This window comes from Caloenas nicobarica, chromosome 1 (genome assembly GCF_036013445.1).
Source record: "Caloenas nicobarica isolate bCalNic1 chromosome 1, bCalNic1.hap1, whole genome shotgun sequence".
Lineage (NCBI taxonomy): Eukaryota > Metazoa > Chordata > Aves > Columbiformes > Columbidae > Caloenas > Caloenas nicobarica.
Genome location: NC_088245.1, coordinates 46,712,556 through 46,784,644, shown reverse-complemented (window position 1 = coordinate 46,784,644; position 72,089 = coordinate 46,712,556).

The window sequence follows — 72,089 nt, the reverse complement described above, 5'->3', positions numbered from 1 at the left end:
TTCCCGTTTGGGTCTTCTTAAATCCTCTCTTCATTCAAATGTTTATGTCTAGAACATTTTGCTTGAATTTTCTGCTACCCTTCAAACTTAGTCTGTGCCTCGGGTTTTTATCTTGACCAGGAGGAATCGCGCAGTTCTTCCCTGATCCAAGGCCTGATGTTCAGAGCCTTAGTCCTCAGCCTTTGGCTGCTGAACATCTGGGCCAGTAACGTGCTGAGGGAAACATCCCGCTTTGTTGGGCTTCAGTGTTGAACTCTGAATTTCCTGCAGCTTCGGTAATTGTGGAGGATCGCAAGGGGAACATGATGCCTGCAGGCTTGGGGCTGGAAACTGCTCTTTGATATTATTTATGCAGATGAGATGATGATCTTGTAGGTTCTCGAAGCTGTTAAACAGACATCTTCCAAGTCACTTAAGCTCATGCCAGTTTTCTTTCAGCGTTATATTCCGTAAGACTGCCCTGTAGTTCAGTTATGCATGAATGATAAAAACGAGAGAGTAAGATTGATATAACTATTTTAATTTAAATCTTCTTCATTTATGTAGGTGTCAAAATGTAATGCCCTCTTTTGTAGATACTTAATGGTAATTCTTGACTAGATAGGCATTCAAAGTCTAATAATCTTCTGATGGTTTTGGAATCATCATATTCATGCAAATTTGTTACCGCCTATCTGCTAACATTGAATCAATTTAAAATCATTCTGCTTAATGTGAAACAAGAGGGGAATGTTATGCTTGGTTATGGAACATGCTGCTTAGACCCCTGTGGGACTTGCTGAGCCATTTGTTTGCTTTCTTACACTTGGCTTAATTCACTGTTGCAAGTCTGGCCTCTTAGAGCAGAAGCATCACCAGAGAGTTCATTTAATTGATGCAAGTGTGAACTCTTCCATGTTGCCAAGTCTTGCAATATGTGGCCTGAACCCTCAGTACAGGAAAGACATGGACCTGCTGGAGAGGGTCCGGAGGAGGCCACAAAAATGATGAGGGGGCTGGAACAGCTCTCCTGTGAGGACAGGCTGAGAGAGTTGGGGTTGTTCAGCCTGGAGAAGAGAAGGCTCTGGGGAGACCTTATTGTGGCCTTTCAGTACTTAAAAGGGGCTTATAAGAGAGATGGGGACAGACTTTTTAGCAGGGCCTGTTATGACAGGACAAGGGGTAATGGTTTTAAGCTAAAAGAGAGGAGGTTCAGGCCAGACATGAGGAAGAAATTGTTTACACTGAGGGTGGTGAAACACTGGCCCAGGTTGCCCAGAGAGGTGGTAGATGCCCCATCCCTGGAGACATCGCAGGCCAGGCTGGACGGGGCTCTGAGCAACCTGATCTAGTTGCAGATGTCCCTGCTCATTGCAGAGGTTTGGACTAGGTGAGCTTTGAAGGTCCCTTCCAACCCAAACGGTTCTATGCTTCTAGGCTTCTATGTCTTATAAAGCTTCAATATGTCTTTTCTGGAGTATGAAGAGTAGCCTACCTCCAGACTTGCCAGCGCTGGTTATTCTTTTTTCCCACCCGTAAATTAGCTTTGAGAAGATGTTGAGAACTTGCTGCATGTATCTGTTCATGATTCTAGGTATACGGTAGTTCAGTCTGATTTTGTGCTTCTAGAAGGCAGCACTGACACGTGATTCAAATTGACCCTGCTCTGTACCAGGGGTTGGATCAGATGAGCTCCAGACATCCTTACAAACACAGTTATTCTGTGTGACTGTGATACAGTGTATTGGTAGCAGGCAGTACTCACTGAAGTGTGTGCCAAACCCTGCAGGCTACCTTAGTTTAAGCCATCCTAGGGAAAAATAAGGCTGCTCTGTTCATAGTGAGCCTTGTTCCCGTGCATTACTTTTAAAAGTGTTTCAAGCCTTGTGTATCCCTTCTGAATTCAACTCTTCTCCTTCAATTAAGCTACATATTTATGTTGGAGAAACAGAAGTAGTTTGATGGCAGTGTTACTTCTTAGATAAAATAAAACATCCGCTGTTTATCTGTTAATTTTGCTTTATTTTTTTTTTAATTTTATTTTTCTTTCCTGAAAAAAGGGTTATTTTCTGCAGTTGTCTAAGTGAACTGTTCCAAATTTTCAGGACATAGAAGAGACTCCCATACACAGCAGCTGGTGACAGAAAGAATGAGAACGAAACATGAATCAGGGTGTCAGGAAGCTCTAGAACAGATGTAGGGAAGGGCAGTGGAAACACATTGTGAGCATGAAGGCTGAAGGAAAAAATGAGGCAGGTACTTTCCCTGAAATGCATTGTTATTGCCTCTGCTGAAAAAAAAGGGTTAGAGCTCAGAGAAAGCTGCAAAGTACCTCCTGCTTTAAAAGTTGTTGGAGGAAGTGGCAGGGAAAAGGAACCTGATTAAAAAAAATACCAACCCAACCCAAAAAGCAAAACAGGTCTGGAAGGGTGAGTTTCTGCAAGCTCTTAAGCTCTTCCTGCTCTAGTGGCTCAGTCCGATCTACCTATTGCTCCCCATTACTCATTGTATTTCGTGGTGCTTTTGGGAACTGAAGTCTGCATTAATAGGGTTTTCAAATCTGTTTTTCGCTGAAAGTGGATGCGTTTACTATAGATCCTTTTCACTCAATCCTCTTTGTCACAAGAACATTGCAGATCCTTGTGGAGGGATGGTTAGATAGTAGGGGCTATGTGAATTTAATACAGTTAGCAGAACAAGAGTTAGATAAGCAGCGAACCCAGCTCATGTGAGCCACAAGCAAGACACTGACTTGGCAAAATTATAAGGACCTTGACATTTAATGTGTAACAAACAAAAGCCTTGCTGTTAGAAGTTCGTTGGGAAAAACAATGTAGAAACGAAACGAATGTGGATCTAAGGGTGGAGCTGGCAGTTAAGTTGTAACCAATAATGAGCTTGCGTTTTGTAATATGCATAAGCCCATTACTGATTATACTGAATATCTGTTGCTAGACGAATTAAGTTAATGTAATCCCTAGATTTTAGCCAATCAGGTTATGACTAGTAGGCATAATTATTGGGACATGTATAAAAGTGAACTGCTCTGTAATAAAGCTGAAGTTTGCTGATACTTATATTAAGTGTTTGCGTCTTCCCTCGCTGCGACAAATGCGACAAATGGCACCCGAACAGGGACCTGAAAAAAAAGGCCCTGCAGCCACGGTCCGGCACGGTCCAGCGAGTAGGGGATAGCGGTCTCGAAGCAGCACGAGAGGCAAAAGAGCTGGACTCCGTGCCCGGAACGACCTTAAAGAAGGGTTCCGCCGCTAAAGGCCGCCGACGTCTTGCAAGGGCTGCAACAGCGCGCTGAGGAAACAAGGTATGGATAGACAAGCGGCTTATGATTTATTTAAGTGCTTCTTACAGAAGCGTCAGCTTAAGGATATTGATTTAGATAAGGAGTTAGCAGGGTTGCTCACGTATGGAGTAGCCAAGGGTTGTTTTAAGGATCCTAATGAGGTTTTTGAGGTGGAGGAGTGGTGTCGCTTTGGAGAAAAATTGTGGAATGCAGCTATCGAGGAGGAAAAGGCAGCTAGGAAGTTGGGACGGCCCTGGCGGGTGGTAACAAATGCCTTAAAACGATATCATGCGGAGCAGAAGGCCGCCCATGCCGCCTCGGCAGCCCTAGCTTCCCCATCGGCCACTAATGCAGCCACTGGAGAGGGTTCGGCTTTTGCCTCGTCATGCCCGTTGCCCCCTGCCACTAATGTTGTTTTCCTGCTGTCGGGTTCATACGCCAGTTCAGTTCCTTCTGCGCCTCCTATGCTGTCTCCCGGTCAACCGAGCGAGGAGCACTGGCCATCTCCCCCCGAAGGGGAGGGGAAGGCTCGCGCGCCTATAGACTCTAAAGACACTGATATGAGGGGAGATGCAGAGCGGGTGGTGAACGAGCGGCAGAAGTTGTGGCAAGAGATTTCTAATCAAGCCTGGATGTCAGGGGACAAAGAGGCGGCTGAGGCCCTGGCCATTGCCTTCCCAGTGATATATTCTCCCACTGCTGGTGGCCTGAACGCCACCATCACTGCCCTAGATTAGAAGCTGCTGTCGCAATTACGGACCACAGTTAGTGACTCGGGTCTCCATGGTGAGCCCACCCGTCAAATGCTAAATTACATTTGGGGAGGTGTTTTAGAACATAGGAAAGCACTTGGAAATATGAGGAAGGAAGATCTTGTGAAATATTAGAATCAATGGTGGCTGCTGTGTAAGTTAGATGAATGGGAAAAGTGGTCGGAGAATAGAACCTTGAAGTATAACATTTTGTTGCAAGTAGTGTTGTTTTTAAAGCCAGAAGAGCAGGACAAAAATAAAACTCTACAAGAGATCATTAAATAATTTCAGGCAGCTTTACAAGTGGAATGCTTTGAACTTCAACAAGCTGAGAATTAACTGATAACGCACAAGTCATAGAAACTTACTGAGGTCTGCAAGATGTTTGCTTTATTAACCTGTTTTCTTTGTAGGTATCTGTTTAAGCATATTACAGTTTCATAAGTCTTTTCCTGTTGTATAATATAGCAAGTTCACAGAATCATGAGAATCTGTTGACTCAAAATATGCATTTTGTGGTTATACAGAAGACCGTGAGTAATTCAGTTTTTTACTGTGTGAATGTGATGATAAGATTGTGTGTGTAACAGTTGTTACTTTTCTTTCTACCATGCTAGCTTTATTCCAACATCCAGACTTGCGCAACTCTGTGATAGGCTGTGTCTCATCTTGGTGTACTAAATTTGGCTCTTTTGTATGCACACCAAGTAAAGAATCCTGTTTTGGGATAACAGTTGTAGCACCTCAGATGAGACGCGTATAAAAGCCTTGCCCAGCTCGGCTTGCTAGGGCAGCGGGGGGGCAGGTGCCGCTTGGGCTCCAGCGCGCACTGACCTGTTTTGTCAGGGAGATCCAGCGGCAACCTCCACCTGGCTGAGCTGCAAGCAGCCCAAAGGTGCAATGCTAAAACTGAGATATTGTCTTGAATAAGTGCAACTGTGATCCATCTGCATATTTGAACTCAGTGTTTGGTTTTCATATCTGAGCTCAGTATTTTAGTTTGTATATATATATATATATATTTGGTACCAAAATAATTTTGTTTGGGAAGATAATTACAAAATGGGAACCGGTTCCGCTACTAAAATACAACCTTGATCCCCTTTAGGATGCATCCTTACTTATTAGAATAACTTTTTGGGAAATACTCTGATAAAAGGAAAATGTAGTTTGAATGTGGAATTCTGGGTTTTAGTGCTATATGGCAGTTAATGTTGTTCTGCATAACTTTGAGAAATAAGTAAATAGAGCAAAATATCCCAGGCCTGTGCTGTGTCAAGCTTCAAGATAAACTCAGCTCATTGTAACTGAGAAGTTTTGCCAAGGCCAGGCAGCTCCCACTTAGCACCAGCGATTACACCACCTGCGTGGCCTTGACTGCACTGCTAAGCAGAAAAGGGGGGCTTTATTCCCCCTTGCATTCCCCGCCCCCCCTCTACAGCAATGTTACTGTTTGAGAACTGTAATACTGAATGAAGCAGTCTGAGGGTGAAATTTAAAAGCATCTCCAGCAGATCCGTAGTTCTAATGAAGCTGGGAAATTAAAGCAAAAACCTTTTTAATAGACTTTCTCTGTGGTAACTAGTTATAAGAGACTTCCTATTAAATTCACCATGATAGTTTTTGAAATCTTGAGAAAGAAAGGAGGGCCATTTTTTGAAACCAATAGGATGCCAAATTTAGAAAAAAGTTTTAACAGATGAATTCTCGTATTTGCCAGAAAGTCCTATACCTCTCTTGGGTCAAGATTTGTTAAGTAAATTGTGAACTCAAATAATGTTTTCTGAGAATTCTGTTCAGTTGCATGTCCCATAAGAAGATGTTTGGATGGTGCAGATCTGCTTGCTGCAAGTGAGAAATCTCCAAGGAAATTTTAGATGTTGTATTTCCACTAGTACCCGCAGCCAAAGTATCGGTAAAGCCAACACTACACTGATAAAACTTAAACAGGACTTCAATCTGGTAAGGAAAAACAATATCCAATAAATATGAAAGCCAAAATGGAGTTAGAGACTTTGATGAACAAATTTATGACAACCTTACAGGCTGACTGCATTCGATTGGACTTGCATATTTGTCTACTTATAGTTACAACACAAAAACAACCTGTGGCTATTGTGGGACAGTACGTTGACAATGCTAACAGACTGATATACTGATTGTTACTGATCAAAAAATGCAGGGAATTAATTTAAGTCTTAATGGGTCATGATCCTTTTGTCATATATGTACCATTTGTGAAATCTAATTTTGATCTTTTTTTAATTATTTGCAATCTACGTCCTTTTAAATTACATTAGGTGATTTTCTTAATGGCATAGCTTTTGGCATGCCTAGATGTAAATTGATGTAGAATCTGCATGTCTTTGATGTCAAGCTACAGAACATACTTGTATTTGGTCTCATCCTACACGCTTGCACAGTTTTTGTAGATAGTTTAGGAAAGTCTCACAAAGCTGTAGTAGTCTGATGTGAAGATAACAATTAGCATCATTCTGTTAAAATTATTGAAGGTTCAACCCAATTAATAGAACTTGATGCAGCTTTACATGCCTTAGAGCTTTTTAAGGAGGAACCTCTAAATTTGATTTGTGATTCTGAGTAAGTAGTCAGGACCATCCCCTTCACCTTTTTTGAAGAAATCTCGCAACAGTAGCTCTTTGAATTGTTTGTATCGTTGCAAACTGCATTACAGCATTGCAGACACCCACTATCTGTTACTCATATATGCTCTCATACCACTTTTACCAGGTCCCATAACAGAAGGAAGTTGCGGACTCATACTGTAGCTACAGTCCGTTTCCAGTCTGCCAGGGCTTCACATATTTTCTTCCATTAGAATACTGCTACTTTAAAATAAATGTTTTATCCGACACTCGAACAAATAAAAGACATAGTTTGCTCTTAGCTGAAATGTCAAGGCCTAATTACAAATTTACGCTCCCTTGGAGTTAACCCTCACAGGCTCATAGCTAATGCCATTTAGCAGACTGATGTTACATATGTCTCATCCTTTGGTCGTTTGAAATATGTACACATTTCTATAGATACTCTTTCAGGTATGCTTTGTGCATCTGCTTGTACTAGTGAGAAAAGCATGGATGTCTAGTGCCACTGGACCCACTGTTTTGCTATGCTGGGTGTGCCACAACAAATTAAAACTGGCAATGGTCCTGGCTAAACTACTAGATCCGCGTAATATTTTTTATAGCAATGGGATGTTTCGCATGTCACAGGTATTCCACATTCTGCCACTGGATAGGCTATTATTAAACAGGTGCATTCCACACTGAAACAAACGTTATTAAAACAAAAAGGGGGAAGGGGATATGTGTGTGTTCTTATTCCAACAGAACCAAACTGACTTCCTGCGAAATATGTTAAATCTCACTGTGAGCTGGAAAAACAGTGCAAGAACCCAATGCCAGAAGTGCAATGTCTGTCCCTGCAGCAGACGGCAACGAAGAAACAGAAGAGACCAAGGGAAGAGGCCAATGATGTTACCTTGGGGCAGCTAAAGAAGTTACAACAAAATGCAAGTACTGTTATGACAGCAGCAGGCCCCTCACTCCAGTTGACACTTTCTTAGCCTATTCGGGTATTATCTCTTGCAACAGTGCAGTAACAATGACGTGCATTGCGTAGATGGTGCATGGATACCACCAGAAGGTCAATTGCTGGAAAACAAGGATTGGATTAAACTTAATCAAATGCAGCAGTATTTTGTTGAGATCCCTGCTGTATGTATTTATAAGAAATTAATTGACAATTGTTTGTCAGGGAAGTTTCAACTGTTTTATCAGCGATGAGGAATGGAGAAGTGGTTCAGAGTAATTTAGATTTTGTTTCCATTCTGGGTCTTAATATGCAAGGTATCTAAAATAACCACAGAAGATGTTTTGAGTTTGTACTGGGCCCCCTGTAAATTAGAGGCACTAGTATATCAGAATGATACAGATTTAAATTATTTGGATTAGGGATTAACTGGCGAAAAAACTTTCAGTGCATTTGTTTTCCTTATTAGGATGACTAACCAGCCTTCTCCAAAATTTGTTAATAACTGTAATTGTTGTAATTTGTATTATTCAATTTTATTGTAAGTTGATTTGTAATAATAATGTATAACAGGAAAATAACACAGAAGGTATGATGATCCACAATGGACATTCAAACTCACCAACAGAATGCCCCCTTTTGACTTTGGAGGCAAGAGGTGACTGCACCACCACTCCAAAGTAGTCTGTCAGATCATGACTGTGGTCGCAGGGTGGATTGTGTGGCAGTTGCACATTCCCCTAAGATTTAGAGCCTTCAATGGGGCCGTTGATGGCTCTTTATTACCTGTCCCCAGGTCACATCCTCCCTGGTCTCGGGGCAGGGTGACTTCACCTCTACCAGCTGGTGGGACAGAAGGGGTGGGACCCTCGGTCAATTGACAGGGTCCTCAACAAGACGTGCCCAGAGCTATGTTGTAATGCCCACAGCCACATCTGACTAGACTAGAAAACGGGGTTCCCGCCGAAGATGCCCCTTGAGTGATCTTCTCGGAGCTGCGGGTCTGTAAACTAGAGTCCTTGTCTTGAATGAGCCCTTGCCTAATTTAGGCAGGTGATTGTTTATTGTGAGTACCCTGAAGTGAGAGACCTCTAGTTTTGTTTCTTGTGAGTGACTACATGCACGTTGTGGATCCTCATTATTCTTATGTTATTGTATTCAAATAATCTCCTTAACTGATATCTGAACCTGTATTTTATGTTATCAGAGTGCTAAATATATGTAATACCATTGAAACTGAATTATAATGCTTATGAGCAAAATCAAGTAAAACAACACTTCCAAAAAAGAACAGTCTCAGATAATGTACAAGGCCTGATTTAGGATTTAGCCAGTGCCCTGAAAAACAAGTGCATAATTTAAGAATTAGCACTGTAAGATATAATGGTAAACATTATCTAATAGTATAAAATGATTAGACCCAAAAACTTGGTTTTCAGGCCTCAATCTGCACATATGGATTTTTGTGGGAATTAGGATGGCTGAGAAATCTACTTTTGCATGGATTAATAATACTGTCTGTGATTGTTGCTATATTGTTAATTGTGCACTTGGTTTGCGCAAAAACAAAAAAGGGGGAATTGTGGAGGGATGGTTAGATAGTAGGGGCTATGTGAATTTAATACAGTTAGCAGAAGAAGAGTTAGATAAGCAGCGAACCCAGCTCATGTGAGCCACAAGCAAGACACTGACTTGGCAAAATTATAAGGACCTTGACATTTAATGTGTAACAAACAAAAGCCTTGCTGTTAGAAGTTCGTTGGGAAAAACAATGTAGAAACGAAACGAATGTGGATCTAAGGGTGGAGCTGGCAGTTAAGTTGTAACCAATAATGAGCTTGCGTTTTGTAATATGCATAAGCCCATTACTGATTATACTGAATATCTGTTGCTAGACGAATTAAGTTAATGTAATCCCTAGATTTTAGCCAATCAGGTTATGACTAGTAGGCATAATTATTGGGACATGTATAAAAGTGAACTGCTCTGTAATAAAGCTGAAGTTTGCTGATACTTATATTAAGTGTTTGCGTCTTCCCTCGCTGCGACAAATGCGACAAATGGCGCCCGAACAGGGACCTGAAAAAAAAGGCCCTGCAGCCACGGTCCGGCACGGTCCAGCGAGTAGGGGATAGCGGTCTCGAAGCAGCACGAGAGGCAAAAGAGCTGGACTCCGTGCCCGGAACGACCTTAAAGAAGGGTTCCGCCGCTAAAGGCCGCCGACGTCTTGCAAGGGCTGCAACAGCGCGCTGAGGAAACAAGGTATGGATAGACAAGCGGCTTATGATTTATTTAAGTGCTTCTTACAGAAGCGTCAGCTTAAGGATATTGATTTAGATAAGGAGTTAGCAGGGTTGCTCACGTATGGAGTAGCCAAGGGTTGTTTTAAGGATCCTAATGAGGTTTTTGAGGTGGAGGAGTGGTGTCGCTTTGGAGAAAAATTGTGGAATGCAGCTATCGAGGAGGAAAAGGCAGCTAGGAAGTTGGGACGGCCCTGGCGGGTGGTAACAAACGCCTTAAAACGATATCATGCGGAGCAGAAGGCCGCCCATGCCGCCTCGGCAGCCCTAGCTTCCCCATCGGCCACTAATGCAGCCACTGGAGAGGGTTCGGCTTTTGCCTCGTCATGCCCGTTGCCCCCTGCCACTAATGTTGTTTTCCTGCCGTCGGGTTCATACGCCAGTTCAGTTCCTTCTGCGCCTCCTATGCTGTCTCCCGGTCAACCGAGCGAGGAGCACTGGCCATCTCCCCCCGAAGGGGAGGGGAAGGCTCGCGCGCCTGTAGACTCTAAAGACACTGATATGAGGGGAGATGCAGAGCGGGTGGTGAACGAGCGGCAGAAGTTGTGGCAAGAGATTTCTAATCAAGCCTGGACGTCAGGGGACAAAGAGGCGGCTGAGGCCCTGGCCATTGCCTTCCCAGTGATATATTCTCCCACTGCTGGTGGCCTGAACGCCACCATCACTGCCCTAGATTAGAAGCTGCTGTCGCAATTACGGACCACAGTTAGTGACTCGGGTCTCCATGGTGAGCCCACCCGTCAAATGCTAAATTACATTTGGGGAGGTGTTTTAGAACATAGGAAAGCACTTGGAAATATGAGGAAGGAAGATCTTGTGAAATATTAGAATCAGTGGTGGCTGCTGTGTAAGTTAGATGAATGGGAAAAGTGGTCGGAGAATAGAACCTTGAAGTATAACATTTTGTTGCAAGTAGTGTTGTTTTTAAAGCCAGAAGAGCAGGACAAAAATAAAACTCTACAAGAGATCATTAAATAATTTCAGGCAGCTTTACAAGTGGAATGCTTTGAACTTCAACAAGCTGAGAATTAACTGATAACGCACAAGTCATAGAAACTTACTGAGGTCTGCAAGATGTTTGCTTTATTGACCTGTTTTCTTTGTAGGTATCTGTTTAAGCATATTACAGTTTCATAAGTCTTTTCCTGTTGTATAATATAGCAAGTTCACAGAATCATGAGAATCTGTTGACTCAAAATATGCATTTTGTGGTTATACAGAAGACCGTGAGTAATTCAGTTTTTTACTGTGTGCATGTGATGATAAGATTGTGTGTGTAACAGTTGTTACTTTTCTTTCTACCATGCTAGCTTTATTCCAACATCCAGACTTGCGCAACTCTGTGATAGGCTGTGTCTCATCTTGGTGTACTAAATTTGGCTCTTTTGTATGCACACCAAGTAAAGAATCCTGTTTTGGGATAACAGTTGTAGCACCTCAGATGAGACGCGTATAAAAGCCTTGCCCAGCTCGGCTTGCTAGGGCAGCGGGGGGGCAGGTGACGCTTGGGCTCCAGCGCGCACTGACCTGTTTTGTCAGGGAGATCCAGCGGCAACCTCCACCTGGCTGAGCTGCAAGCAGCCCAAAGGTGCAATGCTAACACTGAGATATTGTCTTGAATAAGTGCAACTGCGATCCATCTGCATGTTTGAACTTAGTGTTTGGCTTTCATATCTGAGCTCAGTATTTTAGTTTGTATATATATATATATATATTTGGTACCAAAATAATTTTGTTTGGGAAGATAATTACAAAATGGGAACCGGTTCCGCTACTAAAATACAACCTTGATCCCCTTTAGGATGCATCCTTACTTATTAGAATAACTTTTTGGGAAATACTCTGATAAAAGGAAAATGTAGTTTGAATGTGGAATTCTGGGTTTTAGTGCTATATGGCAGTTAATGTTGTTCTGCATAACTTTGAGAAATAAGTAAATAGAGCAAAATATCCCAGGCCTGTGCTGTGTCAAGCTTCAAGATAAACTCAGCTCATTGTAACTGAGAAGTTTTGCCAAGGCCAGGCAGCTCCCACTTAGCACCAGCGATTACACCACCTGCGTGGCCTTGACTGCACTGCTAAGCAGAAAAGGGGGGCTTTATTCCCCCTTGCATTCCCCGCCCCCCCTCTACAGCAATGTTACTGTTTGAGAACTGTAATACTGAATGAAGCAGTCTGAGGGTGAAATTTAAAAGCATCTCCAGCAGATCCGTAGTTCTAATGAAGCTGGGAAATTAAAGCAAAAACCTTTTTAATAGACTTTCTCTGTGGTAACTAGTTATAAGAGACTTCTTATTAAATTCACCGTGATAGTTTTTGAAATCTTGAGAAAGAAAGGAGGGCCATTTTTTGAAACCAATAGGATGCCAAATTTAGAAAAAAGTTTTAACAGATGAATTCTCGTATTTGCCAGAAAGTCCTATACCTCTCTTGGGTCAAGATTTGTTAAGTAAATTGTAAACTCAAATAATGTTTTCTGAGAATTCTGTTCAGTTGCATGTCCCATAAGAAGATGTTTGGATGGTGCAGATCTGCTTGCTGCAAGTGAGAAATCTCCAAGGAAATTTTAGATGCTGTATTTCCACTAGTACCCGCAGCCGAAGTATCGGTAAAGCCAACACTACACTGATAAAACTTAAATAGGACTTCAATCTGGTAAGGAAAAACAATATCCAATAAATATGAAAGCCAAAATGGAGTTAGAGACTTTGATGAACAAATTTATGACAACCTTACAGGCTGACTGCATTCGATTGGACTTGCATATTTGTCTACTTATAGTTACAACACAAAAACAACCTGTGGCTATTGTGGGACAGTACGTTGACAATGCTAACAGACTGATATACTGATTGTTACTGATCAAAAAATGCAGGGAATTAATTTAAGTCTTAATGGGTCATGATCCTTTTGTCATATATGTACCATTTGTGAAATCTAATTTTGATCTTTTTTTAATTATTTGCAATCTACGTCCTTTTAAATTACATTAGGTGATTTTCTTAATGGCATAGCTTTTGGCATGCCTAGATGTAAATTGATGTAGAATCTGCATGTCTTTGATGTCAAGCTACAGAACATACTTGTATTTGGTCTCATCCTACACGCTTGCACAGTTTTTGTAGATAGTTTAGGAAAGTCTCACAAAGCTGTAGTAGTCTGATGTGAAGATAACAATTAGCATCATTCTGTTAAAATTATTGAAGGTTCAACCCAATTAATAGAACTTGATGCAGCTTTACATGCCTTAGAGCTTTTTAAGGAGGAACCTCTAAATTTGATTTGTGATTCTGAGTAAGTAGTCAGGACCATCCCCTTCACCTTTTTTGAAGAAATCTCGCAACAGTAGCTCTTTGAATTGTTTGTATCATTGCAAACTGCATTACAGCATTGCAGACACCCACTATCTGTTACTCATATATGCTCTCATACCACTTTTACCAGGTCCCATAACAGAAGGAAGTTGCGGACTCATACTGTAGCTACAGTCCGTTTCCAGTCTGCCAGGGCTTCACATATTTTCTTCCATTAGAATACTGCTACTTTAAAATAAATGTTTTATCCGACACTCGAACAAATAAAAGACATAGTTTGCTCTTAGCTGAAATGTCAAGGCCTAATTACAAATTTACGCTCCCTTGGAGTTAACCCTCACAGGCTCATAGCTAATGCCATTTAGCAGACTGATGTTACATATGTCTCATCCTTTGGTCGTTTGAAATATGTACACATTTCTATAGATACTCTTTCAGGTATGCTTTGTGCATCTGCTTGTACTAGTGAGAAAAGCATGGATGTCTAGTGCCACTGGACCCACTGTTTTGCTATGCTGGGTGTGCCACAACAAATTAAAACTGGCAATGGTCCTGGCTAAACTGCTAGATCCGCGTAATATTTTTTATAGCAATGGGATGTTTCGCATGTCACAGGTATTCCACATTCTGCCACTGGATAGGCTATTATTAAACAGGTGCATTCCACACTGAAACAAACGTTATTAAAACAAAAAGGGGGAAGGGGATATGTGTGTGTTCTTATTCCAACAGGACCAAACTGACTTCCTGCGAAATATGTTAAATGTCACTGTGAGCTGGAAAACAGTGCAAGAACCCAATGCCAGAAGTGCAATGTCTGTCCCTGCAGCAGACGGCAACGAAGAAACAGAAGAGACCAAGGGAAGAGGCCAATGATGTTACCTTGGGGCAGCTAAAGAAGTTACAACAAAATGCAAGTACTGTTATGACAGCAGCAGGCCCCTCACTCCAGTTGACACTTTCTTAGCCTATTCGGGTATTATCTCTTGCAACAGTGCAGTAACAATGACGTGCATTGGGTAGATGGTGCATGGATACCACCAGAAGGTCAATTGCTGGAAAACAAGGATTGGATTAAACTTAATCAAATGCAGCAGTATTTTGTTGAGATCCCTGCTGTTTGTATTTATAAGAAATTAATTGACAATTGTTTGTCAGGGAAGTTTCACCTGTTTTATCAGCGATGAGGAATGGAGAAGTGGTTCAGAGTAATTTAGATTTTGTTTCCATTCTGGGTCTTAATATGCAAGGTATCTAAAATAACCACAGAAGATGTTTTGAGTTTGTACTGGACCCCCTGTAAATTAGAGGCACTAGTATATCAGAATGATACAGATTTAAATTATTTGGATTAGGGATTAACTGGCGAAAAAACTTTCAGTGCATTTGTTTTCCTTATTAGGATGACTAACCAGCCTTCTCCAATATTTGTTAATAACTGTAATTGTTGTAATTTGTATTATTCAATTTTATTGTAAGTTGATTTGTAATAATAATGTATAACAGGAAAATAACACAGAAGGTATGATGATCCACAATGGACATTCAAACTCACCAACAGAATGCCCCCTTTTGACTTTGGAGGCAAGAGGTGACTGCACCACCACTCCAAAGTAGTCTGTCAGATCATGACTGTGGTCGCAGGGTGGATTGTGTGGCAGTTGCACATTCCCCTAAGATTTAGAGCCTTCAATGGGGCCGTTGATGGCTCTTTATTACCTGTCCCCAGGTCACATCCTCCCTGGTCTCGGGGCAGGGTGACTTCACCTCTACCAGCTGGTGGGACAGAAGGGGTGGGACCCTCGGTCAATTGACGGGGTCCTCAACAAGACGTGCCCAGAGCTATGTTGTAATGCCCACAGCCACATCTGACTAGACTAGAAAACGGGGTTCCCGCCGAAGATGCCCCTTGAGTGATCTTCTCGGAGCTGCGGGTCTGTAAACTAGAGTCCTTGTCTTGAATGAGCCCTTGCCTAATTTAGGCAGGTGATTGTTTATTGTGAGTACCCTGAAGTGAGAGACCTCTAGTTTTGTTTCTTGTGAGTGACTACATGCACGTTGTGGATCTTCATTATTCTTATGTTATTGTATTCAAATAATCTCCTTAACTGATATCTGAACCTGTATTTTATGTTATCAGAGTGCTAAATATATGTAATACCATTGAAACTGAATTATAATGCTTATGAGCAAAATCAAGTAAAACAACACTTCCAAAAAAGAACAGTCTCAGATAATGTACAAGGCCTGATTTAGGATTTAGCCAGTGCCCTGAAAAACAAGTGCATAATTTAAGAATTAGCACTGTAAGATATAATGGTAAACATTATCTAATAGTATAAAATGATTAGACCCAAAAACTTGGTTTTCAGGCCTCAATCTGCACATATGGATTTTTGCGGGAATTAGGATGGCTGAGAAATCTACTTTTGCATGGATTAATAATACTGTCTATGATTGTTGCTATATTGTTAATTGTGCACTTGGTTTGCGCAAAAACAAAAAAGGGGGAATTGTGGAGGGATGGTTAGATAGTAGGGGCTATGTGAATTTAATACAGTTAGCAGAAGAAGAGTTAGATAAGCAGCGAACCCAGCTCATGTGAGCCACAAGCAAGACACTGACTTGGCAAAATTATAAGGACCTTGACATTTAATGTGTAACAAACAAAAGCCTTGCTGTTAGAAGTTCGTTGGGAAAAACAATGTAGAAACGAAACGAATGTGGATCTAAGGGTGGAGCTGGCAGTTAAGTTGTAACCAATAATGAGCTTGCGTTTTGTAATATGCATAAGCCCATTACTGATTATACTGAATATCTGTTGCTAGACGAATTAAGTTAATGTAATCCCTAGATTTTAGCCAATCAGGTTATGACTAGTAGGCATAATTATTGGGACATGTATAAAAGTGAACTGCTCTGTAATAAAGCTGAAGTTTGCTGATACTTATATTAAGTGTTTGCGTCTTCCCTCGCTGCGACAAATGCGACAGATCCTGTCCTTATAAATCCGAACGCTGTTGTGGAATTTTTAACAATAAAAATTTCAGCTTTGCTGATATGACTGTATTATTAAGTAATGCGTATCAAAAGGAATGGCACTATAGACCCCACTCAAATTCTCTATATCTGAAAACTTTGTACCATGTATATATGTAGCCATAGAAATTAATACCAGCAATGCCTTGTTGTTTGTCTTGATTATAAAGAGATTTGACTGCAAAAGTTACTTTATGTCTAAATTAATCATCTGCGCTAGCCAGTTTATCTCTAGCAGTGTCCAAAAGCCACGTCCATGACACAGAGAGCTCCTGGAATACCTGCCTTGCGCAAGCATCCTGGAGATATCGCCTAAATTGGAATGATTGCTGGAGGAATACTGGTATATGAATTGAACATGGTCTCACTGTTAGAAAACACGATCTTTTTTTTTATACTTTAAACTTGGATCAAATATTAAAAGGATGAATATTTGCATCCTAGTGAAGTTCAGTGCAAGCATCAATGTTAAGAATAGTTTCAGTGAAGCTACATTTTTATCACAGAATCACAGAATGTTAGGGATTGGAAGGGACCTCAAAAGATCATCTAGTCCAATCCCCCTGCCAGAGCAGGAACACCCAGACGAGGTTACACAGGAAGGCGTCCAGGCGGGTTTTCAATATCTCCAGAGAAGAAGACTCCACAACCTCCCTGGGCAGCCTGTTCCAGTGTTCCGTCACCCTGCCTGAGAAGAAGTTTCTTCTCAAATTGAAGTGGAATCTCTTGTGTTCCAGCTTGAACCCATTACCCCTTGTCTTACTGTTGGTTGTCACTGAGAAGAGCCTGGCTCCATCCTCGTGACACCCACCCTTTGTATATTTATAAACATGAATGAGGTCACCCCTCAGTCTCCTCTTCTCCAAGCTAAAGAGCCCCAGCTCCCTCAGCCTTTCCTCATAAGGGAGATGCTCCACTCCCTTCATCATCTTTGTTGCCCTGCGCTGGGCTCTCTCCGGCAGTTCCCTGTCCTTCTTGAACTGAGGGGCCCAGAACGGGACACAATATTCCAGATGAGGTCTCACCAGGGCAGAGTAGAGGGGAAGGAGAACCTCTCTCAACCTACTAACCACCCCCCTTCTAATACATCCCAGGATGCCATTGGCCTTCTTGGCCACAAGGGCAGAGTACTGGCTCATGGCCATTCTGCTGTACACCAGGACCCCCTGGTCCCTTTCCCCTACACTGCTCTCTAACAGGTCATTCCCCAACCTATACTGGAACCTGGGGTTGTTCCTGCCCAGATGTAAGACTCTACATTTTCCCTTATTATATTTCATTAAATTTTTCCCTGCCCAACTCTCCAGCCTGTCCAGATCTCGCTGGATGGCAGCACAGCCCTCTGGCGTGTCAGCCACTCCTCCCAGTTTGGTGTCATCAGCAAACTTGCTGGTAGTACACTCAATTCCCTCATCCAAGTCATTGATGAATATATTGAATAATACTGGTCCCAGTACTAACCCTTGAGGCACTCCACTAGATACAGGCCTCCAACCAGACTCCGCCCCATTGACCACGACTCTCTGGCTTCTTTCCTTCAGCCAGTTTGCGGTCCACCTCAGTACCCGATCGTCCAGTCCACACTTCTTCAGTTTAGCTGTGAGGATTCTGTGGGAGACGTTGTCAAATGCTTTACTGAAGTCAAGGTAGACCACAACCTCCGCTCTGCCATCATCAATCCACCCTGTTATGTCTTCATAAAAGGCTATGAGGTTGGTCAAGCACGACTTCCCCTTGGTGAAGCCATGTTGACTGCCCCTGATGACCCTCTTATCCTTGATATGTCTTAAGATGGCACCAAGGATAAGGTGTTCCATCACTTTCCCAGGGATGGAGGTGAGTCTGACCGGTCTATAGTTGCCCGGGTCCTCCTTCTTGCCCTTTTTGAAGACCGGAGTGACATTTGCTTTCCTCCAGTCCTCAGGCACCTCTCCCATTTCCCAAGACTTGGCAAAGATGATGGAGAGTGGTCCAGCAATGACTTCAGCCAGCTCGCTCAGCACCCGCGGGTGCATCCCATCTGGACCCATGGATTTATGGATGTCCAGATTGCTTAACTGGTCCCTAACCCAGTCCTCATCAACTGAGGCAAACTACTCCATTGCCCTGCCTTCCTCTGGGGCCTCAGGGGTACAGGGCTCCTCAGGACAGCCTCCAGCAGAGTGGACAGAGACAAAGAAGGCATTCAGTAACTCTGCCTTCTCTGTATCTCCTGTCACCAGGGCACCCACCCCATTCATCAGTGGGCCTACATTGCCTCTGGTGTTAGTTTTATCTGCCATGTATTTGAAGGAGCTCTTTCTGTTGTCCTTGACCCCTCTTGCCAGGTTTAACTCGAAGGAGGCCTTAGCTTTCCTAGTTGCCTCCCTACATCCTTTAACAACAGCCATCTACATTATAGAAAAATGGTATATAGGAGTAATTATTTTTTGTTGTTTTCAAGGGGAAAAAAGGAAGTGTTCAAGTACTTTAGGTTGTAGGTCTTTAATAGAAGGCTACACTATTTGGTACCTTTAATAATTTCCGAACAGCCTCCTGTCTGAGAGCAGAGACACACAAAGTACTAATATGGAAGCAACATCAGACTAAGAAGAACGAGCATTTTGTGTATACAGAAGATCTAGAACTTTGCAGAGTTGAACTGATGAGAACTCCAATCCCCTTCACTGATTTAATCATGTTCATGTTAAACATGATTACTATCCACTTATTACTATCCACATAAATACATGCTTGGAGGAATACACACCAGGAAAATAATTTTTAAAATGGTATTGTGTCATTTCTTTCTCTGGATATAAATTTCATTCTGAACATATTCAAAGAGAAAAAAAAAGAGTCATTGTTAATAAATTTGATGAGGGCAAGACAGCATCTAATTGCAACATGTTCCATTCACAGGCCCTCCATCTCTAGCCCACACAGACAATGAAGTCAACTGGATCAGTTGACACTGTTTTATCCACATGGCCTCGAAGAAACCCAAGATTTCCTTGTGTCAGGAGAATCACCACTTGCTTTTTTATTTGTTTCTTTGCAGCCTACTCATCCCACCCTTGCAGTGCAAAAGAGCAGTGAACAAGGTGAGAGAGTGATCAGATATTTCAGCAGCATGTGTAATGTAGTCTACCAGAAACATGTTAAAAAGGAGCTGTAAGGAAATTGCGTTACTTACCTACAGAGTACTGCTGCATTTCCCAGGCTGCCAATCATCCTTTCTTGGTTCAAGGATACACTACAAGCAAGATTTTGAGCCAAGATGAAGGCTCCCTTTACAACAGATGATGAAATAAAATATGTCACATTCTTCCCAGTCCAAGAAAATGGTATGTCAGTCGTAACTTATTCGATGAAAATTCTTTGGACAATGATTCCCTTAAAGAATAGGGAGTATATAGTGGAAAATACAGAATTGCAGATACAGAACAAAATATTTGTAACTTTGATGAACAAATTAATCAGGGGAAGAGTCCCAGAGCCATAGAGACAGACCACAAACAGCTTGCTCCCAGAGGGAGCAGGGCCAGCCACAAGAATTAGCTGCCGTGTAAGGGTGAATACTGGCAGTGAATACGGAAAGAAGGCTCTACAGTATGCAAAAGCAAGACGTAAACTGTAGCTGAAAGACACTGGATATTCAAGGGGCATGGATCAAACTGCAATGCAGTGGGGAAGGAAACAAAAAAACCCCGTGTATTTTGCCCAGGTTGGTTTGTCTCCAGATCTGTTTATCTATGGATGGTACTAATAAAAAAGTAACTGGAATCCTATGATACACCAGCACGTGCAGTGTATTTAGTATTTACCATTTGCTTCTGAAACGTTAACCAATAGAAGCCAAAATTTAGAGCCAAGGGATTCATAAACTCCGGGAGGTATCGATAGTCCCAGGTGCCAGTAGCTGGGTCATGGGTTGTCAGCTCTCAGGCAAGTTGCCTCCAAGGATGTGCCTTCCGTCCCTGACAAAGGGCTGTAGGCACAGGGGAACTTGGTTTGCGAGCAATCACAGTAGTCTCAAAAGCGTCCAGCACTAGAGGACTTGGTTATGGTTCTCACTGGGTCCTAATATCCCCTCATGTCTTATCACATTGTACTCAGGGAAGAAAACAAAAGACAATGGCTCAGCCCTATATTCACAGAATGACTGAATCACAGAATGTTAGGGATTGGAAGGGACCTCAAAAGATCATCTAGTCCAATCCCCCCGCCGGAGCAGGAACACCCAGATGAGGTTACACAGGAAGGCGTCCAGGCGGGTTTTGAATGTCTCCAGAGAAGGAGACTCCACAACCTCCCTGGGCAGTCTGTTCCAGTGTTCCGTCACCCTGACTGAGAAGAAGTTTCTTCTCAAATTTAAGTGGAACCTCTTGTGTTCCAGCTTGAACCCATTACCCCTTGTCTTACTGTTGGCTGTCACCGAGAAGAGCCTGGCTCCATCCTCGTTACACCCACCCTTTATATATTTATAAACATTGATGAGGTCACCCCTCAGTCTCCTCTTCTCCAAGCTAAAGAGCCCCAGCTCCCTCAGCCTTTCCTCATAAGGGAGATGCTCCACTCCCTTCATCATCTTTGTGGCCCTGCGCTGGACTCTCTCCAGCAGTTCTCTGTCCTTCCTGAACTGAGGGGCCCAGAACTGGACACAATATTCCAGATGAGGTCTCACCAGGGCAGAGTAGAGGGGAAGGAGAACCTTTCTCGACCTACTAACCACCCTGCTTCTAATACACCCCAGGATGCCATTGGCCTTCTTGGCCACAAGGGCACAGTGCTGGCTCATGGTCATCCTGCTGTCCACCAGGACCCCCAGGTCCCTTTCCCCTACACTGCTCTCTAACAGGTCATTCCCCAACCTATACTGGAACCTGGGGTTGTTCCTGCCCAGATGTAAGACTCTACAGTTTCCCTTGTTATATTTCATTAAATTGATATATATGACAGTAACATCACAGGATAGCCACAGATTAATACAGTGGGTGCCCCGCACACGTGCACTTTTAAACTTAGGGTTAATAAGGCAATCATTTGTTTATTAGAGACCAAGACATTTGCTCCTCTCACTTGAAGTTGTAATGTGGCATAGTTCAAGAGATAAATTTTATTTTCTGAGAATAGGTGGAGTTTCAGCACATTCAATAGTTCTGAATCACATCTATCACATATAATTCCCAGTTGTGGTTCATCAAGGCCACAGGGAATGGGCTGAGTGGTATTTATTTATTTTAGACAGATCCAGAAGGCTTGCTAACTGATGAAGATTGTACTTTTCTGGTTAGTCAATAGAAGACACAGCTCAATCTTTTATTGGACATAATGGATAATCTCTGTGTAGTGCTGGTTTGTCATGTGAGACACAGCATTTACACAATAGGTCATATGCTTTTTGAAGACAACACCACAGAAACATTGGGTATGGACGATTTTTATGTTGGAAAAGGTCTCCTGCCCTAGGAATCTTAAAACTAAGGGTCCTGGGCTCCTGGTGGACACCAAGTTGAGCAGGAGCCAGCAAGGTGGCCTTGGCCCAAGGCGGCAGCGAGTGGTACCCTGGGCTGCATGGGGCGAAGCGCTGCCAGCAGCTGGAGGGAGGTGACCCTTCCCCTCTGCTCAGCGCTGCTGAGGCCAGACCTGAAGTGCTGTGCCCAGGGCTGGGCTCCCAGTCCCAGAGAGACCTGGGCATCCTGGGGAGAGCCCCCAGTGCCCCCCCCCACCACTGAGGTCATTGGAATGGGGGGCTGTGTTGACCCGGCGCTGTCCTGGCAACGGTTCTGTGCCAACGCGGAGTGTCACGGGCAGGAGCCGCGCTCTTGCCCAGCAGCACCACTTGGCACTGGGCGTCCCTTTGGCTGACGTTCCCCACCTTGTCTGGCCACTCTCTTGTGCCCATAAAGCAAGATTTACAGGAGGCTTCTCCTGGCCTCGTCGGGATGGGCCAGGTGAACTGCTGCCGTGGCTCCAGGTAGGCGCCCCCCATGCAAGGCTCGGAGACAGCCCAGAACAGCCGGACCCCGCAGCAGCCGCCTTTGTCATTCCCGACACCGTTTGCTCTGCAGGGATGACCCTGAGCCCGTGCAGCAGTGCGTGCCCATCCCGGCACCAGGCGAGCCACTGCTCCGGCAGCGTGTGCGGGTGACCCAGGGCCGTGCGACGAGGAAGAGGGACCTCCTCCTCTTCAGGGATACCCTGGTCATCGCCAAGCACCAGTAAGATTTGCAGAGCCCAGCTGCCTTTCCTCCCAAGCCCTGGCCCTGGCACCAGGGCAGGGCCAGCCCAGGAGCAGCCCCAGGCCACCGGCACCCTGGTGCTGGATACACCCATGGCCGTGACCGTGGCAGGGGGACTCGGGAGGGGAGCCAGCGGGCTCAGGCTCCTCCAGCTCACTCGCTGCCGCTCCTCTCTGCAGACGTGGCGGCGCCCCGCGCCCAAAGCTCTGCCTGGCCCTGGGCCAGCTGCAGGTGCTGGGCAGCACCAAGGGGGCAGCCGGCGATGCCGCTGAAGAGGAGGAAGGCAAACACACCGCCTCACTCGTCCTCGTCTGGCCCTGCGGCTCATGCGTCGTCACTTTCCGGTGAGTCTCGCTGCCACGTCCCCCGGCAGGGCTGGGCAGCACCTCCGTCCTGCCCCACGGGGCTTCGTCCTGCCTCTGTGGCCGTCCCCACGGGGACAGCAGGGCTGTGCCAGCGCCCGCCTGTGCCCGCAGGCTGGGGAGCAGCGGCGCTCAGGCTGTTTCTCCTCTCTTTCCGCAGCTGCCGGGCAGTGAAGGAGCTGTGGCTCAGCGCTCTCCTTGGGTAAGCCCTGCCTGGCGGTGCAGCCTGGGGGACTCGTGCTCACACCTCAGGGGGATGCTCTAGGCATCGTAGCCTGCGATGTGGCAACAGCGCTCCCCAGCTGCAGAGAGCTGTGCCCATAGCTGTGGGCAGCTCTTGAGTGGGCAAAGCTGGTGGAGCACCTTCAGCCAGCTGTGTCCAGACAACAGCTGCCCAGCCCTGCCCTGATCTCTGCTGCTGCTCTCCGCTGGGATTCTGAGTGCTACATGGCTGCTTTGGGGCAAGCTGGAAGTGCTCCCTGGGCTGGCAGGGGAGGGAAAAGGCTGCTTGGTTCTCAGCCAGCTCTTTCTTTGCCCCTTTCCTGTGCACAGACCAGCAGAAGGAGTGGAGGGAGCCCAGGTCACCCGGCTGCCCTCCTTCAAGGCGCTGCTGAAAGAGCTGAGGGGCCGCAATGCTGTGAGTGTCCCTCCTGTCTCCGCTCTGTCCCCAGAGGCTGTTCCAGCCCAGCACCAGGTGCATCACTTCTCACCTGCTCTTTTTTGCTTGCCCAGGCCATGACGCTGCATGCCGGCAGCCTGGAGAGGCTGCTTGAGGGCCAGGCCAAGGTGAGGATCGCTCGGGGTGACATCTCAGCCATCTCCACCTCTCACACATGGCCAGGGCATGATGCAGCTCCCCAGGGGCCCTTTCTGCTGCAGGGCTGTTGGGTGAGCGCAGCACATTTCTTGCAGGCTGATGCAGAGCAGCGGCCCCCACCCGTCATCCCCTCTGGCAGCAAAGGTGGAAGTGGCCAGCTGGCTGGTGAGTTGGGAGAAACGGGTGCAGGATGGCCCTTCCCTGCTCTTCTTGCAGACGGGCACTCATGCTGCCCTGGGGCTGCTGCTGCCCTTCCCGCAGGGCACGTCTGTCCCCGTTGCTCTGCAGCAGGAGAGACCTGAGCCCCCAGGGTCCCTCGTTGCCAAATGACGCGTGTCCCGTGCGCTCGAGGATGGGGCACAGTGCTGAGAGGGTCCAGGAGCACTGGCCTGGCGCCGCTGCTCCACCTCTCTTTGCTCTCTTCTCCTTGGCAGAAGGTGGGACCCGCAGCAGGAGGAGGTGGCTGCCCTGGCACTCGGTGCGGCCAGAGACCTCGGCCGCTGCAGAGGCACAGGGGCCGTCGGGCTCTGCCCACACGGGGCTTCTCTTCGGGCGGCCCCTGGCAGATCTCTGCAGCCAGGACGGTGCGCTGCCCCAGCCCATCCAGGTAAGCAAGCCCGGCCAGGGGTCCCCATCCCACTGGCTCCCCTGCAGAGGCACCGTCCCCATCGGGGGCATCTCAGATGAGTCTTGGGGACAAAGCGCGCTCCTCTCCATGTCGCCCAACTCCAGCCACCCCTCTGTCCTGCCCCAGGGAGAGCTGCAGACCATCCACACTCCCTGCTGCCCCTGGGGAAGCTTGGCCTGTGCCAGGGCCTGTCTCCAGCCCAGCAATGTCCTCCTGTCTCCCCTGCAGGACCTGCTGGCTCTGCTGCACGAGCAGGGCCCATCCACGGAGGGGATCTTCCGGCTGGCGGCCAGCGAGCGCGCCTCCCGGGAGATCAGGGAGGCCCTGGACACGGGAGCCGAGGTCCACCTGGCCAGCCAGCCGGTGCACGTCCTGCCGTCATCCTGAAGGTGAGCCCTGCTGGCCTGGAGTCCGGCAGCTCCCGCTCCGGAGCTGCTGATGGGCTCCTGCTCGGCCCAACCCAGGAGCTGCTGGGCACCCAGCGTGCTGGGGATGCTGCCTGTGCTCCCGGCGGCACTGCTCACAGCCTCACGCTCAGCCCTTGCCATTGCAGGACTTCCTCCGCAAGATCCCCTCCAAGCTGCTCCACTCAGAGCTTTACCAACAGTGGATGGACGCCCTGCACAAGACCAGCAGGCAGGAGAGGCTGGCGGGGCTGAAGGAGTAAGTGTGGCCAGCAGCCTGGCGGCTCCACAGGGACTGGCAGAGCCCGGCACCGGCACCTGAACGAGCTGTGTTTTCGGCCACCCACCTCTTGCTGCTGCTGTGGGCTCAGCGTTCTGGGGGGAAAGTGGCACAGAAAAGCATTTCTGTCCTTGGAGCACTGCCTGCAGGCGTTGGGGCTGGCTCCACAAAGGGGCTCTGGCCAGAAGGGCAGGCGGGGAGGGAGGTGGCCATATCTCAGCGAAGGCAGTCCCTCTGCTGGAGAGCCGGCTTGGCCAAGGAGCCTTCCCTGGGGTGGGCTTGGCTGACATCAGCATGGGACACCTGTCTGGAAAACACCTACTACATCTATTAACGGTGGGTTCCTGTTCCCGCAGGGTCGCCAGCAAGTTACCCAAGGCCAACCTCCTCCTCCTCCAGACCTTGCTCATCCTGCTTCAGAAGATCAGCAGGAATGCCACCGTGAGCAAGATGAGCGCCAGCAACCTGGCCATCTGCATGGGGCCAAACCTCCTCGGCCCACCAGAGGAGGACACGCTGCCCCTGGACGTCCTGATGCAGGTGACAGGGAAGGTACGCTGTGTTTCCCAGCCCGCTGCAGCCTTCCAGGCCCACGCCAGCTTTGCTCTTCAGAGGTTCCTGCCTGCCTCCTCTCTTCAGCAAATGCTCGCGGGGGAGCTGCTGGGAAGAGCCGCCCCACAGCTGCAGCCTTCTGTGCAGAAGGCAGGATGAGGAGTGGCAAGGGCTGTTGGACCCCTTTGCAGCCAGCGGGTTGGAAACCAGTGGTTTACTGTGTGCAGGTGACACAGCTGGTTGAGTTCCTCATCGAACACCGTGAGGAACTCTTTGAGGAGCAGGAGGAGGAGGCTGAGCTTCCAGGTGCAGCGGCCAAGGCTGGGCTTGCTGGTGAACAGGCCGAGGAGTCGCCAGCGCCAGGAGCAGAAGGAGAAACTGCAGAGGTATGTGAGGTCCACACGCAGCGTGAGAGAATGCCTCCCCCCTCAGAAGGTGGCATTGCTGCTGTAGGGACAAGCAACTTCATCCACCAACCTGCAGCTTTGCACAAGTGCAGAGTGAGGCTGATGCAGCTTGGCCATCACTCTTTGTGTGGTGATCCCACCAGAACTGGCACAGCTGGGCTGAGCAAACCCATGCAAGGGATCTGCCTTTCAGAGCTGAGCTGGAAAGTGGGCAGGTGTCATCCTGTACGTTTCCATTGCAGGTGGCTGCAGTCGCTCCCCAAAGCGAACCCCAGGAGAGCTCCTCTGGGCAGAGCAGGTAACATGAGCTAGCTTTGCTCAAGAGTAGAATCGATTCATGTGGATCATGGCTTTACCTGTCTAAAAATCCTCTTGAATGGAAAGTTTGCCAGGCTCTTCGCAGCAAGGGGAAAAACCATCCCCCCAGAAGAGAAAACACAGCTGCGAAGAGGAGAGCGATGGCCCGCCGCTCAAGCGAAGGCGAAGGCTGGAAGCAGATTGCTCAGGAACAGGCAACTGAGACCAGCCATGCCGGGCGAAGAGAACAAGAAGCCCAGGTGTGTAACAGAGCCTGCTCTCCCTCTTGTGAATTTTCGTGCTGCTCTGAGTATAGGGAATCCTTCTGCGGTGCCCCGAGATGGTCCCAGAGAGGAAGCATTCACCTGTCCTTGGGAGAAGGTGGATGTCTGGAGGTAAAGAGCACTCCAGCGTTGGCAGTTTCCATTTTGCACCTAGAATCCTCAAATCAAAGAATAATGTGCGTTGGAAGGGACCTTCCAAGGTCATCTAGTCCAACAATCTAGTCCACAATCTAAACAATTAATAGAAAATCACCAAAGCCTAATACCCAGCTCTAAGGAATCCTGCAGAGGGGAACTGTGGATGGGTATTGCCTTTCACGTCAAAACACATGTCGCTTGTTCTCCTCTCAGCCTAGTGCCTAATGCCTGTCTTTTCCACCCATCTTTCTCAAGGCAGGTTGAAGAGATGGCTGAAGAAGTCACCCTCATGTTGTCACCCTTTTGGCTCAGCCGGATGGTCATCACTACTCGTTCTCTCTGCAGAACATTCCCCAGCCCATGAAGAAGTCATGGGCAGAAAGGGCACTTGAGAGCTTTTCACACTTTTGTTTTCACATGCCAGTTGGCATCTTTCATGAGTTTATGATAAGTTTTTTAGCCAGTAGGGTAGAGAGTGAGTTCGTTAGTTCGTTAGTAAGTTAGTTAGTTAGTTAGTAAGTTAGTTAGTTAGTTTCTACTGTAGGTAGCTGTGTAGTTCATGCATTTTTTTCACACACCGGTTTGCAACTTTTAAATATTTCAATAGTTTTTTGAGCCAACAGGGCGAGAGAGGCGGTTAGTCAGTTAGTCACACTGCGCTCAGAGAGAGCAATTCCTGCTGAATTAGGTCCCCTGGGGCAGGCTGTGGTGTTCCCCCCAAAGGTCCCCCCATCATCAGGGGGTTACAGACTTTGCCAAAGAAGTTATTAAGGCAGAAGCTGGGAACAAGAGGGAGGATTCAGAAAGTTCATCTGAGCAAATGCCACGTTTCCATGGTTTGAAAGATGTGAAGTTTCTCTGCATAGGAAAAAGAAAATTCAGAATGACTTCACTTTTACTTTTGTAAAGCTGTGCAAAACGTATTTGTAAATCTGACGTAAAAATCTGGTATGAGGGGAGCCAGGAGCACACAACAAATTTGCAATTTAGTCTGGGTCAATTCCACATCTGAAGGCCAGTTTTAGCCACATGTTGTAATTTTGATTTTTGATCCTGGGGGGTCCAGTAACTTCTGCTACTTTTGTAAACAGGGAAAGAGCATTCAGTACATTCCACTAGCAATTCATTCCTAAGCCATGCATCATATCTCCTTTCAGGACATTTCATCATCCTATGCGTGTTATTGTAAATGTCTGTTTGGTAGATGAAAAAACTTACCTAAAAATGTAAGGAAAATGTAGCAAATATTTGACTAAGACTCATATCCAGCCTTGGGCCTTCTGTATTTAATTACCTGTTGTTTACAAGAATAAATATTCAAAGTAACCCTGACAGTATATTTGAAAATATGTTCCTTGAGGAACAAGTGTATCATACACAAAGCACCGGCAAGAAGAGATGAAATCTCTGAAATCAAGAACCTGACAGTCAATTGACCTTTTAAATTATCTCCACCTTTTTTTTCCTCCTCCATTCTTTCTCCTACCTTACTTTGTTTAATTTTTGGGTGAAATGGGTTATTTCCAACCCAAACTGGCAAACTGAAGGAACTGAAAATAACCAATGATAATAACATAAGTAAAAAGAGCATAGGATACCATCTCCCAATCCATTTTAGGAACACACACCTTTTCCACAGGCAAAGACCCACCAGCTCTTTAAAGACCCGTCTTTCCATCTTTTACTGTCTGTTTGAATGAAATAAACTCCTACCTTATAAGCGCAAAATCTTCACCTGTTCTAAGGATTGAAATCAGGATCTGCCCTTGGTTCTTGGAAAAAGCCAGTGTACAGAACTGAATTCCATCCTTGTAGAGTGTAACAACACACTTCTCACAGATATAAAGCTTTACACAGAATTTATCTTTCCTTTTTTCCCCCTTTCACCAAAACTAATGTGATGAATGACTAGAGTCTGAGATCGGATCACCAGAAATGGAGCTGCAGATGCCACCTTTGCTCTCTGAAATTCCCTGGGATTGCTGAAAGAGACAAAAGGCCAAAAATGTGTAAATGGGAGAAACATAAATGTAAGAAGCGTTCAGGCCAGTTGGAGAACGCCCAGCAGCTGGTGCTGGTCTGCGGCCGGGGCGAGGAGTTCCTGCTGCGGGAGGCGGCCGCCAGCCTGGCCGTGCTGCGGGGCGCCAGCCTGGTGGTGGGGCTGTGAGTGCGGGCGGGGGCGGCCGCGGGGCCGGGAGCGGAGCGGTGGCGGGAGCGGGGGGCGCGCCGGGAGCGGGTCGCTGCGGGCTGCCCGCGTCCCCACAGCCTGTCCGCCCGCTGCCGGCTGCCTGTGCCTAAATAATGACATCTCTGCCATTTCTAAATGCCCTAGCTGCCATTTGCCTCCTAAAAATTGTGCTGTGTAGTGTGGGGATGCCGTCGGTCAGGTGCCCGTGGTGACTCCCGGTTCCTATTCCAGTGGCTTAAGAGCTGGAGGAAGACAAGGCTGAAAGGACAGAGGTGCCGCGTGTGCCCTGGGAAGCTCCTCTTGTGTAGGTGAAGTGTAGCTCCATGCGTGGCTGGAGAGGGTCCCTCGGGTGCAGTGTAGGGTTCCCAGCACCGTCCTTGAGCTTCACCAGGAGAAAATTGCTGTTTTACTGCATGTCAGCCCCAAAGAGATTTCTCTCTATGGCTTCCAAGGGGACAAGGGCACGAGTCACGTCCAGGCAGAGGAGGCTGGCGGTGGCAGTTTGGTTTCTGTGAGCTGTGCCTTGCAGGTACTTGCTGGAGGAGTGCTGTATCCACAAGAGAAAAATAATGTTGTCTAGCGGAAAACAGAACAAGAGTACCAAGGTATCGTCCTGAGGGATCTAAGCAGAGGATATGACAAGTGTTATGGGAAACAACTTGGAATGCGTGGCATTACCCCATCGTTTTCTGTGTGTCTGTAAAATTAGCAAACCACCTCCTGTGTGCACCTTCAGTCCTGCCGAAGGTCCCTACCTCTGCTTTCAGAGAGTTCTTGCTGCGGGAGCTCTGTCAATGGGCACTTGACTTTTCAACAGGCTCACGCTGCCTTTGGTCGCTGTCTGTTGTTTGCAGAGATGGTTGTATCAAAGCTGTGGGCCAGGCAGATGTTATTCACAATCAGTTTTCAGAAGCAGCATTTGAAAGAATAATTGACTGCTCTGGGAAGTGTGTGTTACCAGGTAAGTTTGTTTCTTCATAATGTTAAAATGCTGAATGGCAGCAAATGCTTAGAGACAAGTGTGTATTAAACATCCCTCCATTCTTTTTCTTCTGTATTCAGTACTGGTTTGACAATATCTTGCATTGAGGGGCAGACTATTGTAGCTTCTTCATTCGGAGTGCTACAAAGAGAACATTCCAGCACTTGGGATGTTTTTTGGGCCTTCATGGTGGAGCTCTGTGTCCTCATGGTTCATTTTACATCTGTTTCTCTGTATCACGGACCACAGCAGTAGAGTAGCTGGCCTGCTGAGTGACTTTTCAGAGTCGCCTCTATTTTCTGTACCGTTTCCACCCATCAGCTGTTCAACGCCAGAGCTCAGACTCTCCCTCCTGCCCGCAGCTGGTTGGAGGCAAAAGGGCAGCACAGGATTTTAAGCCACAGAAGCTGCAACTTTCCCTGATAAGAAAATAAACCTAGGCAAGTCTATTGCATGTTAAACTTCACAAGTGGTGTTGGCACAGGAGCTGCTAGACCACCGTTTCGTTTGCAGTGGCCTCGGGCATTCAGTAGTGTTGGTTTCATGGCTCATAGGAAAAGCTCCCGCTGGAATAAGTGGACTATTGCTGGAGTAATAGCGTACTAAGCCCAGCCTAAACGCTTCGCTTTTTTTTTTCAAGAACATGGACTTAAAGTCTAATGAACTTTGTAATGAAGTTTGTAATATATAATTTCTTGGACAGTTTGCAAATGTCTTCAAAACAAAATGAAAAGCTCAGCAACTGATGCACTTAGTTAGAGCTGTTTTACATAAGGTGTCATATGGAAAAAAATAGAAAGAAAATGAATAGCCTTTGAAGAAAATCCTAGATTTGGGCTGGTTGGATTTTTCTTTTTCTTCTAACCAATAGAGGCTTTGTAGGGGAGCTTCTGCTCTCCGCTTTGTTTGTTTGCGTGTTCATAAGGTTTTCTCTTACCCAGTGAAATAACCTTAGTGTATGTTTACTTTGTTTTCTTCAGGCCTGGTAGATGCACATACACACCCAGTGTGGGCTGGTGATAGGGTTCATGAGTTTGCAATGAAGGTAATGGCATAAAATTACACAGCTGGATTTTTCTTTCTCTCTCTCATTTTTTTATGCATAACTATTTCTACTTTCTAGTGACTCCCGTCTTTCATTTGTAGAAAAATAGATAACTTCTGTCAGATAATCTAAATGAGGGAGGAAGGATGACTTTTTAATAGTAGTAGGCTGAGAGAGGAATGTATCTGGAGCTTTTTCAGCCAGCCTCGATAAGTTTTTGCACTGCTTGAAGCAATGCAGGAGTGCTGCCTTCTATTACCATCTAAATCTTGATTTTTAAGTTATTTTTTCCCCACATAAATGAATTTTTAGTTAGATATAGGTTTTCCCCTTGGGCTCAGTGAGAAGCAAATCTTCAGAGTAATTCTCTTTATGTTGCTTCTTACATCAGTTCTTCGCTTAAGTGGAGGGAAGAGGAGCGGAAGGGAGGAAGAATGAATGAAGATTCAGCCCCCCCACTTCTTCTCTCTTACTACAAAGGGACCTCAAGGCACTTTCCAGAATCCCTTGGACAGAAAATGCACATTTAATAGCTAATTGTATGGGGGAATTGTTTTTTGTTTTCTTTTTTTCCCCAAGCTGGCAGGTGCATCTTATATGGAGATCCACCAGGCTGGGGGAGGAATACATTTTACCGTGGAACATACGCGGAAAGCCACAGAAGAAGAGCTGTTCAATACTTTCAAACACCGACTCGAACGCATGCGCAGAGCAGGATCTACGCTGGTTGAGTGCAAGAGTGGATATGGCTTAAACTTAGAAACAGAGCTTAAAATGCTCAGGGTGATCGAACGTGCTGAGCAATCCATGGATATTGGCATTTCTTCAACGTACTGTGGAGCTCACTCTGTGCCGAAGTAATATGACTTGGTTTTTCTTGCTCTTGTTAAGTATTACTGCTTTGCATTGAAAATTGGCTGTTGTTTTCAGGAAGGTTTCTTCTGCCCAGCCCTCCTAAAATATAACATATTTGAAATGATAGCCAATATTTACCTAAGGCTCTCCTAAATTGTAATTTGAAGGAAGAGGGGGAGGCATTAAGGGCTACTAAATGCCAATAAGAGCTTAGCACGGAATCGCTGCCTCCAGCTGACGCTCCCTCTGAACGTAACACGGATTACAGGGTTTCCTGTACAGAAAGTTCTGCTTGGGCTTGCTGCTCTCCTTGAAGTTTAGTCTCTGCCATGAGCTTTTATTTTGACCAGCTAATCCTTTTATACCTCAGTAAACGAAGCTTAATTATGCTTCCGTGCAATGAAGAATTGCATACATCTTCTAGGTATGAGATGAGTAGAAGCTACATCTTATAATTATGAGTAGAAGATTAAGTGGGCTTAATCACAACTTTTTTGGTAGCTCAAGTAGGCGTACCATAACAAGCATTTCTTACTTTGACATTTTTTTCTCTCTGATGAAAATAGCATCTTCAAGTTACCAGATTGCATTGTATGAAAGAATGAATTAGGAGTTTTAACTAGGTAGGTGTATGTGAAATGTATATTTTGTGAGACTAAGCAGTAGGCTGCTGCAAAACACGGCATGTAAGGTGGAGGCAAGCCTGGCATCGCAGAGATACTGTGGCAATAATTAAGAGATGTTAATTAGAAAAAAATACTCTCCCCAAAAATCTGACTTTTCCAAGATTCAAGAAAACATGACCTAGAAAAAGTTATTTGCAGTCTAATTATTGTGTATTTGGGGCAGGATGGGAAATTGTCTTTTGTTAATGTAACTTTTCAAAAGGATTCCTTCAGTAACTGGAAGATGGTCAGGAACAAAGTAACTAAAATCTGCTGAAAATATCAAATATATTTTTCAGAAAGTTCTACTGAAATTTGGAGGACTTAGTGGTAAAATAAAATTGAGGTTTTAGCCCAAACTGTATCTATTTCTCAGCTCTTCCTTTCCTTCTCCCCTAGAAAGCTTTGGGAGGATTTCAGTAAAAATCCTGATAGTCTTTCCCACAAAAATATTTCAAGCATTCCTATAAACTCATGAAATAAATTCTAGTGTTTTTACAAAAGTATCAAATCTTATGTGTTAAAAAGACAGGTGTACCATCTCGTTGTCTGCACAGTTCTGTCCCCACTGATGCACGTCAAGCGTAACAAAATATAGGTAGTGCGGATATTGTATTTTAAGTAAGGAAAAAGGACATTTGGGCATTTGAGGCAATTTCCTGAAGGAAATACTGAATTATCTGTATTTTCCAGTTTGGGTCTTCTTAAATCCTCTCTTCATTCAAATGTTTATGTCTAGAACATTTTGCTTGAATTTTCTGCTACCCTTCAAACTTAGTCTGTGCCTCGGGTTTTTATCTTGACCAGGAGGAATCGCGCAGTTCTTCCCTGATCCAAGGCCTGATGTTCAGAGCCTTAGTCCTCAGCCTTTGGCTGCTGAGCATCTGGGCCAGTAACGTGCTGAGGGAAACATCCCGCTTTGTTGGGCTTCAGTGTTGAACTCTGAATTTCCTGCAGCTTCGGTAATTGTGGAGGATCGCAAGGGGAACATGATGCCTGCAGGCTTGGGGCTGGAAACTGCTCTTTGATATTATTTATGCAGATGAGATGATGATCTTGTAGGTTCTAGAAGCTCATGCCAGTTTTCTTTCAGCGTTATATTCCGTAAGACTGCCCTGTAGTTCAGTTATGCATCAATGATACAAACGAGAGAGTAAGATTGATATAACTATTTTAATTTAAATCTTCTTCATTTATGTAGGTGTTAAAATGTAATGCCCTTTTTTGTAGGTACTTAATGGTAATTCTTGACTAGATAGGCATTCAAAGTCTAATAATCTTCTGATGGTTTTGGAATGATCATATTCATGCAAATTTGTTACCGCCTATCTGCTAACATTGAATCAATTTAAAATCATTCTGCTTAATGTGAAACAAGAGGGGAATGTTATGCTTGGTTATGGAACATGCTGCTTAGACCCCTGTGGGACTTGCTGAGCCATTTGTTTGCTTTCTTACACTTGGCTTAATTCACTGTTGCAAGTCTGGCCTCTTAGAGCAGAAGCATCACCAGAGAGTTCATTTAATTGATCAAAGTGTCAACTCTTCCATGTTGCCAAGTCTTGCAATATGTGGCCTGGAACCCTCAGTACAGGAAAGACATGGACCTGCTGGAGAGGGTCCAGAGGAGGCCACAAAAATGATGAGGGGGCTGGAACAGCTCTCCTGTGAGGACAGGCTGAGAGAGTTGGGGTTGTTCAGCCTGGAGAAGAGAAGGCTCTGGGGAGACCTTATTGTGGCCTTTCAGTACTGAAAAGAAACCTGTAAGAAAGATGGGGACAGACTTTTTAGCAGGGCCTGTTATGACAGGACAAGGGGTGATGGTTTTAAACTAAAAGAGGGGAGGTTCAGGCCAGACATGAGGAAGAAATTGTTTACACTGAGGGTGGTGAAACACTGGCCCAGGTTGCCCAGAGAGGTGGTAGATGCCCCATCCCTGGAGACATCGCAGGCCAGGCTGGACGGGGCTCTGAGCAACCTGATCTAGTTGCAGATGTCCCTGCTCATTGCAGGGGTTGGACTAGATGAGCTTTGAAGTTCCCTTCCAACCCAAACTGTTCTATGCTCCTAGGCTTCTATGTCTTATAAAGCTTCAATATGTCTTTTCTGGAGTATGAAGAGTAGCCTACCTCCAGACTTGCCAGCGCTGCTTATTCTTTTTTCCCACCCGTAAATTAGCTTTGAGAAGATGTTGAGAACTTGCTGCATGTATCTGTTCATGATTCTAGGTATACGGTAATTCAGTCTGATTTTGTGCTTCTAGAAGGCAGCACTGACACGTGATTCAAATTGACCCTGCTCTGCACCAGAACACACACATATCCCCTTCCCCAGCTGATTAATTCTACTGGCCCTTGCCATTGACTGTTGTTCAGGGGATCCTGAAACAAAGCCTTTGATCTCTGAGACAGTGAATCTGAAACAAGGATAGAGGAGGGACGCACAGCACGGTTCAAAAAATTTGAAGTGTATATTGTGTTGTCTAATGGTTCTCGCGGATCTAGCAGTTTAGCCAGGACCATTGTCAGTTTTAATCTGTTGTAGCACACCCAGCATAGCAAAACAGTAGGTCCAGTGGACGGCACTAGACATACTTGCTTTTCTCACTAGTGTAAGCAGATGCACAAAGTTTTACTAATTGAGTTGAACCTTCAATCGTTTTAACAGAATGATGCAAATTGTTATCTTCACTCTAGACTACTACAGCTTTGTGAGACTTTCCTAAAGTATGGACAAAAACTGTGCAAGCGTATAGGATCGGACAAAATACAAGTATGTTGACATCAAAGACGTGCAGATTCTACAGCAATTTACATTTAGGCATGCCAAAAGCTATGCCGTTAAGAAAATTAGCTAATTTAATTTAAAAGGACATAAGTTGCAGATAAAAAAAAAGATCAAAATTAGATTTCACAAATGGTACATATATGACAAAAGGATCATGGCTCATTAAGACTTAAATTAATTCCCAGCATTTTTTGATTAGTAACAATCAGTATATCAGTCTGTTAGCATTCTCATCCTACTGTCCCACAACAGCCACAGGTTGTTTTTGTGTTGTAATTATAAATAGACAAATACGCAAGTCCAATCGAATGCGGTTAGCCTGTAAGGTTGTAATGAAGTTATTCATCAAAGTCTCCAACTCCATTTTGGCTTTCGTATTCATTGGATATTGTTTTTCCTTACCAGATTGAAGTCCTGTTTAAGTTTTATCAGTGTAGTGTTGGCTTTACCGATACTTTGGCTGCCAATACTAGTGGAAATACAGCATCCAGCACTTCCTTGGAGATTTTTTGCTTGCAGCAAGCAGATCTGCACCATCCAAACATCTTCTTGTGGGACATGCAGCTGAACAGAATTCTCAGAAAACATTATTTGAGTTTACAATTTACTTAACAAATCTGGACCTAAGAGAGGTATAGGGCTTTCTGGCAAATACGAGAATTCAGTTGTTAAAACTTTTTTCCAAATTTGGCGTTCCATTGGTTTCAACAAAAAATGGCCTTTCTTTCTTTCTTTCTCACAATTTCAAAAACTATCACGGTGAATTTAATAAGAAGTCTCTTACAACTAGTTACCAGAGAGAAAGTCTATTACAAAGGGTTTTGGTTTAATTTCCCAGCTTCATTAGAACTACGGATCTGCTGGAGATGCTTTTGAATTTCACCCTCAGACTGCTTCATTCAGTATTACACCACGGCTGCAGTGTCGGGGGGAGGAAACCCCCCCCTTTTGCCGCTTTAGAATCTTCTCGCTGCAGTTTAGAAACAGACAAGGCCACACGGACGGAGGAGGAGGAGGTTGAGCTTATCTTGCAGCTTGGCACAGGCTTTGAATTTATGTTCAAGCTGTACAGCACAGACCTGGGATATTTTGCTTTATTTACTTATTTCTCAAAGTTATGTAGAACAACATTAACTGCCATATAGCACTAAACCCCAGAATTCCACATTCAAACTACATTTTCCTTTTGTCGGAGTATTTCCCCAAAAAGTTACTCTAATGTGTAAGGATGCATCCTAAGGGGGATCAAGGTCGTATTTTAGTAGCGGAACCGGTTCCCATTTTGTAATTATCTCCCCAGACAAAATTATTTTGGTACCAAATATATATATATATTTGTTTATATATATATATACATACAAACTAAAATACTGAGCTCAGATATGAAAGCCAAACACTAAGTTCAAACATGCAGATGGATCACAGTTGCACTTATTCAAGACAATATCTCAGTTTTAGCATTGCACCTTTGGGCTGCTTGCAGCTCAGCCAGGTGGAGGTTGCCGCTGGATCTCCCTGACAAAACAGGTCAGTGCGCGCTGGAGCCCCAGCGGCACCTGCCCCCCCGCTGCCCTAGCAAGCCGAGCTGGGCAAGGCTTTTATACGCGTCTCATCTGAGGTGCTACAACTGTTATCCCAAAACAGGATTCTTTACTTGGTGTGCATACAAAAGAGCCACATTTAGTACACCGAGATGAGACACAGCCTATCACAGAGTTGCGCAAGTCTGGATGTTGGAATAAAGCTAGCATGGTAGAAAGAAAAGTAACAACTGTTACACACAATCTTATCACCACATTCACACAGTAAAAAACTGAATTACTCACGGTCTTCTGTATAATCACAAAATGCATATTTTGAGTCAACGGATTCTCATGATTCTGTGAACTTACTATATTATACAACAGGCAAAGACTTATTAAACTGTAATATGCTTAAACAGATACCTACAAAGAAAACAGGTTAGTAAGGAAAACATCTATGACTGCTGTGTTATGCTACTTTTTTTTTCTTCTTTTTTTTCTTTTTTTTTTCCTTTATTTTCTTTTTTTTCCTCTTTTTTTCTTTTTTTTCCTCGCTTTAAAAACAACATTAATTGCAACCAAGTGTTATACTTAAAGGTACTGAAAGGTTCTCTTCTCCAGCCGGTTTTCTCAATCATCTGACTTATACGGCAGCCACCACTGATTCTAATAATTCACAAGATCTTCCTTCTTCATATTTCCAAGTGCTTTCCTATGTTCTAAAACACCTTCCACCTTTTCCCAAGTCTCTATCTTAACTCATTGTCACGGCACCAAATGAATCTTTTGAGTCCTTTTCTGCAATAGGACCAACCTTCGCCTCTGGCGCGGCTGCAGCGGGCAAGTCTTTTCTCTCGCCACTCAACATTCTCCCCGCTCGCCGCCCCAGCCTCTGTCTCCGGCGCGGATGGTAACACAGGTTCAGGCGGCGGGCATCTCTCACCTCCTTGCGAATCGCCCTCTTTTTAAACGTTCGATAAAGGAACTGGCCCAATCGGAGGGAGAATTATATCAGTTGAAAAAATTGACGTGGTGACGGGGCATGCTATAGGAGGTTTTTGCTCAGGCGTAAGAGCAGCACACATAGCTGAAGCAGCTTTCTGTTCCTCTTTCATAGTTTGCAGCATATTAAACAACTTCTGCCAAACCGTCGCATACTTGATCGCCTCTCGAGCTCCCTTGCCACCAGAGCTAATTGCCTCCCATAATGATTTCCCAATTGCTTCCCAAGTAGTCAGTTCAAAACCCACACCGACACCAGAAATCAGGTCTTTTTCCCAGACCCATAATAAAAAGTCTCTTAAAACAGAGGAGTCTATGCTGGAGGAATACTGGTATATGAATTGAACATGCAGTCTCACTGTTTAGAAAACACGATCTTTTTTTTTTATACTTTAAACTTGGATGAAATATTAAAAGGATGAATATTTGCATCCTACTCAAGTTCAGTGCAAGCATGAATGTTAAGAATAGTTTCAGTGAAGCTACATTTTTATCTACATTATAGAAAAATGGTATATAGGAGTAGTTATTTTTTATTGTTTTCAAGTGGAAAAAAGGAAGTGTTCAAGTACTTTAGGTTGTAGTTCTTTAATAAAAGGCTACGCTACTTGGTACCTTTAATAATTTTCAAACAGCCTCCTGTCTGAGAGCAGAGACACACAAAGTGCTGATATGGAAGCAACATCAGACTAATAAGAATGAGCATTTTGTGTATGCAGAAGATCTAGAATTTTGCAGAGTTGAAATGATGAGAAAATCAATCCCCTTCACTGATTTAATCATGTTCATGTTAAACATGATTACTATCCACTTATTACTATCCACATAAATACAAGCTTGGAGGAATACACACCAGGAAAATAATTTTTTAAATGGTATTGTGTTATTTCTTTCTCTGGATATAAATTTCATTCTGAATATATTCAAATAGAAAAAAAAAAGTCATTGTTAATAAATTTGATGAGGGCAAGACAGCACCTAATTGCAACATGCTCCATTCACAGGCCGTCCATCTCTAAGCCCACACAGACAATGAAGTCAACTGGATCAGTTGACACTGCTTCATCCACATGGACTCGAAGAAACCCAAGATTTCCTTGTGTCAGGAGAATCACCACTTGCTTATTTATTTGTTTCTTTGCAGCCTACTCGTACCACCCTTGCAGTGCAAAAGAGCAGTGAACAAGGTTAGAAGCTGGTGCTTGGCTCTAAGGTGATGTACAACGAAAAGTGAAAAAAGCTAAAATACTAACAACTCTGATAAGGTAAATTAAACAGTGAGAGCGCTTCCATATCATTACCACAGGCCATTTGGGTACTCTCCAAAGAGGTAAGTGATTAACAGAACCATGTCCTGGGGCAATTTTCTTGCATAAAGACAGTACAATGGAAAATGACAATGTATCTTTAATACTTACCATATTGAAGAGTCAATGTATGGGAACGTAGCGGAAGATTTGGCGAGGAGGTTAGTTAAATGTAAATACGCTCAAAGTAACTTGCACCTGTCTGTAGAAAAAGCACATACATCACAGTAATTGTTTTACTGGCCTTGTGTGCCTGATGAGTAGAACCTCTGTGTTAGATAACATAGGCCTGTGAGAAACTCCGGGCACCTTATCACTGTGTCTGAGATTCCTGCTTTGTTGTGAGCAAGAGCGGGAGGCTGCGCCCGCCTGAAGCCTTGAAATCCAGGCGAGCTCAGCAGGCCCAGCGATCTTCCAGCAGGGCTGAACTCACCAGCGCCTGCGTCCCCGCTGGTGTCACCTCTGCCTGGGAGCTCAGGTGCGACTTCGGAGATCCCCCAGTAGAGAGGTAACTAAAATAAAACTTGCTCTTTGCAATGCATTCGTGGCCTCTGGCTCTTCTTGCGATGTGCCTGCGTATGTGTACACATTTGGCATTAGTCGGCGGTCGCTAGAACCAGCCATGCTGTGGTTTTCAAAAACACCGGACACAGGGGAGGCCTCGAAGGTGACTCCCCAAATTCCAGGGTGGCCCAGTACGGAGCGCTGGGCCCCCGTGGCTGCTCTCCTGTCTGAATTGGCTCCGCCAGAGGCATGGCCTCAGATTGATGATGAGGTGGTGATTACCCCCCAGGTAATTCAGGCAGCTATGCTAAAGTTTCCATGGAGAGCGGCATCGACTTCTTCTCACAAATTAGCGGGGAGATTGGGATGGTTATTCGTTACCGGTCTTAGAGCTCTTGATCGTGAAGTTGTTGCATTGCAGAGTAAAATAAGAGAGTTGGAAAAGGAGGTTGAGATTTTACAGGATGCAAAGGTGATCGCACAAGAAGTAATTACTGTTCAAGCAGAGCGGTGCTGTGAGCTGCAAGATAATGTAGACCGGTTGCTAGTGTGTATTGCTAAGCAACAAAGGGAAAAATATGCAAAAAGTGAGTTTCTGTGTTCTCAGGTTTGTGCTCTTATCACAAAATGCTCTTGGAATCCCAAGGAGTGGGATGGAAATATTTGGAGTGAATCCTCAGACTCCAATATTGAGTCTGAATTTGATCCTGACTTAAATGGCAGGGAGGTGGTGAGAGCACAACCCCCCATATAAATGATGCGGCAGCACGAACAAGCAGATGGGGGGGGCAGTTAACGGCATTTTCAGAGATCTCTCAGCAGGAGAGTGGGGAAGGAACACAGGCACAGATTTTGCCAGCTTGGCATAGTGGAACTGTGTCTATCCATTTATCAGCAGATGAAAAAGATTTATTAAGCCCTATAGCCCATGATGATCAGATACAACAACGATATGCTCAGCTGCAAACTGTCAGAGGTCCAGACAGGCAAGATATTATTGCACCTACGCTATATCAATGTGTGTGTGCAGCAGTTTTAACAGCATATGCTGAACCTGTTGAATCTGTGTTGTCCCATGGAAATTGGTGCACAACGGAGGAAAGTATTGATTTAGTGTGGCAGATGGGGACGGCGTATGCATTGATTATGGGATCCGATCTGGACAGGGTAGCAGTGACAAATGCTACAGGTAGTGCAGGCACTCCAGCAGATGCCTTGAGGTGAATTGGGGCTGTAATTTCAGGACCTCCTGTTTGGGGGGTGGATAATGGAAATCTGGCAAAACTGAAAGAAGTTACAGCACAGGTGATGAGAACACTAATGTGGAATGATTTAGTACAAGCTGGTATCCCACGATCAGAAATGGGTGGGATCGTACCATCAGAAATTTTTTGCCCCCTGCAAAAGTTAATACTTATGCAAAAAAGCCACCCGACCCTAGTCCCCCCGCCAACACTGCACCCACTCTCCACCCCACCTGCCACCTCAGTGCAAGACCAGTTTGCTCTTACCTGGCAACAAAAGCAATATACTTGTCAAGTATTGTCTCAGAGATACACACACAGTTCCTCTGTTTGCCACTGAATGGTAGTAGCTGATATAGAGCTATGGTCTGGTACCATTACTGATTGCCATGATATTGATGATCTGTTGATTATGGCAGTGTCACAACAAGAACCTGAAACAGCTGCTGAATTTTTGAAGGTGCATTTGCAGGACCAAGGCTGGGTAATTAATCTGACTAAAACGCAGGGCCCTAGTGCTACTGTACTATTTTTAGAAATAGTTTGTTATAGGCAGCTTAGAGAAATACCAGGTAAGTTACAGCACACAGTCCAGCAGTTTTCTGCGCCAGCTGCAATAAGACAATTACATGCCTTTTTAGGATTTTTAGGGCATTGGAGAACTTTCATCCCTGTATTTTCTGTGGAGGAGGATTCCCCTTGTGAAGGGTTAAGAGCAGAGCACAATAAAGTTGATTCATTTGAGTCTCAAAACAGTAAGGAAGCAGATAATACGACCTCTGCCGAGCTGCATGCTCAAGCTCTGAACGTGCATATAGCTTGTGGACATGGATCAGCTTATGCTGCACACGCATGGGACGTTGCTCACAATCAAACCCCTTTGCTGTTATATACTTGTAAAACATGCTCACGTCATTGTGCTACCTGTACACAGCTACATTTAAGAGCATGGGGAAAGGTAAAACAGGGTCAGTGGGCCTTGAATACCTGTCAGGCTGATTATATTGGCCCACTACCCCCTTCTAGGGGGTGGCAATATGTATACACTTCTGTGGGTACAGTGTCAGGACTAACTACAGGGGAAATGAAATTATTCACACCAATGGATTGTGAAGTGGGACTGCAGCCTATTGACCTAGATGTAAAAATTCATATGAGTCCAGAGAATGCTGTATGGTTTTGTACCCTGACTTCTCCTCTTATGTTACATCCTTTGCTAATATCAGATTCTCGAGTTCTTGTATTTCAGGTACCTTCAGTGAACACCTGTGTTTTATCTAGAGGAGACGGCACTGGAACAATGTTATTGGTGTCACAGACCCAACATCCAACTGAAGTCCAATCTGAAAAAGTGCAGGCCACAACTTTGCAGCCTGTGTGGGCAATTAACCCACACCAGGTCGTTAAACCCAGAGTGATACCAGCTGAAGGAGCTGGAGCAGCAGCATATTTATTACTGGAAGGTGACCACACTCCTGTTGATTACCTTAGATTTGTCCTGGTAAATTTAGTTTTGTTCAGCTGCTACCGTACCCTAATAATTTGCCTTTAATGCTTACTAGAAATTAATGGCTGCAGATCTCTTAACAATGTGTTTCACTGGCATGACAACCCTCATAGCTGTACTACAGAATTGTGCTACGCTAAGGGGTTTTAACATTAATGTTCCTTATTGTTGTTTCTCTGAGTAGGTAGTGGCTGCAAATGCTGCTTCGATTTTGAAGGCGTGTGTTGCTACAACATAGATGGTGAACTAACCAGCATGGAAGGCAACATCTCACATCTTTGGAACTAATGCAGCAAGTGAAACAATCTACTGATAATGCCTGGCTGACTGGCTCGTTTAATTCCTTGACGAGATGAATGGGACACCTGATTATTGTAGAAATTATGCATTATTGTAGAAATATGTTTTTTCCTTTTTCTGTACGTGTTTATTGTGTGCCCCTGTAGATTGTGCTGTGCTACGCCTCACAAGCCCAAATGAACAACTCTGGCTTTGTCAGCCCCAGCAGAAGCAAGTCACGTGAGCGAGGGGGTGGAATGTATGGGAGCGTAGCGGAAGATTTGGCGAGGAAGTTAGTTAAACGTGAATACGCTCAAAGTGACTTGCCCCTGTCTGTAGAAAAAGCACATGCATCACACTAATTGTTTTACTGACCTTGTGTGCTTGATGAGTAGAACCTCTGTGTTAGATAACATAGGCCTGTGAGAAACTCCGGGCACCTTATCACTATGTCTGAGATTCCTGCTTTGTTGTGAGCAAGAGCGGGAGGCTGCGCCCGCCTGAAGCCTTGAAATCCAGGCGAGCTCAGCAGGCCCAGCGATCTTCCAGCAGGGCTGAACTCACCAGCGCCTGCGTCCCCGCTGGTGTCACCTCTGCCTGGGAGCTCAGGTGCGACTTCGGAGATCCCCCAGTAGAGAGGTAACTAAAATAAAACTTGCTCTTTGCAATGCATTCGTGGCCTCTGGCTCTTCTTGGGATGTGCCTGCGTATGTGTACACAGTTAAAAACTTCCATATTCTGAAGGATTTATTCAATTACGAGAAAAGAGTCATTAAAATAAATAGAGCATTTTAGTTCACCCTGTGAGAAGCTCCTATTAAGGACAAATGTTTGAGTCAGAAAATTTCTTAAGCATCAAAAATAAACTGTATGGCTAAAGGAGATTCTTCAAAATGCACACTGAAAGTGCTTGATTCCTCTTCTGTTTTTACAGATGTAAATCACACTTCATTTAAAGTGATCAAAGAAAGTGGAGAATTCGGGCCACACTGTCTAACCACACAGTACATGAGTTTCAAATGTATAATGCTTTCTTTTTATTCTTTTTTTACTCAACAGAGGTAACATTTACAGTAAGCCACAGTAGTTAGAATCGTAAGGAAATGTATCATAGTCAGTGACTGATTGTCCTTTGATTAGATTCTGCTCCAGACTGCATTTGTTCACATCACTTGTTTCTTTATATTTTCAGGATGCACAATTGCAGTCAGATCTCAGACATAAATAATCACAGTATACTTTAGCTGGAAAGATATTGCTCTTTACACAGAGGGGAGTCCTGCTGTCTTTTTCAAAGAATAGAGAAGGCTTTTTTGCCACATACATGAAGAATTGAACCCCTCATTTTTCTTGCTGAGTGCCACCAAGCCTGTGGGAGGATGTTAGATTGAGTGCAGAGTGTAATACGCTGCATTTTCAGCTCCCATCCTAGCCCTGTAGATTCTGCTTCATGCTTGTTCCTAGGGAAACATTCCCAGGCTCAGGTGTTACCTGCCTTTGACATTACTCAAGGGTGGTCTCTTGGTATCTGGCTGCTCTAAGCCCAATCTCAGAAAGTATAAGCTGCCTTGCCTTATTTAACATTACTACCCAAACCAAACACTTTATAAGCTATGATGAAAATCATCTTCTTAAGGGAACTACCTTTCAGTTTTTAGGATGCTTTGAATTGCTTTAGATAATAGTAGTCCAAAGTGAAACTAAAGGTGCTAACTAATTTAAAATGCTGCAAATCGTCTTCTTCTGGCTACAGCATAATGTTATGCCTTTGCTTATGAGGAAAATAAAGTGTACTATAGGATGTGAGCATTTTACTTAATTGATACATTTTCTTTTCCAGATGTTCTGCAGTAGCTGTCAAAAGCTGTGACTACTTTTTTGCTATGGGATTAATCATCATTAAACGCTAAACCATAAGAACATAAAGTAACGTGTCCAACATTATCAAGCTCTATAGATTTAGCAGGCATTACCACAGAATCAGTGCATAGGCCATCTTTAATTACCACATGCCATTATAAATGTATTCAAATGTCTATGTTCAACCTATGATTGATTCATTTTACAAACGTATTAAACCCACTAAAGTAGCTTGCTCAGGAGATTGCCAGAAATTAGGTAGCTGACAAATGAGTTAAGAATTAACTTGTTCGTTGAATGTGGTCAAATAATTATGAAGTTGTCACGCTCACAAAATCCGTTAACTTTAGTACATAGCATGGTTAATCATGGAGCATTTCCAGGATTGCACATTGTGTGGTCCCTGTCCACAGAAAGAGACAGAACAGCTCTTCTTTCAACTGCAGGTTCTCCGACTGTGCCCACATTGTGAGAGTGATCAGATATTTCAGCAGCATGTGTAATGTAGTCTACCAGAAACATGTTAAAAAGGAGCTGTAAGGAAATTGTGTTACTTACCTACAGAGTACTGTTACATTTTCCAGGCTGCCAATCATCCTTTCTTGGTTTAAGGATACACTACAAGCGAGATTTTCAGCTGAGATGAAGGCTCCCTTTACAACAGATGATGAAATAAAATATGTCACATTCTTTCCAGGCCAAGAAAAAGGTATGTCAGTCGTAACTTATTCGATGAAAATACCTTGGACAATGATTCCCTTAAAGAATAGGGAGTATATGGTGGAAAATACAGAATTGCAGATACAGAACAAAATATTTGTAACTTTGATGAACAAATTCATCAGGGGAAGAGTCCCAGAGCCGTAGAGACAGACCACAAACAGCTTGCTCCCAGAGGGAGCAGGGCCAGCCACAAGAATTAGCTGCCATGTAAGGGTGAATACTGGCAGTGAATACGGAAAGAAGGCTCTACAGTATGCAAAAGCAAGACGTAAACTGTAGCTGAAAGACACTGGATATTCAAGGGGCATGGATCAAACTGCAATGCAGTGGGGAAGGAAACAATAAAACCCCGTGTATTTTGCCTAGGTTGGTTTGTCTCCGGATCTGTTTATCTATGGATGGTACTAATAAAAATGTAACTGGAATCCTATGATACACCAGCACATGCTTTGTATTTAGTATTTACTCTTTGCTTCTGAAACGTTAACCAATACAAGCCAAAATTTAGAGCCAAGGGATTCATAAACTCCAGGAGGTATCGATAGTCCCAGGTGCCAGTAGCTGGGTCATGGGTTGTCAGCTCTCAGGCAAGTTGCCTCCAAGGATGTGCCTTCCGTCCCTGACAAAGGGCTGTAGGCACAGGGGAACTTGGTTTGCGAGCAATCACAGCAGCCTCAAAAGCGTCCAGCACAAGAGGACTTGGTTATGGTTCTCACCGGGTCCTAATATCCCCTCATGTCTTATCACATTTTACTCAGGGAAGAAAACAAAAGACAATGGCTCAGCCCTATATTCACAGAATCACTGAATCACAGAATGTTAGGGATTGGAAGGGACCTCAAAAGATCATCTAGTCCAATCCCCCCGCCGGAGCAGGAACACCCAGATGAGATTACACAGGAAGGCGTCCAGGTGGGTTTTGAATATCTCCAGAGAAGGAGACTCCACAACCTCCCTGAGCAGCCTGTTCCAGTGTTCCGTCACCCTGCCTGAGAAGAAGTTTCTTCTCAAATTGAAGTGGAACCTCTTGTGTTCCAGCTTGAACCCCATTACCCCTTGTCTTACTGTTGGTTGTCACCGAGAAGAGCCTGGCTCCATCCTCATTACACCCACCCTTTATATATTTATAAACATGAATGAGGTCACCCCTCAGTCTCCTCCAAGCTAAAGAGACCCAGCTCCCTCAGCCTTTCCTCATAAGGGAGATGCTCCACTCCCTTCATCATCTTCGTGGCCCTGCGCTGGACTCTCTCCAGCAGTTCCCTGTCCTTCTTGAACTGAGGGGCCCAGAACTGGACACAATATTCCAGATGAGGTCTCACCAGGGCAGAGTAGAGGGGAAGGAGAACCTCTCTTGACCTACTAACCACCCCCCTTCTAATACACCCCAGGATGCCATTGGCCTTCTTGGCCGCAAGGGCACAGTGCTGGCTCATGGTCATCCTGCTGTCCACCAGGACCCCCAGGTCCCATTCCCTACACTGCTCTCTAACAGGTCATTCCCCAACCTATACTGGAACCTGGGGTTGTTCCTGCCCAGATGTAAGACTCTACATTTTCCCTTGTTATATTTCATTAAATTGATATATATGACAGTAAGATCACAGGATAGCCACAGATTAATACAGTGGGTGCCCCGCACACGTGCACTTTTAAACTTAGGGTTAATAAGGCAATCACTTGTTTATTAGAGACCAAGACATTTGCTCCTCTCACTTGAAGTTGTAATGTGGCATAGTTCAAGAGATAAATTTTATTTTCTGAGAATAGGTGGAGTTTCAGCACATTCAATAGTTCTGAATCACATCCATCACATATAATTCCCAGTTGTGGTTCATCAAGGCCACAGGGAATGGGCTGAGTGGTATTTTTTTATTTTAGACAGATCCAGAAGGCTTGCTATCTGATGAAGATTGTACTTTTCTGGTTAGTCAATAGAAGACACAGCTCAATCTTTTATTGGACATAATGGATAATCTCTGTGTAGTGCTGGTTTGTCATGTGAGACACAGCATTTACACAATAGGTCATATGCTTTTTGAAGACAACACCACAGAAACATTGGGTATGGACGATTTTTATGTTGGAAAAGGTCTCCTGCCCTAGGAATCTTAAAACTAAGGGTCCTGGGCTCCTGGTGGACACCAAGTTGAGCAGGAGCCAGCAAGGTGGCCTTGGCCCAAGGCGGCAGCGAGTGGTACCCTGGGCTGCATGGGGCGAAGCGCTGCCAGCAGCTGGAGGGAGGTGACCCTTCCCCTCTGCTCAGCGTTGCTGAGGCCAGACCTGAAGTGCTGTGCCCAGGGCTGGGCTCCCAGTCCCAGAGAGACATGGGCATCCTGGGGAGAGCCCCCAGTGCCCCCCCCACCACTGAGGTCATTGGAATGGGGGGCTGTGTTGACCCGGCGCTGTCCTGGCAACGGTTCTGTGCCAACGCGGAGTGTCACGGGCAGGAGCCGCGCTCTTGCCCAGCAGCACCACTTGGCACTGGGCGTCCCTTTGGCTGACGTTCCCCACCTTGTCTGGCCACTCTCTTGTGCCCATAAAGCGAGATTTACAGGAGGCTTCTCCTGGCCTCGTCGGGATGGGCCAGGTGAACTGCTGCCGTGGCTCCAGGTAGGCGCCCCCCATGCAAGGCTCGGAGACAGCCCAGAACAGCCGGACCCCGCAGCAGCCGCCTTTGTCATTCCCGACACCGTTTGCTCTGCAGGGATGACCCTGAGCCCGTGCAGCAGTGCGTGCCCATCCCGGCACCAGGCGAGCCACTGCTCCGGCAGCGTGTGCGGGTGACCCAGGGCCGTGCGACGAGGAAGAGGGACCTCCTCCTCTTCAGGGATACCCTGGTCATCGCCAAGCACCAGTAAGATTTGCAGAGCCCAGCTGCCTTTCCTCCCAAGCCCTGGCCCTGGCACCAGGGCAGGGCCAGCCCAGGAGCAGCCCCAGGCCACCGGCACCCTGGTGCTGGATACACCCATGGCCGTGACCGTGGCAGGGGGACTCGGGAGGGGAGCCAGCGGGCTCAGGCTCCTCCAGCTCACTCGCTGCCGCTCCTCTCTGCAGACGTGGCGGCGCCCCGCGCCCAAAGCTCTGCCTGGCCCTGGGCCAGCTGCAGGTGCTGGGCAGCACCAAGGGGGCAGCCGGCGATGCCGCTGAAGAGGAGGAAGGCAAACACACCGCCTCACTCGTCCTCGTCTGGCCCTGCGGCTCATGCGTCGTCACTTTCCGGTGAGTCTCGCTGCCACGTCCCCCGGCAGGGCTGGGCAGCGCCTCCGTCCTGCCCCACGGGGCTTCGTCCTGCCTCTGTGGCCGTCCCCACGGGGACAGCAGGGCTGTGCCAGCGCCCGCCTGTGCCCGCAGGCTGGGGAGCAGCGGCGCTCAGGCTGTTTCTCCTCTCTTTCCGCAGCTGCCGGGCAGTGAAGGAGCTGTGGCTCAGCGCTCTCCTTGGGTAAGCCCTGCCTGGCGGTGCAGCCTGGGGGACTCGTGCTCACACCTCAGGGGGATGCTCTAGGCATCGTAGCCTGCGATGTGGCAACAGCGCTCCCCAGCTGCAGAGAGCTGTGCCCATAGCTGTGGGCAGCTCTTGAGTGGGCAAAGCTGGTGGAGCACCTTCAGCCAGCTGTGTCCAGACAACAGCTGCCCAGCCCCGCCTTGATCTCTGCTGCTGCTCTCCGCTGGGATTCTGAGTGCTACATGGCTGCTTTGGGGCAAGCTGGAAGTGCTCCCTGGGCTGGCAGGGGAGGGAAAAGGCTGCTTGGTTCTCAGCCAGCTCTTTCTTTGCCCCTTTCCTGTGCACAGACCAGCAGAAGGAGTGGAGGGAGCCCAGGTCACCCGGCTGCCCTCCTTCAAGGCGCTGCTGAAAGAGCTGAGGGGCCGCAATGCTGTGAGTGTCCCTCCTGTCTCCGCTCTGTCCCCAGAGGCTGTTCCAGCCCAGCACCAGGTGCATCACTTCTCACCTGCTCTTTTTTGCTTGCCCAGGCCATGACGCTGCATGCCGGCAGCCTGGAGAGGCTGCTTGAGGGCCAGGCCAAGGTGAGGATCGCTCGGGGTGACATCTCAGCCATCTCCACCTCTCACACATGGCCAGGGCATGATGCAGCTCCCCAGGGGCCCTTTCTGCTGCAGGGCTGTTGGGTGAGCGCAGCACATTTCTTGCAGGCTGATGCAGAGCAGCGGCCCCCACCCGTCATCCCCTCTGGCAGCAAAGGTGGAAGTGGCCAGCTGGCTGGTGAGTTGGGAGAAACGGGTGCAGGATGGCCCTTCCCTGCTCTTCTTGCAGACGGGCACTCATGCTGCCCTGGGGCTGCTGCTGCCCTTCCCGCAGGGCACGTCTGTCCCCGTTGCTCTGCAGCAGGAGAGACCTGAGCCCCCAGGGTCCCTCGTTGCCAAATGACGCGTGTCCCGTGCGCTCGAGGATGGGGCACAGTGCTGAGAGGGTCCAGGAGCACTGGCCTGGCGCCGCTGCTCCACCTCTCTTTGCTCTCTTCTCCTTGGCAGAAGGTGGGACCCGCAGCAGGAGGAGGTGGCTGCCCTGGCACTTGGTGCGGCCAGAGACCTCGGCCGCTGCAGAGGCACAGGGGCCGTCGGGCTCTGCCCACACGGGGCTTCTCTTCGGGCGGCCCCTGGCAGATCTCTGCAGCCAGGACGGTGCGCTGCCCCAGCCCATCCAGGTAAGCAAGCCCGGCCAGGGGTCCCCATCCCACTGGCTCCCCTGCAGAGGCACCGTCCCCATCGGGGGCATCTCAGATGAGTCTTGGGGACAAAGCGCGCTCCTCTCCATGTCGCCCAACTCCAGCCACCCCTCTGTCCTGCCCCAGGGAGAGCTGCAGACCATCCACACTCCCTGCTGCCCCTGGGGAAGCTTGGCCTGTGCCAGGGCCTGTCTCCAGCCCAGCAATGTCCTCCTGTCTCCCCTGCAGGACCTGCTGGCTCTGCTGCACGAGCAGGGCCCATCCACGGAGGGGATCTTCCGGCTGGCGGCCAGCGAGCGCGCCTCCCGGGAGATCAGGGAGGCCCTGGACACGGGAGCCGAGGTCCACCTGGCCAGCCAGCCGGTGCACGTCCTGGCCGTCATCCTGAAGGTGAGCCCTGCTGGCCTGGAGTCCGGCAGCTCCCGCTCCGGAGCTGCTGATGGGCTCCTGCTCGGCCCAACCCAGGAGCTGCTGGGCACCCAGCGTGCTGGGGATGCTGCCTGTGCTCCCGGCGGCACTGCTCACAGCCTCACGCTCAGCCCTTGCCATTGCAGGACTTCCTCCGCAAGATCCCCTCCAAGCTGCTCCACTCAGAGCTTTACCAACAGTGGATGGACGCCCTGCACAAGACCAGCAGGCAGGAGAGGCTGGCGGGGCTGAAGGAGTAAGTGTGGCCAGCAGCCTGGCGGCTCCACAGGGACTGGCAGAGCCCGGCACCGGCACCTGAACGAGCTGTGTTTTCGGCCACCCACCTCTTGCTGCTGCTGTGGGCTCAGCGTTCTGGGGGGAAAGTGGCACAGAAAAGCATTTCTGTCCTTGGAGCACTGCCTGCAGGCGTTGGGGCTGGCTCCACAAAGGGGCTCTGGCCAGAAGGGCAGGCGGGGAGGGAGGTGGCCATATCTCAGCGAAGGCAGTCCCTCTGCTGGAGAGCCGGCTTGGCCAAGGAGCCTTCCCTGGGGTGGGCTTGGCTGACATCAGCATGGGACACCTGTCTGGACAACACCTCCTTCATCTGTTAACGGTGGGTTCCTGTTCCCGCAGGGTCGCCAGCAAGTTACCCAAGGCCAACCTCCTCCTCCTCCAGACCTTGCTCATCCTGCTTCAGAACATCAGCAGGAATGCCACCGTGAGCAAGATGAGCGCCAGCAACCTGGCCATCTGCATGGGGCCAAACCTCCTCGGCCCACCAGAGGAGGACACGCTGCCCCTGGACGTCCTGATGCAGGTGACAGGGAAGGTACGCTGTGTTTCCCAGCCCGCTGCAGCCTTCCAGGCCCACGCCAGCTTTGCTCTTCAGCGGTTCCTGCCTGCCTCCTCTCTTCAGCAAATGCTCGTGGGGGAGCTGCTGGGAAGAGCCGCCCCACAGCTGCAGCCTTCTGTGCAGAAGGCAGGATGAGGAGTGGCAAGGGCTGTTGGACCCCTTTGCAGCCAGCGGGTTGGAAACCAGTGGTTTACTGTGTGCAGGTGACACGGCTGGTTGAGTTCCTCATCGAGCACCGTGAGGAACTCTTTGAGGAGCAGGAGGAGGAGGCTGAGCTTCCAGGTGCAGCGGCCAAGGCTGGGCTTGCTGGTGAACAGGCCGAGGAGTCGCCAGCGCCAGGAGGAGAAGGAGAAACTGCAGAGGTATGTGAGGTCCACACGCAGCGTGAGAGAATGCCTCCCCCCTCAGAAGGTGGCATTGCTGCTGTAGGGACAAGCAACTTCATCCACCAACCTGCAGCTTTGCAGAAGTGCAGAGTGAGGCTGATGCAGCTTGGCCATCACTCTTTGTGTGGTGATCCCACCAGAACTGGCACAGCTGGGCTGAGCAAACCCGTGCAAGGGATCTGCCTTTCAGAGCTGAGCTGGAAAGTGGGCAGGTGTCATCCTGTACGTTTCCATTGCAGGTGGCTGCAGTCGCTCCCCAAAGCGAACCCCAGGAGAGCTCCTCTGGGCAGAGCAGGTAACATGAGCTAGCTTTGCTTAAGAGTAGAATCGATTCATGTGGATCATGGCTTTACCTGTCTAACAATCCTCTTGAATGGAAAGTTTGCCAGGCTCTTCGCAGCAAGGGGAAAAACCATCCCCCCAGAAGAGAAAACACAGCTGCGAAGAGGAGAGCGATGGCCCGCCGCTCAAGCGAAGGCGAAGGCTGGAAGCAGATTGCTCAGGAACGGGCAACTGAGACCAGCCAAGCCGGGCGAGGAGAACAAGAAGCCCAGGTGTGTAACAGAGCCTGCTCTCCCTCTTGTGAATTTTCATGCTGCTCTGAGTATAGGGAATACTTCTGCGGTGCCCCGAGATGGTCCCAGAGAGGAAGCATTCACCTGTCCTTGGGAGAAGGTGGATGTCTGGAGGTAAAGAGCACTCCAGCGTTGGCAGTTTCCATTTTGCACCTAGAATCCTCGAATCAAAGAATAATGTGGGTTGGAAGGGACCTTCGAAGGCCATCTAGTCCAACAATCTAGTCCACAATCTAAACAATTAATAGAAAAACGCCAAAGCCTAATACCCAGCTCTAAGGAATCCTGCAGAGGGGAACTGTGGATGGGTATTGCCTTTCACGTCAAAACACATGTCGCTTGTTCTCCTCTCAGCCTAGTGCCTAATGCCTGTCTTTTCCACCCATCTTTCTCAAGGCAGGTTGAAGAGATGGCTGAAGAAGTCACCCTCATGTTGTCACCCTTTTGGCTCAGCCGGATGGTCATCACTACTCGTTCTCTCTGCAGAACATTCCCCAGCCCATGAAGAAGTCATGGGCAGAAAGGGCACTTGAGAGCTTTTCACACTTCTGTTTTCACATGCCAGTTGGCATCTTTCATGAGTTTATGATAGGTTTTTTAGCCAGTAGGGTAGAGAGTGAGTTCGTTAGTTAGTAAGTAAGTTAGTTAGTTAGTAAGTTAGTTAGTTAGTAAGTTAGTTAGTTAGTTTCTACTATAGGTAGCTGTGTACTTCATGCATTTTTTCCACACACCGGTTTGCAACTTTAAATTTTTCAATAGTTTTTTGAGCCAACAGGGTGAGAGAGGCAGTTAGTTAGTTAGTCACACTGCGCTCAGAGAGAGCAATTCCTGCTGAATTAGGTCCCCTGGGGCAGGCTGTGGAGTTCCGCCCAAAGGTCCCCCCATCATCAGGGGGTTACAGACTTTGCCAAAGAAGTTATTAAGGCAGAGGCTGGGAACAAGAGGGAAGATTCAGAAAGTTCATCTGAGCAAATGCCACGTTTCCATGGTTTGAAAGATGTGAAGTTTCTCTGCACAGGAAAAAGAAAATTCAGAATGACTTCACTTTTACTTTCGTAAAGCTGTGCAAAACATATTTGTAAATCTGACGTAAAAATCTGGTATGAGGGGAGCCAGGAGCACACAACAAATTTGCAATTTAGTCTGGGTCAATTCCACATCTGAAGGCCAGTTTTATCCACATGTTGTAATTTTGATTTTTGATCCTGGGGGGTCCAGTAACTTCTGCTACTTTTGTAAACAGGGAAAGAGCATTCAGTACATTCCACTAGCAATTCATTCCTAAGCCATGCATCATATCTCCTTTCAGGACATTTCATCATCCTATGTGTGTTATTGTAAATGTCTGTTTGGTAGATGAAAAAACTTACCTAAAAATGTAAGGAAAATGTAGCAAATATTGGACTAAGACTCATATCCAGCCTTGGGCCTTCTGTATTTAATTACCTGTTGTTTACAAGAATAAATATTCAAAGTAACCCTGACAGTATATTTGAAAATATGTTCCTTGAGGAACAAGTGTATCATACACAAAGCACCGGCAAGAAGAGATGAAATCTCTGAAATCAAGAACCTGACAGTCAATTGACCTTTTTAATTATCTCCACATTTTTTTTTCCTCCTCCATTCTTTCTCCTACCTTACTTTGTTTAATTTTGGGGTGAAATGGGCTATTTCCAACTCAAACTGGCAAACTGAAGGAACTGATGATTGATGAAAGAACCAATGATAACAACATAAGTAAAAAGAGCATAGGATACCATCTCCCAATCCGTTTTAGGAACACACACCTTTTCCACAGGCAAAGACCCACCAGCTCTTTAAAGAACAGTCTTTCCATCTTTTACTGTCTGTTTCAATGAAATAAACTCCTACCTTATAAGCGCAAAATCTTCACCTGTTCTAAGGACTGAAATCAGGATCTGCCCTTGGTTCTTGGAAAAAGCCAGTGTACAGAACTGAATTCCATCCTTGTAGAGTGCAACAACACACTTCTCACAGATATAGAAGCTTTACACAGAATTTATCTTTCCTTTTTTCCCCCTTTCACCAAAACTAATGTGATGAATGACTAGAGTCTGAGATTGGATCACCAGAAATGGAGCTGCAGATGCCACCTTTGCTCTCTGAAATTCCCTGGAATTGCTGAAATAGACAAAAGGCCAAAAATGTGTAAATGGGAGAAACATAAAAGTAAGAAGCGTTCAGGCCAGTTTCTGTTTGACTTCTAGCCCTTGCTCACAGAAGCAGCAGATGGTCGGGCATGCCATTAAACACGGGGTTGTGAAATACAGGTGGGAATTTAATGTTGGCTGGTGGTCCTCTCAAGAGCAGAAAGAGCAGCTCCTGGAACATACACCCTGAAATATTTGTGAATACAAGGAAGACAAGTTTGCAGGACTTACACTGCCATAGGGCAGCGCCACGGGGAAGCCATTCACTGCAGATCTCTCTCTGTGCTGCCACCCCACCGCACACAGAGGAGTGAGCTGCGTGCACGTGGGGGCTGCTCCCTTCTGCTCCAGCTGGATCATCTTCTCCCCGCCGCCTTTCTTGGCAAGACCGATCCGGCGAGTGCTCGGCTCCACCACGACGTGCTGCGTTTCACTCCCGATCCACCAGCTCTCACCCCACCACTGCTGCTGAAGCGTCCCCCACCACCCTGGAGTGTCCTTCTGCCCTTGCTATGAGTCTGTTGGAAGGTTCCTCTTTAATTTCAGCTTTCAAACCTTGATACTGCTGGGGAAAGCCGAAGTCAGCAGCAGGAACTCCTGGCAGCAGTAAAGCACCATCTCTCACCTCACTTGTCAATCTTTGCATGTATAGTGAGAATATTTAGGAGGAAGGTGGAGATTACACCGTGGTGCAGTATTGAGCCAGTGGAGCAGTATCACAAGATAACACCCAACACTATCATAGTTTTACTTGCTTTTCAAGTTTGTTATTGAATGCAAATTCATGTGGTTTAGCTGCAAACCTTGCCACATTTACAAAAAAAACTTCACCGGAAAGGCTCGTTCAAAGAGCCAACATATTCATCTTTTTCTGCTGTACAGGAATATGTATATAAACACGGGTGTGTTACGGGCATTTTAAATCAATCCTCTTTGTAAAAGCAAAAATGTCTAAAGAAGACTACCACAACCAGAAAGGTGTTTGAGAGACCACTTATTTAGAAAGACACTCCATTTTCCAGCTGGGAATTACCGGAGCCCTAGGCACACTACGAAAGTTTGAAGAGAAAAGAGAAGCAAAAATCCATGTAGAGGGTAAATATTTGCTGCCCAGCTCTCCCATCCCTAATTCTGTAGGCGGCAGCAGATTCACGTAAACTTTTCTAATTGTGGAACGGGATAAATTAATATCTGCCGGGATAAATTAATGTGTGCCTGAATATCCCGTGTGGTGAGAAGTGTTACGGTCCCTCAGGGGCTGGTGCTGGGATACTGGCAAGGTGATGGATGCCGACAAGGTGATGGACATCAGCGAGGTGGTGGATGCTGGGGAGGGGGAATGTGGGCAGACAAATGCTCTGAATGCAGCAACTTCGGTTTTCTTGGCAAAGGGAAATCTCTGGGTGGTGCAGTGTGGGCAGAAGGCTCCAGGAATCCCCAACTGGCAAACCGATGCTTCAGAGCTTATCATAAGCCAACACGATGTATAGATGTTGTCATGTTGCCCGGGACCACACCAAGAGCAGCATCCCTCTCCTGGGGCAGGCTGCTAGCAGGTTCACTCCTAAAGCGCTGTAGCTTTTTCAGCTCAGTTTTCTGGCGAGTGCCGAATGTGGCACAGGTGAGGATGGCGAGAGGATGGAGACACGGAGGGGGTTGGTCTCTTCTGGGCGGGGCAGGAGGCGGCTTCTCCCGCGCCGCCCCGGGGGACTTTGATCCGAGCGGCTGCCGCCCCCGCCCCGCCCGCCGCTCTGCCCGCTGCCATGGCGGGCCGGCAGCGGCTGCTGCTGGAGAACGCCCAGCAGCTGGTGCTGGTCTGCGGCCGGGGCGAGGAGTTCCTGCTGCGGGAGGCGGCCGCCAGCCTGGCCGTGCTGCGGGGCGCCAGCCTGGTGGTGGGGCTGTGAGTGCGGGCGGGGGCGGCCGCGGGGCCGGGAGCGGAGCGGTGGCGGGAGCGGGGGGCGCGCCGGGAGCGGGTCGCTGCGGGCTGCCCGCGTCCCCACAGCCTGTCCGCCCGCTGCCGGCTGCCTGTGCCTAAATAATGACATCTCTGCCATTTCTAAATGCCCTAGCTGCCATTTGCCTCCTAAAAATTGTGCTGTGTAGTGTGGGGATGCCGTCGGTCAGGTGCCCGTGGTGACTCCTGGTTCCTATTCCAGTGGCTTAAGAGCTGGAGGAAGACAAGGCTGAAAGGACAGAGGTGCCGCGTGTGCCCTGGGAAGCTCCTCTTGTGTAGGTGAAGTGTAGCTCCATGCGTGGCTGGAGAGGGTCCCTCGGGTGCAGTGTAGGGTTCCCAGGACCGTCCTTGAGCTTCACCAGGAGAAAATTGCTGTTTTACTGCATGTCAGCCCCAAAGAGATTTATCTCTATGGCTTCCAAGGGGACAAGGGCATGAGTCACGTCCAGGCAGAGGAGGCTGGCGATGACATTTGATTTCTGTGAGCTGTGCCTTGCAGGTACTTGCTGGAGGAGTGCTGTATCCACAAGAGAAAAATAATGTTGTCTAGCGGAAAATAGAACAAGAGTACCAAGGTATCGTCCTGAGGGATCTAAGCAGAGGATATGACAAGTGTTATGGGAAACAACTTGGAATGCGTGGCATTACCCCATCGTTTTCTGTGTGTCTGTAAAATTAGCAAACCACCTCCTGTGTGCACCTTCAGTCCTGCCGAAGGTCCCTACCTCTGCTTTCAGAGAGTTCTTGCTGCGGGAGCTCTGTCAACGGGCACTTGACTTTTCAACAGGCTCACGCTGCCTTTGGTCGCTGTCTGTCGTTTGCAGAGATGGTTGTATCAAAGCTGTGGGCCAGGCAGATGTTATTCACAATCAGTTTTCAGAAGCAACAGTTGAAAGAATAATTGACTGCTCTGGGAAGTGTGTGTTACCAGGTAAGTTTGTTTCTTCATAAGGTTAAAATGCTGAATGGCAGCAAATGCTTAGAGACAAGTGTGTATTAAATATCCCTCCGTTCTTTTTCTTCTGTATTCAGTACTGGTTTGACAATATCTTGCATTGAGGGGCAGACTATTCTAGCTTCTTCATTCGGAGTGCTACAAAGAGAACATTCCAGCACTTGGGATGTTTTTTGGGCCTTCATGGTGGAGCTCTGTGTCCTCATGGTTCATTTTATATCTGTTTCTCTGTATCATGGACCACAGCAGTAAAGTAGCTGTCCTGCTGAGTGACTTTTCAGAGTTGCCTCTAATTTCTGTACCGTTTCCACCCATCAGCTGTTCAATGCCAGAGCTCAGACTCTCCCTCCTGCCCACAGCCGGTTGGAGCAAAAGGGCAGTGCAGGATTTTAAGCCACAGTAGCTGCAACTTTCCCTGACAAAAAAATAAACCTGGGCAGGTCTATTGCTTGTTAAACTTCACAAGTGGTGTTGGCATAGGAGCTGCTAGACCACCGTTTCGTTTGCAGTGGCCTCGGGCATTCAGTAGTGTTGGTTTCACGGCTCATAGGAAAAGCTCCCGCTGGAATAAGTGGACTATTGCTGGAGTAATAGCGTACTAAGCCCAGCCTAAACACTTCGCTTTTTTTTTCAAGAACATGGACTTAAAGTCTAATGAACTTTGTAATGAAGTTTGTAATATATAATTTCTTGGACAGTTTGCAAATGTCGTCAAAACAAAATGAAAAGCTCAGCAACTGATGCACTTACTTAGAGCTGTTTTACATAAGGTGTCATATGGAAAAAAATAGAAAGAAAATGAATAGCCTTTGAAGAAAATCCTAGATTTGGGCTGGTTGGATTTTTCTTTTTCTTCTAACCAATAGAGGCTTTGTAGGGGAGCTTCTGCTCTCCACTTTGTTTGCTTGCGTGTTCATAAGGTTTTCTCTTACCCAGTGAAATAACCTTAGTGTATGTTTACTTTGTTTTCTTCAGGCCTGGTAGATGCACATACACACCCAGTGTGGGCTGGTGATAGGGTTCATGAGTTTGCAATGAAGGTAATGGCATAAAATTACACAGCTGGATTTTTCTTTCTCTCTCTCTTTTTTTTTATGCATAACTATTTCTACTTTCTAGTGACTCCCGTCTTTCATTTGTAGAAAAATAGATAACGTCTGTCAGATAATCTAAGTGAGGGAGGAAGGATGACTTTTTAATACTAGTAGGCTGAGAGAGGAATGTAACTGGAGCTTTTTCAGCCAGCCTTGAGAAGTTTTTGCACTGCTTGAAGCAATACAGTAGTGCTGCCTTCTATTACCATCTAAATCTTGATTTTTTCATTTTTTTTTTCCCCACATAAATGAATTTTTAGTTAGATATAGGTTTTCCCCTTGGGCTCAGTGGGAAGCAAATCTTCAGAGTAATTCTCTTTATGTTGCTTCTTACATCAGTTCTTCGCTTAAGTGGAGGGAAGAGGAGGGGAAGGGAGGAAGAATTAATGGAGATTCAGCCCCCCCACTTCTTCTCTCTTACTACAAAGGGACCTCAAGGCACTTTCCAGAATCCCTTGCCTAGAAAATACACATTTAATAGCTAATCGTATGGGGTGATTGTTTTTTGTTTTCTTTTTTTCCCAAGCTGGCAGGTGCATCCTATATGGAGATCCACCAGGCTGGGGGAGGAATACATTTTATCGTGGAACGTACGTAGAAAGCCACAGAAGAAGAGCTGTTCAACACTTCGAAACCCCGACTCGAACGCATGCGCAGAGCAGGATCTACGTTGGTTGAGTGCAAGAGTGGATATGGCTTAAACTTAGCAATAGAGTTTAAAATGCTCAGGGTGATCGAATGTGCTGAGCAATCCATGGATACTGGCATTTCTTCAGCGTACTGTGGAGCTCACTCTGTGCCGAAGTAATATGACTTGGTTTTTCTTGCTCTTGTTAAGTATTACTGCTTTGCATTGAAAATTGGCTGTTGTTTTCAGGAAGGTTTCTTCTGCCCAGCCCTCCTAAAATATAACATATTTGAAATGATAGCCAATATTTACCTAAGGCTCTCCTAAATTGTAATTTGAAGGAAGAGGGGGAGGCATTAAGGGCTACTAAATGCCAATAAGAGCTTAGCACGGAATCACTGCCTCCAGCTGACGCTCACTCTGAACGTAACACGGATTACAGGGTTACCCGTACAGAAAGTTCTGCTTGGGCTTGCTGCTGTCCTTCAAGTTTAGTCTCTGCCATGAGCTTTTATTTTGACCGTCTAACAGAAAAAAATATTGTATTTAATCCTTTTATACCTCAGTAAACGAAGCTGAATTATGCTTCCATGCAATGAAGAATTGCATACATCTTCTAGGTATGAGATGAGTAGAAGCTACATCTTATAGGTATGAGTAGAAGATTAAGTGGGCTTAATCACAACTATTTTGGTAGCTCAAGTAGACATACCATAACAAGCCTTTCTCACTCTGACATTTTTTTCTCTCTGATGAAAATAGCATCTTCAAGTTACCAGATTGCATTGTATGAAAGAATGAATTAGGAGTTTTAACTAGGTAGGTGTATGTGAAATGTATATTTTGCCAGACTAAGCAGTAGGCTGCTGCAAAACATGGCGTGTAAGGTGGAGGCAAGCCTGGCATCGCAGAGATACTGTGGCAATAATTAAGAGATGTTAATTAAAAAAAAATACTCTCCCCAAAATTCTGACTTTTCCAGCATTCAAGAAAACATGACCTAGAAAAAGTTATTTGCAGTCTAATTATTGTGTGTTTGGGGCAGGATGGGAAATTGTCTTTTGTTAATGTAACTTTTCAAAAGGATTCCTTCAGTAACTGGAAGATGGTCAGGAACAAAGTAACTAAAATCTGCTGAAAACATCAAATATATTTTTCAGAAAGTTCTACTGAAATTTGGAGGACTTAATGGTAAAATAAAATTGAGGTTTTAGCCCAAACTGTATCTATTTCTTAGCTCTTCTTTCCCTCTCCCCTAGAAAGCTTTGGGAGGATTTCAGTAAAAATCCCAGTAGTCTTTCCCACAAAAATATTTCAAGCATTCCTATAAACTCATGAAATAAATTCCAGTGTTTTTACAAATACATCAAATCTTATGTGTTAAAAGACAGGTGTACCATCTCGTTGTCTGCACAGTTCTGTCCCCACTGATGCACGTCAAGCATAACAAAATATAGGTAGTGAGGATATTGTATTTTAAGTAAGGAAAAAGGACATTTGGGCATTTGAGGCAATTTCCTGAAGGAAATACTGAATTATCTGTATTTTCCAGTTTGGGTCTTCTTAAATCCTCTTTTCATTCAAATGTTTATGTCTAGAACATTTTGCTTGAATTTTCTGCTACCCTTCAAACTTAGTCTGTGCCTTGGGTTTTTATCTTGACCAGGAGGAATCGCGCAGTTCTTCCCTGATCCAAGGCCTGATGTTCAGAGCCTTAGTCCTCAGCCTTTGGCTGCTGAGCATCTGGGCCAGTAACGTGCTGAGGGAAACATCCCGCTTTGTTGGGCTTGAGTTTTGAACTCTGAATTTCCTGCAGCTTCGGTAATTTTGGGGGATCGCAAGGGGAACATGATGCCTGCAGGCTTGGGGCTGGAAACTGCTCTTTGATATTATTTATGCAGATGAGATGATGATCTTGTAGATTCTACAAGCTGTTAAACAGACATCTTCCAAGTCACTTAAGCTCATGCCAGTTTTCTTTCAGCGTTATATTCCGTAAGACTGCCCTGTAGTTCAGTTATGCATCGATAGAAACGAGAGAGTAAGATTGATATAACTATTTTAATTTAAAACTTCTTCATTTATGTAGGTGTTAAAATGTAATGCCCTCTTTTGTAGATACTTAATGGTAATTCTTGACTAGATAGGCATTCAAAGTCTAATAATCTTCTGATGGTTTTGGAATGATCATATTCATGCAAATTTGTTACCGCCTATCTGCTAACATTGAATCAATTTAAAATCATTCTGCTTAATGTGAAACAAGAGGGGAATGTTATGCTTGGTTATGGAACATGCTACTTAGACCCCTGTGGGACTTGCTGAGCCATTTGTTTGCTTTCTTACACTTGGCTTAATTCACTGTTGCAAGTCTGGCCTCTTAGAGCAGAAGCATCACCAGAGAGTTCATTTAATTGATAAAAGTGTCAACTCTTCCGTGTTGCCAAGTCTTGCAATATGTGGCCTGAACCCTCAGTACAGGAAAGACATGGACCTGCTGGAGAGGGTCCGGAGGAGGCCACAAAAATGATGAGGGGGCTGGAACAGCTCTCCTGTGAGGACAGGCTGAGAGAGTTGGGGTTGTTCAGCCTGGAGAAGAGAAGGCTCTGGGGAGACCTTATCGTGGCCTTTCAGTACTGAAAAGAAACCTGTAAGAAAGATGGGGACAGACTTTTTAGCAGGGCCTGTTATGACAGGACAAGGGGTGATGGTTTTAAACTAAAAGAGGGGAGGTTCAGGCCAGACATGAGGAAGAAATTGTTTACACTGAGGGTGGTGAAGCACTGGCCCAGGTTGCCCAGAGAGGTGGTAGATGCCCCATCCCTGGAGACATCCCAGGCCAGGCTGGACGGGGCTCTGAGCAACCTGATCTAGTTGCAGATGTCCCTGCTCATTGCAGGGGTTGGACTAGATGAGCTTTGAAGGTCCCTTCCAACCCAAACTGTTCTATGCTTCTAGGCTTCTATGTCTTATAAAGCTTCAACATGTCTTTTCTGGAGTATGAAGAGTAGCCTACCTCCAGACTTGCCAGCGCTGGTTATTCTTTTTTCCCACCCATAAATTAGCTTTGAGAAGATGTTGAGAACTTGCTGCATGTATCTGTTCGTGATTCTAGGTATACGGTAGTTCAGTCTGATTTTGTTCTTCTAGAAGGCAGCACTGACACGTGATTCAAATTGACCCTGCTCTGCACCGGGGGTTGGATCAGATGAGCTCCAGACATCCTTACAAACACAGTTATTCTGTGTGACTGTGATACAGTGTATTGGTAGCAGGCAGTACTCACTGAGATGTGTGCCAAACCCTGCAGGCTACCTTAGTTTAAGCCATCCTAGGGAAAAATAAGGCTGCTCTGTTCATAGTGAGCCTTGTTCCCGTGCATTACTTTTAAAGTGTTTCAAGCCTTGTGTATCCCTTCTGAATTCAACTCTTCTCCTTCAATTAAGCTACATATTTATGTTTGAGAAACAGAAGTATTTTCATGGCAGTGTTACTTCTTAGGCAAAATAAAACATCCGCTGTTTAGCTGTTAATTTTGCTTTATTTTTTTTTAAATTTTATTTTTCTTTCCTGAAAAAAGGGTTATTTTCTGCAGTTGTCTAAGTGAACCGTTCCAAATTTTCAGGACATAGAAGAGACTCCCATACACAGCAGCTGGTGACAGAAAGAATGAGAACAAAACATGAATCAGGGTGTCAGGAAGCTCTAGAACAGATGTAGGGAAGGGCAGTGGAAACACATTGTGAGCATGAAGGCTGAAGGAAAAAATGAGGCAGGTACTTTCCCTGAAATGCATTGTTATTGCCTCTGCTGAAAAAAAGGGGTTAGAGCCCAGAGAAAGCTGCAAAGTACCTCCTGCTTTAAAAGTTATTGGAGGAAGTGGCAGGGAAAAGGAACCTGATTAAAAAAAAAACCAACCCAAACCAAACCAAACACCAAACCAGGTCTGGAAGGGTGAGTTTCTGCAAGCTCTTAAGCTCTTCCTGCTCTAGTGGCTCAGTCCGATCTACCTATTGCTCCCCATTACTCATTGTCTTTCGTGGTGCTTTTGGGAACTGAAGTCTACATTAATAGGCTTTTTAAATCCATTTTTCGCTGAAAGTGGATGCGTTTACTATAGATCCTTTTCACTCAATCCTCTTTGTCACAAGAAGATTGCAGATCCTGTCCTTATAAATCCTAACGCTGTTGTGGAATTTTTAACAATAAAAATTCCAGCGTTGCTGATATGACCGTATTATTAAGTAATGCGTATCAAAAGGAAAGGCACTGTAGACCCCACACAAATTCTCTATATCTGAAAACTTTCTACCATGTATATATGTAGCCATAGAAATTAATACCAGCAATGCCTTGTCGTTTGTCTTGAATATAAAGATATTTGACTGCAAAAGTTACTTTATGTCTAAATTAATGCTCTGCGCTAGCCAGTTTTCATTCTAGCAGTGTCCAAAAGCCACGTCCATGACACAGAGGACTCCTGGAATACCTGCCTTGCGCAAGCCTCCTGTAGATATCGCCTGAATTGGAATTATTGCTGGAGGAATACTGGTGTATGAATTGAACATGCAGTCTCACTGTTAGAAAACACGATCTTTTTTATATACTTTAAACTTGGATGAAATATTAAAAGGATGAATATTTGCATCCTACTCAACTTGAGTGCAAGCATCAATGTTAAGAATAGTTTCAGTGAAGCTACATTTTTATCACAGGATCACAGAATGTTAGGGATTGGAAGTGACCTCAAAAGAACCTCTTGTGTTCCAGCTTGAACCAATTACCCCTTGTCTTACTGTTGGTTGTCACCGAGAAGAGCCTGGCTCCATCCTCGTGACACCTACCCTTTATATATTTATAAACATTGATGAGGTCACCCCACAGTCTCCTCTTCTCCAAGCTAAAGAGACCCAGCTCCCTCAGCCTTTCCTCGTAAGGGAGATGCTCCACTCCCTTCATCATCTTTGTGGCCCTGCGCTGGACTCTCTCCAGCAGTTCCCTGTCCTTCTTGAACTGAGGGGCCCAGAACTGGACACAATATTCCAGATGAGGTCTCACCAGGGCAGAGTAGAGGGGAAGGAGAACCTCTCTCGACCTACTAACCACCCCCCTTCTAATACACCCCAGGATGCCATTGGCCTTCTTGGCCACAAGGGCACAGTGCTGGCTCATGGTCATCCTGCTGTCCACCAGGACCCCCAGGTCCCTTTTCCCTACACTGCTCTCTAATAGGTCATTCCCCAACCTGTACTGGAACATGGGGTTGTTCCTGCCCAGATGCAAGACTCTACATTTTCCCTTGTTATATTTCATTAAATTTTTCCCCGCCCAACTCTCTAGCCTGTCCAGATCTCGCTGGATGGCAGCACAGACTTCTGGTGTGTCAGCCACTCTTCCCAGTTTGGTGTCATCAGCAAACTTGCTGATAGTACACTCAATTCCCTCATCCAAGTCATTGATGAATATATTGAATAGTATTGGTCCCAGAACTGACCCTTGAGGCACTCCACTAGATACAGGCCTCCAACCAGACTCCGCCCCATTGACCACGACTCTCTGGCTTCTCTCCTTCAGCCAGTTTGCAGTCCACCTCACTACCCAATCATCCAGTCCACACTTCCTCAGTTTTGCCGTGAGGATGGATGCTGTGGGAGACGGTGTCAAATGCTTTGCTGAAGTCAAGGTAGACCACATCCACTGCTCTGCCATCGTCAATCCACCTTGTTACGTCTTCATAAAAGGCTATGAGGTTGGTCAAGCACGACTTCCCCTTGGTGAAGCCATGTTGACTGCCCCTGATGACCCTCTTATCCTTGATATGTCTTAAGATGGCACCAAGGATAAGGTGTTCCATCACTTTCCCAGGCATGGAGGTGAGTCTGACCGGTCTATAGTTGCCCGGGTCCTCCTTCTTGCCCTTTTTGAAGACCGGAGTGACATTTGCTTTCCTCCAGTCCTCAGGCACCTCTCCCGTTTCGCAAGACTTGGCAAAGATGATGGAGAGTGGTCCAGCAATGACTTCAGCCAGCTCCCTCAGCACCCGCGGGTGCATCCCATCTGGACCCATGGATTTATGGATGTCCAGATTGCTTAACTGGTCCCTAACCCAGTCCTCATCAACTGAGGCAAACTCCTCCATTGCCCTGCCTTCCTCTGGGGCCTCAGGGGTACGGGGCTCCTCAGGACAGCCTCCAGCAGAGTAGACAGAGACAAAGAAGGCATTCAGTAATTCTGCCTTCTCTGTATCTTCTGTCACCAGGGCACCCACCCCGTTCATCAGTGGGCCTACATTGCCTCTGGTGTTAGTTTTATCTGCCATGTATTTGAAGAAGCTCTTCCTGTTGTCCTTGACCCCTCTCGCCAGGTTTAACTCTAAGGAGGCCTTAGCTTTCCTAGTTGCCTCCCTACATCCTCTGACAACAGCCTTATATTCTTCCCAAGTGGCCAGCCCCTCCTTCCATGATTTGTAAACCCTCCTTTTCCACTTGAGTTTGCCCAGCAGTTCCCTGTTTAACCACGCAGGTCTCCTGGCTCTCTTCCTTGACTTCCTGCACGTCGGGATGCACTGATCTTGAGCTTGGTAGAAGCAGTCCCTGAGTGTTAACCAACTATCTTGGGCCCCTTTACCTTCTAGCAGCCTTGCCCACGGGATTTCCTCCAGGAATTGTTTGAAAAGGCCAAAGTCGGCCCTGCTGAAGTCCAGGGTTGCAATTCTGCTCGGTATTCTGCTCCCACCGCAGGAGATCCTGAACTCCACCATCTCATGGTCACTGCAACCAACGCAGCCCCCCACCTTTACTGCTTCAACCAGACCCTCCTTGTTAGTGAGGATGAGATCCAGCAGCGCACCTCTCCTAGTCGGCTCCTCCACCATTTGCATCAGAAAGTTATCGTTTCCCTGACAAAAAAATAAACCTGGGCAGGTCTGTTGCATGTTAGACTTCACAAGTGGTGTTGGCACAGGAGCTGCTAGACCACCGTTTCATTTGCAGTGGCCTCGGGCATTCAGTAGTGTTGGTTTCATGGCTCATAGGAAAAGCTCCCGCTGGAATAAGTGGACTATTGCTGGAGTAATAGCGTACTAAGCCCAGTCTAAACACTTTGCTTTTTTTTTCAAGAACATGGACTTAGTCTAATGAACTTTATAATGAAGTTTGTAATATATAATTTCTTGGACAGTTTGCAAATGTTGTCAAAACAAAATGAAAAGCTCAGCAACTGATGCTCTTACTGAGAGCTGTTTTACATAAGGTGTCATATGGAGAAAATTAGAAAGAAAATGAATAGCCTTTGAAGAAAATCCTAGATTTGGGCTGGTTGGATTTTTCTTTTTCTTCTAACCAATAGAGGCTTTGTAGGGGAGCTTCTGCTCTCCACTTTGTTTGCTTGCGTGTTCATAAGGTTTTCTCTTACCCAGTGAAATAACCTTAGTGTATGTTTACTTTGTTTTCTTCAGGCCTGGTAGATGCACATACACACCCAGTGTGGGCTGGTGATAGGGTTCATGAGTTTGCAATGAAGGTAATGGCATAAAATTACACAGCTGGATTTTTCTTTCTCTCTCTCATTTTTTTTATGCATAACTATTTCTACTTTCTAGTGACTCCCGTCTTTCATTTGTAGAAAAATAGATAACTTCTGTCAGATAATCTAAGTGAGGGAGGAAGGATGACTTTTTAATACTAGTAGGCTGAGAGAGGAATGTAACTGGAGCTTTTTCAGCCAGCCTCGATAAGTTTTTGCACTGCCTGAAGCAATGCAGGAGTGCTGCCTTCTATTACCATCTAAATCTTGATTTTTTAATTATTTTTTCCCCACATAAATGAATGTTTAGTTAGATATAGGTTTTCCCCTTCAGCTCAGTGGGAAGCCAACCTTCAGAGTAATTCTCTTTATGTTGCTTCTTACATCAGTTCTTCGCTTAAGTGGAGGGACGAGGAGCGGAAGGGAGGAAGAATGAATGAAGATTCAGCCCCCTCACTTCTTGTCTCTTACTACAAAGGGACCTCAAGGCACTTTCCAGAATCCCTTGGCTAGAAAATGCACATTTAATAGCTAATTGTATGGGGGAATTGGTTTTTGTTTTCTTTTTTTCCCCAAGCTGGCAGGTGCATCCTATATGGAGATCCACCAGGCTGGGGGAGGAATACATTTTACCGTGGAACATACGCGGAAAGCCACAGAAGAAGAGCTGTTCAATACTTTCAAACACCGACTCGAACGCATGCGCAGAGCAGGATCTACACTGGTTGAGTGCAAGAGTGGATATGGCTTAAACTTAGAAACAGAGATTACGTATCAGAATGTAGCGGAAGATTTGGCGAGAAGGTTAGTAAAATATAAATACACTCAAGGTGACTTGCCCCTGTCTGTAGAAAAAGCACATACATCACAGTAATTGTTTTACTGGCCTTGTGTGCTTGATGAGTAGAACCTCTGTGTTAGATAACATAGGCCTGTGAGAAACTCTGGGCACCTTATCACTATGTCTGAGATTCCTGCTTTGTTGTGAGCAAGAGCGGGAGGCTGCGCCCGCCTGAAGCCTTGAAATCCAGGCGAGCTCAGCAGGCCCAGCGATCTTCCAGCAGGGCTGAACTCACCAGCGCCTGCGTCCCCGCTGGTGTCACCTCTGCCTGGGAGCTCAGGTGCGACTTCGGAGATCCCCCAGTAGAGAAGTAACTAAAATAAAACTTGCTCTTTGCAATGCATTCGTGGCCTCTGGCTCTTCTTGCGATGTGCCTGCGTATGTGTACACATTTGGCATTAGTCGGCAGTCGCTAGAACCAGCCATGCTGTGGTTTTCAAAAACACTGGGGACAGGGGAGGCCTCGAAGGTGACTCCCCAAATTCCGGGGTGGCCCAGTACGGAGCGCTGGGCCCCCGTGGCTGCTCTCCTGTCTGAATTGGCTCTGCCAGAGGCATGGCCTCAGATTGATGATGGGGTGGTGATTACCCCCCAGGTAATTCAGGCAGCTATGCTAAAGTTTCCATGGAGAGCGGCATCGACTTCTTCTCACAAATTAGCGGGGAGATTGGGATGGTTATTCGTTACCGGTCTTAGAGCTCTTGATCGTGAAGTTGTTGCATTGCAGAGTAAAATAAGAGAGTTGGAAAAGGAGGTTGAGATTTTACAGGATGCAAAGGTGATCGCACAAGAAGTAATTACTGTTCAAGCAGAGCGGTGCTGTGAGCTGCAAGATAATGTAGACCGGTTGCTAGCGTGTATTGCTAAGGAACAAAGGGAAAAATATGCAAAAAGTGAGTTTCTGTGTTCTCAGGTTTGTGCTCTTATCACAAAATGCTCTTGGAATCCCAAGGAGTGGGATGGAAATATTTGGAGTGAATCCTCAGACTCCAATATTGAGTCTGAATTTGATCCTGACTTAAATGGCAGGGAGGTGGTGAGAGCACAACCCCCCATATAAATGATGCGGCAGCACGAACAAGCAGATGGGGGGGGCAGTTAACGGCATTTTCAGAGATCTCTCAGCAGGAGAGTGGGGAAGGAACACAGGCACAGATTTTGCCAGCTTGGCATAGTGGAACTGTGTCTATCCATTTATCAGCAGATGAAAAAGATTTATTAAGCCCTATAGCCCATGATGATCAGATACAACAACGATATGCTCAGCTGCAAACTGTCAGAGGTCCAGACAGGCAAGATATTATTGCACCTACGCTATATCAATGTGTGTGTGCAGCAGTTTTAACAGCATATGCTGAACCTGTTGAATCTGTGTTGTCCCGTGGAAATTGGTGCACAACGGAGGAAAGTATTGATTTAGTGTGGCAGATGGGGACGGCGTATGCATTGATTATGGGATCCGATCTGGACAGGGTAGCAGTGACAAATGCTACAGGTAGTGCAGACACTTCAGCAGATGCCTTGAGGGGAATTGGGGCTGTAATTTCAGGACCCCCTGTTTGGGGGGTGGGTAATGGAAGTCTGGCAAAACTGAAAGAAGTTACAGCACAGGTGATGAGAACACTAATGTGGAACGATTTAGTACAAGCTGGTATCCCATGATCAGAAATAGGTGGGATCGTACCATCAGAAATTTTTTGCCGCCTGCAAAAGTTAATACTTATGCAAAAAAGCCACCCGACCCTAGTCCCCCCGCCAACACTGCACCCACCCTCCACCCCACCTGCCACCTCAGTGCAAGACCAGTTTGCTCTTACCTGGCAACAAAAGCAATATACTTGTCAAGTATTGTCTCAGAGATACATACACAGTTCCTCCGTTTGCCACCGAATGGTAGTAGCTGATATAGAGCTATGGTCTGGTACCATTACTGATTGCCATGATATTGATGATCTGTTGATTATGGCAGTGTCACAACAAGAACCTGAAACAGCTGCTGAATTTTTGAAGGTGCATTTGCAGGACCAAGGCTGGGCAATTAATCTGACTAAAACGCAGGGCCCTAGTGCTACTGTACTACTTTTAGAAATAGTTTGGCATAGGCAGTTTAGAGAAATACCAGATAAGGTACAGCACACAGCCCAGCAGTTTTCTGCACCAGCTGCAATAAGACAATTACATGCCTTTTTAGGATTTTTAGGGCATTGGAGAACTTTCACCCCTATATTTTCTGTGGAGGAGGATTCCCCTTGTGAAGAGTTAAGAGCAGAGCACAATAAAGTTGATTCATTTGAGTCTCAAAACAGTAAGGAAGCAGATAATATGACCTCTGCCGAGCTGCATGCTCAAGCTCTGAACGTGCATATAGCTTGTGGACATGGATCAGCTTATGCTGCACACGCATGGGACATTGCTCACAATCAAACCCCTTTGCTGTTATATACTTGTAAAACATGCTCACGTCATTGTGCTACCTGTACACAGCTACATTTAAGAGCATGGGGAAAGGTAAAACAGGGTCAGTGGGCCTTGAATACCTGTCAGGCTGATTATATTGGCCCCCTACCCCCTTCTGGGGGGTGGCAATATATATACACTTCTGTGGGTACAGTGTCAGGACTAACTACAGGGGAAATGAAATTATTCACACCAATGGATTGTGAAGTGGGACTGCAGCCTATTGACCTAGATGTAAAAATTCATATGAGTCCAGAGAATGCTGTATGGTTTTGTACCCTGACTTCTCCTCTTATGTTACATCCTTTGCTAATATCAGATTCTCGAGTTCTTGTATTTCAGGTATCTTCAGTGAACACCTGTGTTTTATCTAGAGGAGACAGCACTGGAACAATGTTATTGGTGTCACAGACCCAACATCCAACTGAAGTCCAATCTGAAAAAGTGCAGGCCACGACTTTCCAGTCTGTGTGGGCAATTAACCCACACCAGGTCGTTAAACCCAGCGTGATACCAGCTGAAGGAGCTGGAGCAGCAGCCTATGTATTACTGGAAGGTGAGGACACTTCTGTTGATTAACTTAGATTTGTCCTGGTAAGTTTAGTTTTGTTCAGCTGCTACTGTACCCTAATAATTTGCCTTTAATGCTTACAAGAAATTAACGGCTGCAGATCTCTTAACAATGTGTTTCACTAGCATGACAACCCTTATAGCTGTATTACAGAATTGTGCTACGCTAAGGGGTTTTAACATTAATGTTCCTTATTGTTGTTTCTCTGAGTAGGTAGTGGCTGCAAATGCTGCTTCGATTTTGAAGGTGTGTGTTGCTACAACATAGATGGTGAACTAACCAGCATGGAAGACAACATCTCACATCTTTGGAACTAATGCAGCAAGTGAAACAATCTACTGATAATGCCTGGCTGACTGACTCGTTTAATTCCTTGACGAGATGAATGGGACACCTGATTATTGTAGAAATTATGCATTATTGTAGAAATTATGCATTATTGTAGAAATATGTTTTTTCCTTTTTCTGTACGTGTTTATTGTGTGCCCCTGTAGATTGTGCTGTGCTACGCCTCACAAGCCCAAATGAACAACTCTGGCTTTGTCAGCCCCAGCAGAAGCAAGTCACGTGAGCGAGGGGGTGGAATGTATAGGAGCGTAGCAGAAGATTTGGCGAGGAGGTTAGTTAAATGTGAATACGCTCAAAGTGACTTGCCCCTGTCTGTAGAAAAAGCACATACATCACACTAATTGTTTTACTGGCCTTGTGTTCTTGATGAGTAGAACCTCTGTGTTAGATAACATAGGCCTGTGAGAAACTCTGGGCACCTTATCACTATGTCTGAGATTCCTGCTTTGTTGTGAGCAAGAGCGGGAGGCTGCGCCCGCCTGAAGCCTTGAAATCCAGGCGAGCTCAGCAGGCCCAGCGATCTTCCAGCAGGGCTGAACTCACCAGCGCCTGTGTCCCCGCTTGTGTCACCTCTGCCTGGGAGCTCAGGTGCGACTTCGGAGATCCCCCAGTAGAGAGGTAACTAAAATAAAACTTGCTCTTTGTAATGCATTCGTGGCCTCTGGCTCTTCTTGGGATGTGCCTGCGTTATGCGTACGCAGTTAAAAACTTTCATATTCTGAAGGATTTATTCAATTACAAGAAAAGAGTCATTAAAATAAATAGAGCATTTTAGTTCACCCTGTGAGAAGCTCCTATTAAGGACAAATGTTTGAGTCAGAAAATTTCTTAAGCGTCAAAAATAAACTGTATGGCTAAAGGAGATTCTTCAAAATGCACACTGAAAGTGCTTGATTCCTCTTCTGTTTTTACAGATGTAAATCACACTTCATTTAAAGTGATCAAAGAAAGTGGAGAATTCGGGCCACACTGTCTAACCACACAGTACATGAGTTTCAAATGTATAATGCTTTCTTTTTATTCTTTTTTTACTCAACAGAGGTAACATTTACAGTAAGCCACGGTAGTTAGAATCATAAGGAAATGTATCATAGTCAGTGACTGATTGTCCTTTGATTAGATTCTGCTCCAGACTGCATTTGTTCACATCACTTGTTTCTTTATATTTTCAGGATGCACAATTGCAATCAGATCTCAGACATAAATAATCACAGTATACTTTAGCTGGAAAGATATTGCTCTTTACACAGAGGGGAGTCCTGCTGTCTTTTTCAAAGAATAGAGAAGGCTTTTTTGCCACATACATGAAGAATTGAACCCCTCATTTTTCTTGCTGACCAAGTGCCACCACGTCTGTGGGAGGATGTTAGATTGAGTGCAGAGTGTAATACGCTGCATTTTCCGCTCCCATCCTAGCCCTGTAGATTCTGCTTCATGCTTGTTCCTAGGGAAACATTCCCAGGCTCAGGTGTTACCTGCCTTTGACATCACTCAAGGGTGGTCTCTTGGTATCTGGCTGATCTAAGCCCAAT